Source organism: Oncorhynchus clarkii, chromosome 10 (assembly GCF_045791955.1).
Source record: "Oncorhynchus clarkii lewisi isolate Uvic-CL-2024 chromosome 10, UVic_Ocla_1.0, whole genome shotgun sequence".
Taxonomy (NCBI): domain Eukaryota; kingdom Metazoa; phylum Chordata; class Actinopteri; order Salmoniformes; family Salmonidae; genus Oncorhynchus; species Oncorhynchus clarkii.
The window spans coordinates 43,274,606-43,346,453 of NC_092156.1; the positions used below are offsets into that span (position 1 = coordinate 43,274,606).

The window sequence follows — 71,848 nt, forward strand, 5'->3', positions numbered from 1 at the left end:
CATACCCCCCCTCCATTTTGTGCAATTCAACACATTTTGCCATGGGGTGTAGAGAAAATGTTAAAAAAAGCAAGTCTGCTGCAATTCTACACATTTTGCCAATGGACGGAGAGTAGATTTAGCAATTTATAACTAATTGTATGCGATTCTACACATTTTTCCATAGGGTGGAAAGAAATGTTTACTGGTTTTAATATGATATCTGAGTGAGACTGACAAACAAAATCAATGGGGGCCCCCCAGCCAGTAATTTGACCATGATGATTAAGTTTAGATAGCTGGCTGCAGACTAACTTACCAATCTAAAAATGTTTTGCTGACATGGGTTAATTGAGTGACTATCATTGACTGACATAGCAAGAGAAAAACTGCTGATGCACAACCAAATTTCGAAATTGCACCTTGTATATTCTACTATTCTAACTTAGAACAAACTGTATGTTGAGACCTCAGCTGCATGGTTCTGGTACCAGTTCCAACCGACATTTTCCCTTAAAAATGTATATGTGGACAGCATAGATCGAGATGGCTTGCATTGAGCAATAACCCTGATTCTCACAGACACAGGAGTATGTATCTTCTGTCTGTGTGAAGCAGGATGTGAAATCTGACACCACTTGAAGCTGGGATGTCGGTCCTACCATTTAATTAGCTCTTTCGACTGTCCATCAACGCCTGGCTGAACTCTATGTCACAGTCACTAACAACTCATGTCTAAAATCCTTACATTGTAATGCCACAGGAGAGAGTGGTTTTGTTGCTGTAGCACATTCAGAGCTCATTTATAGCCAGTAATCTAAAATAATGAATAGATTTTAAACAAAAAACACTTTCTGTTTGTCATAGACAGTCAATATTAATATGAGATGAAAAGTCAGCTCCTAACGAGTCCAGGAGGCTAACCCCTGAGCTGACAAGGTACAAATCTCTCGCCTAGTTAAATAAAGGTTAAAAAAAAAAATGTGATCAAGAGACACCTTTAGAAAATATGCACACTAAATATGCAAATATGTATTTTACAGTTATAAGGAAGGTGAGGTCATTTTATCAATTGATTATACTATATTTATAAACAAATAAAAGTCATTTTAAGCCTTATTCCTACAGTTTTGTTGAATAGGAAATACATAATGTAAAATATTTCATATTTTCAACACATTTGTACTGTGTACTTGAGCTTGTGTCCTCAAAAGTGACTACACTTCAGCAATTTATAACTATTTTACCAGAAAGGTGAGATTTGAACCTTTCTTGGAGTGTGCAGCATTGCTAGTTATTGTTTGTGGCCCTGTCATGATAGATTATTACTTTATCACTCAGACCAGATTACGTCGATTACATCTTCGATTAAATTTAGTTACAAATGATCACCCCATACTAATGTGCACAAAGGGTCCAGTAATCTGGTCTGAGTTCATAAACTAATCCCGGATGAGAAACAGCAGCAGTAAGATATACTGTACAATAAAATACTTAAATAAAGCATCCAAGCTCAATAAATGATAAATAGAAAACAAGCACTTAAGGATTTAGGTGGATACCATCAGAAATATTAACTATAGGCAGCCTTGACACTGCTCATTTTCTAAGAAAACAGAAAATATATCCCAAACAGTGTGTGTGTGTGTGTGTGTGTGTGTGTGTGTGTGTGTGTGTGTGTGTGTGTGTGTGTGTGTGTGTGTGTGTGTGTGTGCGTGTGTGTGTGTGTGTGTATTAATCCCTTTGACTACTGGTAATGGTGAGACTTTCAGTGAGCACACAGGCACTCTAATAAAGAATATTTAATTTCTTTCCTATCATTGCATGTTGCCTTGACATGTTGAGTTGTCTCTGGTAGAGACTGTGATCTAAACTTATACCCATGAAGTGCTAGATAAAGTAAAACAGTCCAAACAACGAATAATTCCAGCAAGACTACTACCTCCCTTTCCAGAAATGTTAGCAGGAATGACCCTCCCTTATTATGAATTAATATAAATGCACTTGTAGTGGTTGATATGGACTCAACATACTAAATTACAATCATGGATTTTGATTGGCCCATTTTATAGCATGCTACAGTCAAATCATTTACAGCACAGCTTTGATGTATAAGAGTTTCCCGCCATCTAGTGGCCATAAAACGAAACTACAACTAGATAACTATAGTAAATAAAACACCATATAGTAAATAAAACAACATAGAGGCAAGATAGAGTCTGTATCTCAATGTTTTTTATGGCTTCCTTTCCTCGTTGCCTTCCCGGCCACCTTCTCATCTCAGACGACTTGATACAGTGTTGCAAAGGGAGGTTCTATAACTGGACATTTTCTAGGTTTACCAGTAAATTACCAACATTTTGGTGACTTTACATTTTTTGGGGGGGAATTTTAAAATGTATTTTTTTGGTACTTCAGATTATTACAGGTGTCTGTATCTGGCCATCTGTATGGCCTTATCAAGTGTAAAAATATATAAAATAATCAAATAAGATGATCTTAAAATAGAACTAGAATGACATTATCCTAAATATAAACCATCAACTTAGTGAATGTCATTTGGTGTTTAACATGAGGGTTTCAGCATGAAATATAATTTGTATTTTTTTACACACTTTTATTTAACCATGTCAATATTTGTTGTAAATGTTTTGGTGCCAAACTGGTGGCAGTTTTATTTTTTCTCACCTTTATTTAACCACGTAGGCCAGTTGAGAACACGTTATCATTTACAACTGAGACCTGGCCAAGATAAAGCAAAGCACTGTGACAAAAACAACACAGAGTTACACATAAACAAACGCACAGTCAATAACACAATATAAAAATGTATGTACAGTGTGTGCAAATGTAGGGAGTAGGGAGGTAAAGGCAATAAATAGGCCATAGAGGTGAAAAAATTACAATTTAGCATTAACACTGGAGTGATATATGTGCAGATGATGATGTGCAAGTGCAGATGTGAAAAAAAAAACAATAATTGGAAGAGTTACAGAGTTAATTGAAAATAATGCCATTGCTGATTAGATGCTTCTCTTGAACCATATATCCACTAAAAACTGATATACACAAATTAATACTATAGACGAGTATATTTTTTTTAAAAGTTATTCAAGTACAAATTACACAAGTTACTATAGATTTCCATTGAATACCTGTTTATTACCAAAATGACTGAACGTTCCAGTAACTTCGGTAAATTACCAGTAGTTTTCCAACCTTAACTTGATGAATGCAATCATTGGATTGGAGACATAACCGGTGGTTTTATGTACGGGTGCTTTTGAGGGAAGGGATCTGGGGAACAAAAGCAGACATAGGTTGACGTGATGACCATCATTACAGGTCCATCATCATGGCCAGAATACTGTTCTGCTTCAAACAAATGAAAAATAATTAGGGGTGATATCTCAGATAAATCCACCTTCTCAAATTCAACAGTGAAAATTGCTCTAAATTACCGAAGAAGAACAAATATACAGGCCATTGGGAAATGTGTCTACCTAATGTAAAAGTGTGTTTATTCATCAGCTAATCTAAATCTCCACGACAACACATCTATGATCCACTACGGCAGGGCGAAATGGATAACAAGTCACGAGTCGTTTGGCTTTCCATAGCCCTTTCGCAACAGTGACGTTTTGACAAGATAGTCACTCAGTAAACCCTAGCAGCGTGCCCTTATTGGCTCTTTCTGAATGCCAGTGGCAGTAGATTGGGTAGAGAGGTACTACTACAGTGGCGTACAAGACGACGGAAGACAACAAAAACATTGGGTGCGTCGCCTGTGATAGCATAGACTGTGAAAGTAGGTAATCACGTGAAGACATTTCGATAAGAATTTGAGAAAGTCGTCCAACTGAAATAGAATTTTGCGAAGACAATCGTGAAGAAAATAACATGTCAGGTAGCTAGTTATACAAGTTCATTTTGAACATTTGATCCGGCTCCCGGTGGCACACAAAACAATTCAACGACTAATCAGCTAACGTTAGCTAAAGGTAGCTAGCCCGTTACTATATTTTTGTATTCGGGTGTGCCACATGCAATGCGAGGAAATCATCACCGACCGGTTCGTGGAAAAGACAGAAATATCATATCACCTCCAGTTTAACATTGACAGAAGAAGAGGATAACCAAAATGTAATCAACCCTTTTGCAAGTCATCAGGACTCGAGACAGGTCCTTGGGTAAGTTCTAGCTAGCTAACTGGTTAAGTTACTTGACAAAAATATGTTGCAGATATTTTCTAAAAAGTTCAATTTATATTTGTCAATAAAATACATTTATAGTGATTTTACCAACACCCTGTGGTGATAGTATATCCTTACAGTAGATATACACTGAGTATACCAAACATTAGGAACACCTTCCTAACATTGAGTTGCCCCCCCAGCAGAGTTGCAGTTCTTGACACAAACCGGTGAACCTGGCACCTATAAGGAATCATAGCTTTCACCTGGATTCACCTGGTCAGTCTATGCAATGGAAAGAGCAGCTGTTTTTAATGTTTTGTATACTCAGGAATCGGATACATGGCTATAATCAACACTATCATTCACTGTGGATGTCCATTTTCTCTTCAGATATTTACAATGGACCACACACATGATTGTGTGGATGACAATCCAGAAACCATGAATGAACAAGATGAGTCTGACCACTCAGGAACCACACACTACCCAGAATTTCAGCTCCATAATGTCTCCACTACGACGAGCATCAGACCACGACCAGGTCAGAATCAAACTAGAATTTACCCTCAAACTTATCAAGCCTGGAAATGTAAAAGAATATGAAAATGCATTAATACTCAGTTTGGATACATGTGTGAACCTCTTAAGTTATATTTAAATATATCTAACCATATCTCAATCCCCCCCCATCCCTTTCCACTCACTGACACAGGTGGGCGAGCTCGGCTCTACTCCGAGTCCCAGGTGTGCTCCCAGGTTGGCAGAAGGGATGACACAGAGTTTCAGGATGCAATAACTCCTACTGAGGAGGGCGGGGGCGATGGGGCTCCTTTCCGAAGCCGATCACAGTCTGCTCCTCCTACACTGTGGGCTGCAAAGAAATATGGCCGCCAGCTGAGGAGGATGAGTGATGAATTTGACACCTGGCTCGACAAAGGGGTAAGATATGAGGTCTGACAGAGGAGTGTACAATTGAAAGAGTGGGGACAGAGTTTACTATACAGTAAACGTGTAATCAATTTGACATCATCCTTCGCTACATGAATGGACTCCAAAAGTCTAGGCGTAGTGCATTTATGTACTTTAGGGAGCTAATTTTACCAGAGTATCACTGCTTGACAGTGATTGCAGTAAAGACTGCTTAATATGGACGTAATGATTCACCATCTGTCCCCGATTCAAATGTTTAAAATAGAACTTGATCGTTCCGCAGGCCCCAAAGGATCCAAATGTAGCATGCATCGGTCAGAAAATTGAGTCAAACATTAAGAATTGCCGATTCACCAACATGTTTTGCTCATACTACTTTCTTTCTACCTTTCAAAAATACCTCTATTGTGACAACTGATGCGTCCTCTCCTTCCGTGTTGAACTAAGTATGTAACTGTGTTGACAGTCATTGATCCACAAGTAGTGTTGCATGCCGAACAACCCTAGCAACGTGTGCACATTTGTTCATATCCTTTGCTGGTTAGTGAGTTATAGCTCATTTGTAGTCCGCAATGGGGTAATGGTTGCTTCCAACAAGAGCACAAAACATTTCTAGACATCTTTGAAAAGCGAGTCAGGTAAAGAATCTTGTATTTTGAGACAGGCTTGAATAAGCTACAGTGCCTTGCGAAAGTATTCGGCCCCCTTGAACTTTGCGACCTTTTGCCACATTTCAGGCTTCAAACATAAAGATATAAAACTGTATTTTTTTGTGAAGAATCAACAACAAGTGGGACACAATCATGAAGTGGAACGACATTTATTGGATATTTCAAACTTTTTTAACAAATCAAAAACTGAAAAATTGGGCGTGCAAAATTATTCAGCCCCTTTTACTTTCAGTGCAGCAAACTCTCTCCAGAAGTTCAGTGAGGATCTCTGAATGATCCAATGTTGACCTAAATGAGTAATGATGATAAATACAATCCACCTGTGTGTAATCAAGTCTCCGTATAAATGCACCTGCACTGTGATAGTCTCAGAGGTCCGTTAAAAGCGCAGAGAGCATCATGAAGAACAAGGAACACACCAGGCAGGTCCGAGATACTGTTGTGAAGAAGTTTAAAGCCGGATTTGGATACAAAAAGATTTCCCAAGCTTCAAACATCCCAAGGAGCACTGTGCAAGCGATAATATTGAAATGGAAGGAGTATCAGACCACTGCAAATCTACCAAGACCTGGCCGTCCCTCTAAACTTTCAGCTCATACAAGGAGAAGACTGATCAGAGATTGCAGCCAAGAGGCCCATGATCACTCTGGATGAACTGCAGAGATCTACAGCTGAGGTGGGAGACTCTGTCCATTGGACAACAATCAGTCGTATATTGCACAAATCTGGCCTTTATGGAAGAGTGGCAAGAAGAAAGCCATTTCTTAAAGATATCCATAAAAAGTGTTGTTTAAAGTTTGCCACAAGCCACCTGGGAGACACACCAAACATGTGGAAGAAGGTGCTCTGGTCAGATGAAACCAAAATTGAACTTTTTGGCAACAATGCAAAACGTTATGTTTGGCGTAAAAGCAACACAGCTGAACACACCATCCCCACTGTCAAACATGATGGTGGCAGCATCATGGTTTGGGCCTGCTTTTCTTCAGCAGGGACCGGGAAGATGGTTAAAATTGATGGGAACATGGATGGAGCCAAATACAGGACCATTCTGGAAGAAAACCTGATGGAGTCTGCAAAAGACCTGAGACTAGGATGGAGATTTGTCTTCCAACAAGACTGATCCAAAACATAAAGCAAAATCTACAATGGAATGGTTCAAAAATAAACATATCCAGGTGTTAGAATGGCCAAGTCAAAGTCCAGACCTGAATCCAATCGAGAATCTGTGGAAAGAACTGAAAACTGCTGTTCACAAATGCTCTCCATCCAACCTCACTGAGCTCGAGCTGTTTTGCAAGGAGGAATGGGAAAGAATTTCAGTCTCTCGATATGCAAAACTGATAGAGACATACCCCAAGCGACTTACAGCTGTAATTGCAGCAAAAGGTGGCGCTACCAAGTATTAACTTAAGGGGGCTGAATAATTTTGCACGCCCAATTTTTCAGTTTTTGATTTGTTAAAAAAGTTTGAAATATCCAATAAATGTCGTTCCACTTCATGATTGTGTCCCACTTGTTGTTGATTCTTCACAAAAAATACAGTTTTATATCTTTATGTTTGAAGCCTGAAATGTGGCAAAAGGTCGCAAAGTTCAAGGGGGCCGAATACTTTGGCAAGGCACTGTAAGTAGCCAATAGGCAGAGAGTAGCATTATTTGTTTGATTCTCTGTAATAATGGTATGGTGATGTATTTTATTTTGGAAAGTGGTTTCTTGCATTAAACAACACCATGTTCAGTCACCTCCTTGTCTGAAGGACAAGTGGATAAACAGGTTAATGTCAAGCCCTGCATGTTTTTTCCAAAAGTCTCATGGAATGTAGACCAACACTGAACACCACACATTGGCTGCTACTGTAGGCTGAATGATAGAACAGCTATTTCCATGTTAAAATGTTATGGGATGTATTTTCTCAATTGTTTTTGATGTTAGGCCACTCTGTTAGGCCTACATTATGATCAAATAGCCACAATAGCCCAATTGAACACTGTTAAAACTAATTTAAAGCTGGTAGAGCCTCAGTTCACAGTAAACGTTCAAGTTTGTGCTCAGCAGACCTGAAATTTTCTCAGTTCCGAAAGAAATTAGAGGGAACATTGGTGACAACCTATGTAATTTGCTAGGTTATTGTTATCTATGCACTGTTTAAAATTGTGTTTTTACCGGTAGTAAGCTATCGGAGACCACTGTCATCTGGCTATACCTGCTGAACGGGCCTTACAAGAGATTCACCATTAGCAATGCGTTTGGTAGTTTTGCTTTAAACAATCAGTGTATACTGATAAATATTGATACATTACTAGCTCAAACACTTAATCTGCAAAAATGACAGGGAGCCAGGCCCAGACGATCAGAAATGTCTTTATTACAGACAGAAATGCTCTTCAGTAAACTCCCACAGGTGAAGAAGCCAGACATGGAAGTCCTGGGCTGGCGTGGTTACACAGGTCTGCGGTAGTGAGGCCGGTTGGACGTACTGCCAAATTCTCTAAAATGACGGAGGCGGCTTTAAATTCTCTGGCAACAGCTCTGGTGGACATTCCTGCCATCAGCATGCCAATTACATGCTCCCTCAACTTGAGACATCTGTGGTATTGTGTTGTGTGACAAAACTGTGCATTTTAGAGTGGCCTTTTATTGACCCCAGCACAAGGTGCATCTGTGTAATGATCATGCTGTTTAATCAGCTTCTTGGTATGCCACACCTGTCAGGTGGATGGATTGTCTTAGTAAAGCAGAAATGCTCACAGAGATACAGTGGGGCAAAAAAGTATTTAGTCAGCCACCAATTGTGCAAGTTCTCCCACTTAAAAAGATGAGAGGCCTGTAATTGTCATCATAGGTACACTTAAACTATGACAGACAAAATGAGGAAAAAAATCCAGAAAATCACATCGTAGGATTTTTAATGAATTTATTTGAAAATTATGGTGGAAAATAAGTATTTGGTCACCTACAAACAAGCAAGATTTCTGGCTCTCACAGACCTGTAACTTCTTCTTTAAGAGGCTCCTCTGTCCTCCACTCGTTACCTGTATTAATGGCACCTGTTTGAACTTATTATCAGTAGAAAAGACACCTGTCCACAACCTCAAACAGTCACACTCCAAACTCCACTATGGCCAAGACCAAAGAGCTGTCAAAGGACACCAGAAACAAAATTGTAGACCTGCACCAGGCTGGGAAGACTGAATCTGCAATAGGTAAGCAGCTTGGTTTGAATAAATCAACTGTGGGAGCAATTATTAGGAAATGGAAGACATACAAGACCACTGATAATCTCCCTCGATCTGGGGCTCCACGCAAGATCTCACCCCGTGGGGTCAAAATGATCACAAGAGCGGTGAGCAAAAATCCCAGAACCACACGGGGGGACCTAGTGAATGACCTGCAGAGAGCTGGGACCAAAGTAACAAAGCCTACCATCAGTAACACACTACGCCGCCAGGGACTCAAATCCTGCAGTGCCAGACGTGTCCCCCTGCTTAAGCCAGTACATGTCCAGGCCCGTCTGAAGTTTGCTAGAGAGCATTTTGATGATCCAGAAGAAGATTGGGAGAATGTCATATGGTCAGATGAAACCAAAATATAACTTTTTGGTAAAAACTCATCTTGTCGTGTTTGGAGGACAAAGAATGCTGAGTTGCATCCAAAGAACACCATACCTACTGAAGATGAAAAGTGGCTGGGTCTTTCAGCATGACAATGATCCCAAACACACCGCCCGGGCAACGAAGGAGTGGCTTCGTAAGAAGCATTTCAAGGTCCTGGAGTGGCCTAGCCAGTCTCCATATCTCAACCCCATAGAAAATCTTTGGAGGGAGTTGAAAGTCCGTGTTGCCCAGCAACAGCCCCAAAACATCACTGCTCTAGAGGAGATCTGCATGGAGGAATGGGCCAAAATACCAGCAACAGTGTGTGAAAACCTTGTGAAGACTTACAGAAAACGTTTGACCTCTGTCATTGCCAACAAAGGGTATATAACAAAGTATTGAGATAAGTATTTGGTCAATAACAAAAGTTTATTTTCCACCATAATTTGCAAATAAATTCATATAAAATCCTACAATGTGATTTTCTGGAGAAAAAAAAATCTCATTTTGTCTGTCATAGTTGAAGTGTACCTATGATGAAAATTACAGTCCTCTCTCATATTTTTAAGTAGGAGAACTTGCACAATTGGTGGCTGACTAAATACTTTTTTGCCCCATTGTATAAACAAATTTCTTCATCTTATCGCATCTAATCAAACTGAATCGCACAAATATTTTCAAACTAAATTGTATTGTTCCTGTATTGTATTGGAGCCCATGTATCCAGTAGTGCTGGAGGTCGGTTTGGTTTCGGTTTGATTATTAAAAAAGAATCAAGGTTTTTCGGTTTCGATAAAATAAATGAAACGCGGGTTGAATTCTGTAACACAGAATAAAACAAAAGTCCCATGATGGTAGTGGCTTCCCATTACTGCAATCACTATCATTTATTCACTTTATGAAAATATTTCTGTTGTTTTGTTCATTTGAGTATACAAAACATTATGAACACCTTCATAATATTGAGTTTCCTCCCCCCCTTTTACCCTCCGAACAGCCTTAATTCGTCGGGGCAAGGTGTTGAAAGCATTCCACAGGGATGCTGGCCCATGTTGACTCCATTGCTTCCCACAGTTGTGTCCAATTGGCTGGATGTCCTTTAGTTGGTGGACCATTCTTGATACACACGGGAAACTGTTGATTATGAAAAACCCAGCAGCTTTGACGTTCTTGACACACTCAAACTGCTCCGCCTGTCACCTTTGTGTGCATTGAGCTCATAGAAAAGAATATTATGAAATGGAATTCAAATTATCGATGTTGGTCAATTAGTTGTTTAAAAACGACAAACAAAACATTTTGGTTAATCACTCTCTGATTCAGAGGGGTTGGGTTAAACGCGGAAGACACATTCCCCCTTTCCCAATACCGAATCATTTTGAAGGGAAAGATGCACATCCATACTGCTTTACATAAACATGTATAGAGTTGACCTTTATCCATTTCCCTCCCTAGGAGCCCAAGAGAGGGATTAGCCCAGGAGGGGTCAAGCAGGAGGTCTCCCGAGGATGGTTCTCTTTCCTCTGGAGTCCAAACGAGGCCGAAGGCAGGGAGTGAAAAAGTTCACACCTCTTTCAAAGACCCAGCCAAGGCAAGAAGGAGCTCATACTCATTTCCATAAGGACTGGACCACAGCTGAAATATTCACGTCCCGTGTGCATACTTTTGTGGAAATTACAGTATTTTTATGGAAAATATCACCAGTTCAAATGTGACCTTTTTGTACAATCAAATCAAACATTATGTAAAAATTCACTGCATAATTGAAAATATGTTGCAATAATTAACAATAAGTTATTCAGTGCATAATAGATGCATTTTCTAAGCGACAATCTCTTGTGCTACTGACATATTTTTAACATATGTATAAATACGTATAACAAATATTTCCAGAGAAATTTCATAATTTGTTTTATTGAAAATGTTCTACATTTGTAGGTATGAATTTCAAGACCTAATAATCAATGGTTTGAAGTTCACAAAATGTAAATATACTTTCGAGATTCTTAAAATATGAAACGTGTGAAAGAACTGATCTGTGAGGACAATAATTATTAGACAGATATGTTGTATGTTGAACACAATTTCCTATTATACATATTTTTGTCCCGATTTCAATCGTTAGCTATGCTAGTCTATTGAATGCTTTATTCTGCAAAAACAAATTGACTTCACATAAGCTCTTACAACTCTTAAATTCAGGGTTTTGCCAAAAATGTCATGTTTTGATATTCAACAATTATCCTCATACATACTTTGACTGATACACTCAGTTTATTTTGGTATTTATCTTAAACTTAAGAGACTGTACATTTCATTATGTTCTTTCATTTGCAATCATCTTTAATTTAATCTGTATATTTTTTTCAATTGTATATTATGCATACCGATATTTAAAACAAAAATGAAGACATAATTACAATCCAGGCCATATACACCCTTCTCAACTGCCTTATAAGCAAATATTCTGAATACTGTTAAGTCTTCGGTTGAAGAAATATGAGTGTATATAGATAGGGCAGTCTGGTGTAGAACAACTATGGTCACTGCCTTCAGTTATAACTGATATTCTACTTGAAACTTTGTGTGTCTTAACAGTTTGATATTTCTCCTTTTCATGAATAACTGTTAACTGTTTTTACATCTTTTTAGCAAGTAACAGATGAAATGTTTGAAAATGTCTTATTAAAACTAGTGCTGCACCGATATAACATTTTTGGCTGAAACCAATATCCAATATTTTCCTTGCCAAAAAACCTGATAACATTTTTTAGAGTCCTTAGCATTCTTGTACAGTTAAATAGTTAACACACACAAGGATGCAGAGGTCTAAGGCACTGCATCTCAGTGCAAGAAGTGTCACTACAGTCCCTTGCTGTGCTGTTTTGTTGTCCATTTGTTTAGCCGTTTAATTCTCAACCAGGATTTCTATGGAACGCCTTTTGGGTCTTTGCGTGTCAAAAAAATATACTATTTAACAATATTTGACATGTCACATAATAACAATGCGTTCATAATTTTTTTAACGTAGTTATTACACTGTGATTACACTAATCACTAGTATTTCATGTCACAACGATTCATCGATACGTATGCTATGATGCTGGTGAAGTTGTCTCACGCACCCACAGTGCTGTTCATAAAAAAAGCTAGCTGGCTCACGGATGCAAACAATGTTCTTCCCCAAAAACATAGCAAGACAATGTTTCAGTAGCTATAGTTAGCAAGCTAACTATATAGCTAGGTGTCATCATCTAAAATAACCCTAATTTATAAGATAGTTCTTATTTGATGAATGGTGGTCAGACCCATCTATGTGAAGCTAGCCACAATAAGGATTAGCTACATTAGAGGACTTTGCGGTTAGCCTTCAGAATTGATTTTATTTAACCAGGTAGGCTAGTTGAGAACAAGTTCTCATTTACAACTGCGACCTTGCCAAGATAAAGCATAGCAGTGTGAACAGACATCAACACAGAGTTACACATGGAGTAAACAATTAACAAGTCAATAACACAGTAGAAAAAAAAGAAAGAGTAAAGAAATAAAGGTATGGCATAATTATATTTGTATTAATTTGCCTTACTGTCAATGATTAACTAATTAAAACATAACAATTGTTATTTGCAAATCTTTGTTGAACTCATTCATAATAAACATTTTAACATGTAATAGGATACAACTATGTTAACTAACCTATTGGCCAAACATTTGTTCAAGAATCAATGAACTATGTCCTAAACATAATATGGTAAATTAAACATTTCATTATAGGTTGTTTGTAGTTCAGAATTACACTTAACACATAATGTTCTACGACCGTTCAAATATATTGTTGTGGGGCTCTCGCCTCTAGACCACACTAGTGGGATCTCTATTGCAGAACCTTGTTCCACTGTCCATGTCAGACAGTCTCTCCATCCAGGTCAAAGTCAAACACAATTTTCTCTCACCCTCTCGAGCCGTGAAGACCTGGGTAACATAGCCACACCCTACTGAGTGGCCCACCGCAAGAGCACCTGGGAGGCAGTTCTGCCATGCCCCTCCGCCATAACCACAACTTATGGTTCGGCAACAGGGTACCTTTCCCCAGGGAGGAATACGCCTGGAAGCAGACTCCTGAGTGCCTGTAAATCGTCCTCAGTTTCCTCTGTGCCAGTCTGGGATGGAACTCCACCTGCAGAATGGCAACAAAGAAATAGAAGGCAATCAGAGTTCAAATCCCAGGCCAGTTAAATTAATGCATTAAGAAGGAAAGAAATTCCACAAATAAACTTTTAACAAGGCACACCTGTTAATTGAAATGCATTCCAGGTGACTACCTCATGAAGCTGGTTGAGAGAATGCCAAGTGTGCAAAGCTGTCATCAAGGCAAAGGGTGGCTACTTTGAAGAATCTCAAATATAAAATATATTCTGATTTTTTAACACTCTTTTGGTTACTACATTATTCCATATGTGTTACTGGTACTGTATATATAAATAATGGTGTGTAAAGACAGTATGGACAATATATGAATAGAAGTGACCAGTGTTCAATGACTATGTACATAGGGCAGCAGTCTTTAAGGTGCAGGGCAGAGTAGAGTGTGGTAGCCGGCTAGAACAGTGACTCAGGCTAGTGGTGTTTAAAGCACCATTACTGTCTCCACCTTTTAGATGGTAGTGGGGTGAACAGGCTGTGGCTCGGGTGGCTGAGGTCCTTGATGATCTTCTTGGCCTTCCTGTGACATCGGGTGCTGTAGAGTCCTGGAGGGGAGGCAGTGTGCACCCGGTGATGTGTTGGGGTTACCGCACCACCCTCTGGAGAGTCCTGCAGTTGTATACTGTGCAATTCCTGTACCAAGCATTAATACAGCCCGGCAGGATGCTTTCAATGGTGCATCTGTAGAAGTTTGTGAGGGTCTTGATGGCAAAGCCATTTCTTCAGCATCCTTAGGTTGAAAAGGCGCTGTTGTGCATTCTTCACCACATTGTCAGTGATGGCCTCATTGCGGCCCAGTCGATGTGGATGGGGGCGTGCTCCCTCTGCTGTCTCCTGATGTCCACGATCAGCTCCTGTTATTTGTTGATGTTGAGGGAGAGGTTATTTTCCTGGCACTACTCAGTTAGGGATCTCATCTCCCTGTAGGCTGTCTCATCATTGTTGGTAATCAGGCCTATCACTGTTGTGCCAGCAAACGTGATGATTGAGTTGTAGACGTGCATGGCCGCACAGTCCTGGGTGAACAGGGAGTATAGGATGGGGCTGTGGGGCCCCCGTGTTGAGGATCAGTGTGGCGTAGGTGTTGCTGCCTACCTTCACTTGGAGTCGGCCTGTCAGGAAGTCCAGGACCCAGTTGCACAGGGAGGGGTTCAGACCCAGGGCCCTGAACTTAGTAATGTGCTTGGAGGGCACTATGGTGTTGAAGGCTGAACTTTAGTCAATGAACAGCTGTGACATAACTTAAAAACTGTGCCCTTGTTGTATCCAACAAATCTTGAGGGTATCAATGTACCTGTAGCACAGCAGGGTGCACCCTGCAGGTCTCCAGCAGCTCTGTCAGGTGTCTTGGAGAGTAGTTTGAGACCCCAATTGCTCCGAGCATCTCATTGGCATGGAGCTCCTCCATGACAGTCCAACTGTGGGCTCAATGCTGTTTATTCCTCTCGTCCTCTGATTCCAGACCCTCAGTCTCAGGCCCATGGATCAGATACAGGTCCCCCCTATCCCCAGCTTCTCCAGTCTACAAGCACAGCCCTCTCTGACCATTGGGCCCATGTCCGCTGGGTACAGCTTAATGATGAGGAAGATGTCAGTTTGTGCTACGCCATCAGGTCCAACAAGGCACAGCCCAAGTCTGCTTCATTGCCTTACACTGTAGGAGTTTTAAAGGCACGATTTCCAGCCCCAACAGCAGCTTCAACACTCAGGTGCATTTGCTTACCCTGCAGCTTGTATGTTACTAGGCCCAGGGGGGGCCTGGACGACGCTGGGCCAATTGTGCGCCGCCCTATGGGAGTCCCGATCACGGCCGGTTGTGATATAGTCTGAGTCTGTAGTGACGCCTCTAGCACTGCGATGCAGCGCCTTACACCACTGTGCGACTTTTGGGAGGCCCATGTGGGTTCTTTTTTCAAAGTTTATTTTTTGCAACAAATTATGAAAACTTTGCCTTTCGAATAACTTATGGTTGCCGAACAGACTAATTTTGAAGGTACGCTGGGTGTGATATTATCACGAAGCCTAACTATAAAGTTCCATTCCCAATTTAATTCTAAATGCCTACTGCTTACAAAATCCATGTATTTAACTATAAAAATAATGTTTCTTTCCATGACAAGGATTGTCTTGTCTTTCAAGAATGACTGAATTGCTTTACATTAGACCGTGGCAATAAATACTCACATGAGAATTATTAGAATATGGCAAATGGTATAGAACATTTGTGGTCAGAACTGAAAATGCGTGTGCGAGCAAGGAGGCCTACAAACCTGACTCGGTTACACCAGCTCTGTCAGCAGGAATAGGCCAAAATTCACCCAACTTATTGTGGGAAGCTTGTGGAAGGATACCCGAAACGTTTGACCCAAGTTAAACAATTTAAAAGCAATGCTACCAAATACTAATTGAGTGTATGTACACTTCTGACCAACTGGGAATGTGATGAAAGAAATAAAAGCTGAAATAAACAATTATCTCTACTATTATTCTGACATTTCACATTCTTAAAATAAAGTGGTGATCCTAACAGACTTAAGACAGGGAATTTGTACTAGAATTAAATGTCAGAAATCGTGAAAAACTTAGTTTAAATGTATTTGGCTAAGGTGTATGTAAACTTCAGACTTCAACTGTATATGTTTAACACAGGGTACACAAACATGTTGTAGTATCTGAGCGAGGTTGGCTACATTCCAAAAATATTTCACATTTTCCAGTAATTTTCCATTTGCTTCACGCACTTCATCACATGCACTGGGGACACGCATTTCAATAGTCAACAGTGGCTTCCTTCAACTACTTCTGATCTAAAAATCTAGACTGGTATAAAAATAACAAACACAGGCTAAGATCAAATTAATTCATTAGTTATTTCACTTTACTGCAGATGATCGAGTGGCCATATTTTATGATTAAATTGTCTCCTTTGCTCATCTCCTGGATCTCATCTCTCCTGGCTTTTACTCTTACTACCCAGATCCTTCCATCAGATATCAGAAGTTCAAAACTGTTCATTAAATATTCAGGTAATGCAGCATACTGGTATGCTATTTTACATAACAGAGAATTAGGTGTTCCCTCTTAACACACAGACACACGCGATGAAGAACACAAGTCATGCCCAGCATTGGAAATCAATATAATTTATTGCACAGCAGATAGTAAAATAAGTCTTCAAAATGGCGGCTGTTAAAAAAATTCACTTAATGATAAATGAATGACTAATCGTTATGCTTAAATACTTACAAATCCTTAAATATACCATAAGGAACCGTACACAGTGACGTGCTTTAGACAGAATGGAAGAGGAAAGAGGGTCGAAAGAGGACAGTATCCGATTCTAATCCATGTGCTTGAAAAGGGATCATGGGCCAAATCCTAATGACTTTCCAGAGTTCTTTGTCCTCATTCTCACGTGTCAATCAAGTCCTTCAAGACCAGATCAGCAAGGACAGAGAATTAAGACATTTCAGATTAGATTTTTTGGACATAACTGAAAATGTGCACCATTGTGGGACCATGGATTAGACTGGGGAAGTACACCATGGAGAGGTTGCAATGTTGCACACCATCAAAATAAATAAATACTAAAACATTTATCAGAGACCATGCTGGAGGCCCTGTGCATCCTTACATTCAATTTCAGTACTTTCAGTTTTCCTGTCAAGCTCATGACACAACTTGTCACTTACCTTTTTCAGATGAATGAAAGCTTCCATAGAATAGCTTATGTACTAGATCAATTAAATAGCAGCAGGTAAGGGTTACATTATACCGGTCCTACTCCTCTATTTGGAGAAAGGAAGTGACTAAACAAAAGGGAAAGCCATGTGTAAGGTCTTACACAAAAGTGAGTTTAGTCACAGTTTAGCCCCCTGTGGGGGGTTGTTTGTGGGGGTAGGTTATATGAAAGTTCCTGTATACACCCGACATCTTACCTTCTGCAGATGTTTGACCTCCAAACACCTCAACACCATTGACATTGTTCTAAGCTACTCGATTGACCACCGGTGAGGATGTTTTCCCCCCTTCCAATTCATATCTGGTTGTAAAAGGACAAAAACCATTTCAATTAAACAATTTGTAACTGTCAATCATGTATTTGAGCAAGAATGATTCCACTATCAATTCGTAAAGATATAGTCAACTAAAAAATAAATGAAATGAAAAATCGACGGGATCAGAGGTCGAACATTTATTTAAGCGGCCAAATGACAACAGCGGTTGATCAAGACATTTGTTCATGTATTTCTTCTAATAAAAACAAGTCAGATTTGTCCTTATAGGCGTAGATTTCTCAATTATTTTATCTTGGATTACATCCATTTTATACAAAAACAAAAAGGACTTGTTACTCTACGGACAGCGAGTGATTCATATGCATAATGTCAAATAGATATACAGGCTGTGACTCCGGAGGTGCAACAATTTTTCGGTGGTTATCTTTTTATTTAGTCGTCAAGTCGATGAATCGGTCGAATCGGGTTTCGTTTCGGAGACAATGCTTTATCCTACGATGCTGCACCGAATGTGGCAAGGCCTTCAGATGAGATGAGCTTGGTCAGCTGATGCAGTGTGCTTGGTTAGTCAGTCAGCTAGTTTGCACAAAACAATGACAAAAACCTGAGTGAGAGGGATTTTAGGGGACTAAAATCCTCAGGAAGAAAATAAAAATGTATTTGAGAAAAGTGTATCAGGACTTGACAACAAAATAAATGTGATAGACAAGTATGATATAAATAACTTACCACTGATAATTACATATCAATTTCCCTTCAAACTGTCTCCAAAAAAGCAGAAATAGTTTTAGTCAATGCCATCCACTCAATGTAGGGCGGGATTCCCCAATAGGTGGCCCGTAATGATTTTATTTGCCGATTTAGGAAATAAGTTCACAAGTATTACTACGCATAAAGAGGTATATGTGATCATATTCCTATGTAATTAAGGTTTGAAATGATTCTGTTTTTGTCAAATATGATCTGTTTTGGATACTTGAGGTCAATTTTCAGTGTACAAATTATTTATAACTATGTTCCGGCATTCCAACCCTCCGCTGAAAGAAAAATCTGTCCACGGCTTAATGTAATTGGGGACCCCTGATGTAGGGCCGACTACACAAAACATAATTCCTATACTACATTTAAACAAATCCTAAACTCCTTCAAAAATTCAAAATATGACATTTAATATCAACAAACATTCAAAGACACAAGCTTACCACCTCAAGTCTAAAAATCTGGCAACAATGAAAAACTAATATAAAACGCATTCAAAGACTGCTGATATGGCTGGTGATTATTCATGATCAACAAAAACTGGTCAAAATCAATTAAGTGTGCTGCTTGACTTGACAAGTAAGCTTTATGAATGAACGGTATTGTTCCTATTACCCGTTTTTCTAAAAAACTGCGCACTCATTGCCAACATACTCATACACAACATCTTCCACCGAATGTTTTTTCCAAAAAGTGCCCTTAGTAGCCCCTACCAAAACCATTGGAGTACTTCTCCTCAAAGTAATCATCCTTATCAAAGCCTGAGCCCAGAGCATAGCACATAGAGGAAGGAGGGGGCACAGAGCTGCCACCAACAAAATCTCGCCCGGCACCCCTTCGGGCATAGCTGGCAGAGGAAGGTGGGGGTGGAGACCAGCTAGCCAGTGGGCTGCGCTCCCGGTAATAACAGGAAGTAAGGGGGGGAGAAAGTGGCCGCTGAGGGAGTGGGGGAAGCCGTCGCTCATAAGGATCCTGCTCATAGTAACGTGAGGAGGAAGAGTATGGGTCATGGAGGACACGCCTCTCATAGAGGTCACACTCGTAGTAGGCCCTAGGAGGGGGTGGGGGAAGGGGAGGAGGAGGGGGATAGCGACCACGAGGTGGGTAGTAGTCACCGTGTAGAGCTCGAGGGGGGAGGTAGTGAGGAGCGTCGTGTGGGTGAGGTGGATAGTGGTGAGGGTAGTCATCCCCTCTGCCATTTCTGGCTTGATTGTTGCGGGAGATGGATACAAAGATCTTTTGGCCCTCCATTTTAGAGTGGTTTAACTTGGAAATGGCCTCATAGGCCTCATTTTCTCTCTGCATGTGCACAAAGGCAAAGTTCTTCACAATGTCACACTCTACCACCTTACCAAACGGTTGGAAGAGCTCTCTTATCTTAGCAGCTGTGGTCCCCTCAGGGACATTCCCAACGTAGATCTTGGTGGCATTGCGGACCTTCGTAGTGGCAAACTCCACAGTGATGGGTGCCCCATTCAGCTCATGCTTATGGAGTTCTGCCACTGCCTTCTGGGCTTCCTCCTCCTCATTCATGTGCACGAAGCCATAGTTTTTCAGAATGTCACAGTCTGACACCTGACCATATTTCTCAAAAAGAGTACGCAGTTCTGGTTCTGTGGTTGAGGAATTCACGTTTCCAACAAATATCTTCACCATTTTAGTATGGTAGCGAACAAGACACAGTCTTAACTTAGCTGTTTCAGAGAAAGGTGTGTATCAAGTGTAAATGAGGATTCCTGGAGGACTCTTCTTCAGCACTCACACGGTGACAGAGCAGCTTCTTCAGTCTCTAAAACCAAAATTAAGAGGAGTTAGATAGCGATTAAGATCTCATTAGAAACGTTATAGTAAATTGGAGTCCTGGGGGTTCTCTCTGGCACACTCTTGGCTCTTGGGGGCTAACATTAGCTAGCTTGTTGCAGCCAGGCTAGGGTCGGAGCTGACTAGTATATTTGCTAGTACATTAGCTAGCTGACTGATAGCGAGTTACAAAAGGACTTACCAATTACCTTAGTAGATGTAGACTACTGTAGCTAGAAAAATAGTTTTGCTAGTGTATGTAAGGTTAGCGAGCGAGCTAACTAGCCAACTGAAAAGCTGCCAGCAGTAGGCTAGCTAGCAAGCTAACAACGTTATAGTAATGTTAGATATGTTTAACCGTTAGTAACTAACTACATCAAGCTAAAGTTATCTAGCTACCTTTTGAGGTTGTACGAACCAAGTCACTTTTGTTTAGTCTATTTCTGTACAAATTAACTTTAATCTCACCTTGCCAGTTAGGTTACGTAGCTAGCTATGTAACGTTACCTTCCTTGTACTTTGATGGCTTCTCACCAGCCCCACATCGGTTTCCACTAGATAACGCAGCCACAAAGTCCCAATTGTCTATATCGAAAACGTTTTTGAAACTACAAACATGATTTTGTGAATTTAATTTAAGGTTATGCATAAGGTTAACAGTGGGGTAAGGGTTAGGTTACCAATAAGATTTTAATAAAATCAATTGTAGAAATAGGCGGGGTTTATGTCTTTGTGGCTGTGGTAACTAGTGACTACACCTTCTCACTGACAGCAAATGGCGTGAGCCAGGCAGCAAGCCAGCTGGCTAACTGAAGAAGGAAGAGGACTTTGTCGTGCAGCTGCGTACCAACACCAAGTACACTGCTAAAAAAAAAAAAAAAAAAAAGGAACACTTTAATAACACAATGTAACTCCAAGTCAATCACACTTCTGTGAAATCCAACTGTCCACTTAGGAAGTAACACTGATTGACAAACAATTTCACATGCTGTTGTGCAAATGGAATAGACAGCAGGTGGAAATTATAGGCAATTAGCAAGACACCCCCAATAAAGGAGTGGTTCTGCAGGTGGTGACCACAGACCACTTTTCAGTTCCTATGCTTCCTGGCTGATGTTTTGGTCACTTTTGAATGCTGGCGGTGCTTCGACTCTAGTGGTAGCATGATACGGAGTCTACAACCCACACAAGTGGCTCAGGTAGTGCAGCTCATCCAGGATGGAACATCAATGCGAGCTGTGGCAAGAAGGTTTGCTGTGTCTGTCAGCGTAGTGTCCAGAGCATGGAGGCGCTACCAGGTAGGAGGGCAACAACCCAGCAGCAGGACCGCTACCTCCGCCTTTGTGCAAGGAGGAGCAGGAGGAGCACTGCCAGAGCCCTGCAAAATGACCTCCAGCAGGCCACAAATGTGTATGTGTCTGCTCAAACGGTCTGAAACAGACTCCATGAGGGTGGTATGAGGGCCCGACGTCCACAGGTGGGGGTTGTGCTTTACAGCCCAACACCGTGCAGGACGTTTGGCATTTGCCAGAGAACACCAAGATTGGCAAATACGCCACTGGCGCCCTGTGCTCTTCACAGATGAAAGCAGGTTCACACTGAGCACATGTGACAGACGTGACAGAGTCTGGGGACGCCGTGGAGAACGTTCTGCTGCCTGCAACATCCTCCAGCATGACCAGTTTGGCGGTGGGTCAGTCATGGTGTGAGGTGGCATTTCTTTGGGGGGGCCGCACAGCCCTCCATGTGCTCGCCAGAGGTAGCCTGACTGCCATTAGGTACCGAGATGAGATCCTCAGACCCCTTGTGAGACCATATGCTGGTGCAGTTGGCCCTGGGTTCCTCCTAATGCAAGACAATGCTAGACCTCATGTGGCTGGAGTGTGTCAGCAGTTCCTGCAAGAGGAAGGCATTGACGCTATGGACTGGCCCGCCCGTTCCCCAGACCTGAATCCAATTGAGCACATCTGGAACATCATGTCTCGCTCCATCCACCAACGCCATGTTGCACCACAGACTGTCCAGGAGTTGGCGGATGCTTTAGTCCAGGTCTGGGAGGAGATCCCTCAGGAGACCATCCGCCACCTCATCAGGAGCATGCCCAGGCATTGTAGGGAGGTCATACAGGCACGTGGAGGCCACACACACTACTGAGCCTCATTTTGACTTGTTTTAAGGACATTACATCAAAGTTGGGTCAGCCTGTAGTGTGGTTTTCCACTTTAATTTTGAGTGTGACTCCAAATCCAGACCTCCATGGGTTGATAAATTTGATTTCCATTGATAATTTTTGTGATTTTGTTGTCAGCACATTCAACTATGTAAAGAAAAAAGTATTTACTAAGAATATTTCATTCGTTCAGATCTAGGATGTGTTATTTTAGTGTTCCCTTTATTTTTTTGAGCAGAGTATATTCTAATATAATCTGTGTCAATACAGTCTATAGTGGCTTCCTTCCCATAGGAGATTCTCCTCGTCTTTCTTCTTTGGTGGGGTTTATCGGCGGTTGGCATCCAACGTTATGGTGCCTTACCGCTAGCTACTGCACTGGAGTGTGGGCCATAGACATGGAGAACGTAAATCCTACCTGCCAGCCCTGTTGCTCTTTAAAAAGGTAAAATATTTGAGACTATATCTACTATTTCCTGTATCCCTTCTCCCTCATACTACATCTCATCCTTTCTCTTTCCCCAGGTTACTGCCCACACTGTAGCAATAATGCTTTCCTATCACATTTATTCAACTGGCTGTGTCCCACCCTTAATCTTGTAAAAATAGCCTCCCCTCTTCTGTCCCTTCCAGGCTGTATCACAACCGGCCGTGATTGGGAGTCCCATAGGGAGGCGCAGTTGGCCCAGCGTCATCCGGGTTTGGCCGGTGTAGGCATTCATTGTAAATAAGAATTTGTTCTTTAACTGACTTGCCTAGTTAAATAAAGGTTAAATAAAACATATTTTGCCATCCTCACCGACTTTCCTCTGTACTTGAAATAAATGCCTGCCCTTAGTATCTCTATTCCACTGCTCCTGCCATCTCTGCACCACTGTTCATATCAGGCCCTTTGCCTTTTCCTTGCTCATTGAAACTACAACATCAACACCCCCACTACTAAGTGCTTGTTTAGCCAGTACATCAACTGCCTCATTCCCCTCCACCCTCACATGGGCGGGGACCAAAATAAATCCTTTCTGTATACACATTTGTCTAATCCTGCCATGGGTTTGTAGCACCTCATAAAGCAGGTCTTGTCTGCTATGTGAGCTTAAGGACTGGAGACTCATAAACACTGCACATGAATTAGAGCAAATATCTACTCTGTTTGGCTTCCTACACCCACTGCAAGGCCAACACTATCTCCTCTGTCCTCCTTGACACAGAAACCTATGAGTGGTATTCTTCTTTGGTATCATGGCATTTGCACATTTTGTTTGTGCATGCCGCCACCTACTGTAATGGGAGTGTGTGGTCAATCAAGTTACATTTTGTGATGCCCCAAAAAATAATTTCACCACCAACTAACCCTATACTTATATATCACTATTTAATCTTTTTACACCACATTCCACTACTTTGAGCCAAACTAATCCTACACCAGGCTAACGGCCTGGGAGGAGGGGACTCTTTTGTTAAACACACCTTGTAAGTCTTTTGCAGTAAAACCTTATACCAACAAGTACTTCTCTGCAGCTGCCACCACAACATCTACTGTGCCATACTGAAAGTATTCAGACCCCTAGACTTTTTCCACATTTTGTTACGTTACAGCCTTATTCTAAAATAGATGAAATACATTTTCCCTCAATCTACACACAACACCCCATAATGACATAGCAAAAACAGGTTTTTAGAATTTTTTTCAAATGTATAAAAAATAAATACAATTATTTAGATAAGTATTCAGACCCTTTGCTATGAGACTCAAAATTGAGCTCAGGTGCCTCTTGTTTCCGTCGATCATCCTTGAGATGTTTCTACAACTTGGAGTCCACCTGTGGAAAAATTATATTGATTGGACATGATTTCGAAAGGCACACATCTGTCCTTATAAGGTCCGGATCAAAGGAAAGATGAACGGAGCAAAGTACAGAGATGAAAACCTGCTCCAGAGCGATCAGGACCTCAGTCTAGGGTGAAGGTTCCCCTTCCAACAGGACGACCCTAAGCACACACACAGTCAAGACAACGCAGGAGTGGCTTCGGGACAAGTCTCTGAATGTCCTTGAGGGCCCAGCATGTGCCCGGACTTGAACCCGATCAAACATCTCTGGAGAGACTTGAAAATAGCTGTGCAGCGATACTCCCCATCCAACCTGACAGAGCTTGAGAGGATCTGCAGAGAATGGGAGAAACTTCCCAAATACAGGTGGTCCAAACTGTTATCTTCATACCTAAGAAGACACTAGGCTGTCGTCGCTGCCAAAGGTGCTTTAACAAAGTACTGACTAAAGGGTTTGCTAAAATTTCTAAAAGCCTGTTTTTGCTTTGTCATTATGGGGTATTGTGTGTAGATTGATGTGGGGAAAAAACGATTTAATCAATTTTAGAATAAGGCTGTAACATAACAAAATGTGGAAAAAGTCAAAGGATCTGAATATTTTCCGAATGCATTTGTATGTTTTTCTATGAATTACATTCAATTTCTGCGGTGCAGTTTCCATTTTTTTTTTAACCTTCATTTAACTAGGCAAGTCAGTTAAGAACAAATTATTATTTTCAATGACGGCCTAGGAACAGTGGGTTAACTGCCTTGTTCAGGGGTAGGGGATTTGATCTAGCAACCTTTTGGTTACTGGCCCAATGCCCAACGTTCGGCACAAAAGTGCTCACGGGATAACTGACATACACTAACATAACTTTGTCAGGTGAAGACTGCTTCAAAACTAAAACGGAAACAGGAGATGATGCAGCTGTTGAGAACCAAGGGATAACTATTCTAAGGACAAGCGCATATCTGTCTTCAATTACTATACTGCAGAGCTGTTGCGGAAAATAAAATATTAAGACGGGATCAAGAGAGAATTGGCAGCCAAAAACATCACATATTCTCTGATGTTCCCTGCAAAGCTACACATCACCCATGAGAGCGAGACCCACATCTTTGATTCAGTGCCTAATGCCAAGTCATTCCTGCGCTCCATTCAGATTACACCACCTTCCAGACCTGAGGACAGGGTCTGAAAAAAATATGCCAACTATGTGGCAAACTGTTGGGTCCAGAAGAAGTGAGAGACAAATGGACTCAAGGCCCAAGAAGTAGCCTAAATCTACCACAGAACATTTTACAGTCCACATTGAGTGCATGGAATATTTCATCCATGCTGGTCTGTTTACAGGCTCATCCCTTTTTTTTGCATCCAGGCTACCCCTATTAAACAAAGTGAAATTGTGTAGTGATAAATATTCGGTCAGATATACTATAATATAGGCCAGAATATGTTTTGCCCCCACTACTGGGTCTTGTGAGGATCCCCTGGTTTAAAGAACACAACACCAAGATCTGCAGTCCAGGAATGTCACGTGGCCGTGGCTTGCTGTATAAAGGAGGCAGACAGATATTCAGTTACTGTTCGATTGAGCATTAAAAAGGTCAAAATGGGTGACCTAAGCAACTTTGAGCGTGGTATGATTGATCGTTGGTGCCAGGTGCCAGCTTAGGTATCTCAGAAAGGGCCTGGCCTCCTGAGCTTTTCACGCACAACAGTGTCTAGGGTTTACCAACAATGGTTTATTAATTTTTTTTATTTTTAAACATCCAGTCAATGGCAGTTCTGTGGGCAAAAACAGCTTGTTGATGAGAGGTTGAAGGAGAATGATAAGAATTGTGCAAGCTTACAGGCAGGTCACTAACAGGCAATAAACAGGCAAAGAACTGCACAGTACAACGAGTTGTGTGTTTTGGCAATCTCGGAACGCACAACACGTCAGTCCTTGTCACGGATGGGCAATTGCAGCAGACGGCCACACCGGGTTCCACTCCTATCAGCTAAAAACCAGAAGCAGCAGCTCCAGTTGGCACGCGATCACCAACACTGGACAATTGATGAGTAGAAAAACATTGCCTCATCTGACTAATACTGGTTCCTGTTGCGTTATGCTGATAAAATCTAAAAATGAAATATCACATTTACATAAGTATTCAGACCCTTTACTCAGTACTTTGTTGAAGAACCTTTGGCAGCGATTACATCCTCGAGTCTTCTTGGGTATGACACTACAAGCTTGGCACACCTGTATTTGGGAATTTCTCCTATTCTTCCCTGCAAATCTTCTCAAGCTCTCTCAGGTTGGATGGGGAGCGTCACCGCACAGCTCTTTTCAGGTCTCTCCAGAGATGTTCAATCAGCTTCAAGTCGGGGCTCTGGCTGGGCCACTCAAGGACATTGAGACTTGTCCCGAAGCCATTCCTGCATTGTCCTGTTAGAAGGCGAACTGTCACCACAGTCTGAGGTCCTTAGCGCTCTGGAGCAGGTTTTCATCAAGGATCCCTCTGTACTTTGAGCCGTTCATATTTCCCTTGATCCTGACTAGTTTCCCAGTGCCTGCGGCTGCAAAACATCCACACAACATGATGCCACCACCATGCTTCATCGTAGGGATGGTGCCAGGTTTCCTCCAGACGTTACACTTGGCATTCAGGTTGAAGAGTTGAATCTTGGGAATCTTGTTTCATCAGATAATCTTGTTTCTCATGGTCTGAGTCCTTTAGTTACCTTTTGGCAAACTCCAAGCAGACTGTCATGTGCCTTTTACAGAGGAATGGCTTCTGTCTGGCAACTCTAACAAAGGCCTGATTGGTGGAGAGATCCTTGTCCTTCTGGAAGGATCTCCACAGAGGAACTCTGGAGCTCAGTCAGAGTGACCATCAGGTTTTTAGTCACCTCCCGGCCCAAGGCCGTTCTCCCGATTGCACAGTTTGGCTGGGCAGCCAGCTCTAGGAAGAGTCTTGGTGGTTCCAAACATCTTCCATTTATGAATGATGGAGGCCACTGTGTTTTTGGGGACCTTCAATGTGGCAGACATTTTTTGGTACCCTTCCCCAGACCTGTGCCTTGACACAATCCTGTCTCGGAGCGCTAGACAATTCCTTCAACCTCATGGCTTGGTTTTTGCTCTGACATGCACTGTCAAACTGTGGGACCTTATATAGACAGGTGTGTGCCTTTCCAAATCATGTCCAATCCAATGAATTTACCACAGGTGGACTCCAATGAAGTTATATAAACATCAAGGATGATCAATGGAAACAGGATGCATCTGAGCTCCATCTTGAGTCTCATAGCAAAGGGAATACTTAGGTAAATAAGGTATGTTTTTCATTTTTTTATTATATAAATCTGCAAACATTTAAGACCAGTTTTTGCTTTGTCATTATGGGTTAGTGTGTGGAGATTGATGAGGGAAAAACATTTAATACATTTTAGAATAAGGCTGTAATGTAACAAAATGTGTAAAAAGTCAAGGGGTCTGAATACTTTCTGAATGACTATATACATTAGTAGCATATCTAATGTTTATGGTGAAATAACGAGTCTCTTAAGCTTGTACAATTGTTCTGCATTTTCTTCATTCATCAGCAAAATGTGGGCATATTAAAGTGGGCTTCTATAACAGATAACAAAACTGAAAAGCAAAGATATCATCCAACTTTGTTTATTCTTATAATAACAATATTAATAATTATTTTCTCCAGAGAAAGGCAAAGGAACGCTGACTCAAGACATTCCAGTGCAGCACATTGAAACCAACCAGCAACTCTTAATTACATTACAATCCACCAATAATTATCAATTGGCCCTTAATTATTTAATCAGATAAATTACCCCTGCTGTATTAAAAAAAAAAAAAAAAAAAAAAAAAAGATTTGAGGGGGCTTGAGGAGCAGGCAGGTGAAGGTTCGCAATCAGAGTGCAAAGAGTTCAAGTCCATGGTAGCCTCAAGTAAGACACTGTACAATGATGTAAAAAATGGCAGAAGCTTTCTGGACCACACGGAAACACCTTGTGCAACTGTCATTAGCTGATTCAAATTAGAACATGATGTGAAAACCAATTTACAGCTGTAGTGAATATGCGTTGTACCTCAGATACATTAGTCTAATCATGTTGTACATTCAGTGTCAAACTGCAGCTCTCTTCATCTGTTCAAAACAGACAGCTGAAAATGGGGGCAAGATACTCAAGTACAGTAACATGGTGCTTCGACCATAGATTGGGCTTGGTGCAGGATAAGCAACGGAGAAAGGCCTGAGGGTTACAGCTGGCTGAGTCCAGGGCCATTTTGGGCTCAAAATAAAAATAAGAAAACCTACAAATCAGTTCATACATTTAACTCATTTCCTTTCATATTTTCCACCAATAAATGTATTTTGGAAAAAGATGATTGTGAGGTTTAAGAGAAACAAAACGGTCTCAGAAGACAACAGAAAAGTCAGAGGGGCGAGAGGGGCCAGAAACCCCAAACTGAAAAAAACATCCCCTCCCAAGAAAATTAACAATCCCCTCAAAACGGTCTATACACACAACCTCCCCCTAGCCACTTTGCTCCCCCCCCACCCACCCAAAAAGTCTCTCCATCCTCCTTTGCCTTCATCTCAAAAGCTCTCAGTTCAGTCTCAAAGTTCAGCCTCTTTGCCTTTGTGCTCCAGTCTGTCTCCATCCACCGTCCAACTCATTGTTATCATCAGTACCCCTCTTCCACAAGCTCACAGTTTGAGCTCATTGGCAACCTTGGAGGCGATGTTCTTGAAGGCGATGGATGTGCCAGAAATGCGTTTAAAGCGAACCCCGTTAAGGGAGAGGCGGGGCAGCTTGCACACCTCCATCTCCCACTCGACAAAGTCGTCACGGGCGGGATTCCCAGACACACACAGCAGCATGTAGCGCTCTCGCAGCTCATACTCGCAGCTGTTGGAGTCCAGAACCTTCCGGATCTCCTTCATCATCTCGTTGGGCTCCATGGAGGAGGTGGTTTTCATGCTCCAGGTGAAGCGCAGCGAGCGGGGCTTGTTGTCCTTGGAGGTCAGGCCCGGGGTCGTGGTGCTGGGCACCGTAGAGGTGGAGGACAGGGAGTCCTTGTTCTCGTCTCCTGCAGAGCCCAGGGTGCCCTTCTCCAGCTTCTCAGCAGTGGTCAACATGGGTCTGAGTTGGGAAAGAAAGTAGGAAAGGAGAATAAATATAAGGCAAGGACAGAATTAATGAAAAACAGACAAAACAGCAAGGTTACGGGCTGGTTAACAATGCATTCAATCACAGGGGGAACCAATGACAGCATGAGCATGAAACATTTAAGTTGTGCATTTACATGGACTCTTCAATGAGCAACAGAATACATGCGTCTCTTTCTGTTATTAAAAGATCAATGCTTACATTGTCAAAACCGAAGGAGCGCTACTGATCATATAATCAGCATGCTATTCTTTACACCACCTAAATCAATTAATCTAATCATTATTTGATTGACATTTTTTTCACTGAATCAACAGATTGATCAAATTGTCACTATCGTAATCCTCACCTGTTGGCCTCATCTCGACCCTCTCCCTCATACGGGCTCCTCAAAGAAAATCGGCAAAAGTTTAGTCTCCCCAAATTCCAATTAGACTTTATTACCAGGTTAGCACAAACACCATCAACTCCCATTGCAACCCCTGCACCTTCAAATTCCAGATTCTATAGTATTTTTCTTAGATATTATACTGTATGTATCCATAGATTTCATTCATGTGAGCTCCACTACATTTTAGAGGGCTATGAGGAAATAACTAGGTATCTCTACTAATTCTATTTCAAATCCCCAAAAATGGATTTACACCCCCACCCCCCGAAGTGGAATCACACAATCCATGGATACTTCTGTATTTTTGTTTAGCATACAACTGGAATGAACAGTCAGAGATCACATCTTTGTCTGTTATGTTAATAAGGCCCATCACCACCATCCAATAACCCCTCTCCTCAAACTCCCACAGCAAGGCATCCAAAAGAATAAAATAAACAGCATCGGTCAGATGCATATGCAGGCATTCTGCGGACCTATTCTCAGTTTCCCAAGGTGCCCAAAACCTTAAGTCTGTGCCCACCACAATTATATGACGTCAAACACATGCACTCCTTGACGTAAGTTTTAGTAAACATTGAATTTTTTTTTATCACTTTGTTGCTGAGAATATTATATTAGTGCCAAGAAACAGACGGCTCAAATGACACTTCAGGGAACTCATTCGAAATAGAAACAAAAATAATCCAAGTTAAGAAAAAGAAAACAGCAGGACGTTGCTGAAATATGAGGTTGTTTAGTGCAAACTGCAAGCCAGGACCAGTGGCCTGGTATCAGACAAAAGAAATGCAGGAGATATCCCTCCCAAAATAACAGTGATGTGACTTTTTCAAAATCAACAGCAATAATCCCTACTCCTGTCTGAGCATGTAATGTTGAAAGCCTTCCCACAATACAGGCAGCTGACAACAGCATTAGAGTTCAGAAGAATGCGTGTTCTTCTCAACAATCACCATCTCTCTGTATTCTAAGCTTCTTAGCTTTATGCACACTGGGTAGCATGGCATGATCAGACTGGGCTGCACGGAGGATTTTCTATTCAATTGGCCAAGGACCCATAGGGCAACACTCAACACTAACCGAGACAAAAAGGAAACGGGAATGAGAGAAAGCAGAAAGGGAGGAGTATCATTCACTGAGGGATGACGAGAGCAGCAGATGACGGTGAACCAGGCGATGGAGAGCAGGGTGAGTTAGTATAAAAAGGCAAATCCTTACAAAAAAAATTAAAAAAGGGTCATGACACATAAAATAGCCTCACAGTGGAGAGATACGACAAGGTAATAGTTGAGGAAAAACTGGGTGTGGTTATTTTTGCCTACCTTCTGGGGAATCTGAATGAGAGATTTCTACAAAAAAGGGGAGGGGGGGAAGAAAAAGAAAACTGTATGTACACAAACGTGCGCATAAACAAACCACAGCAAATCTGTTATACATGTCAGTCAACTGAAAGAGATGAATACTCCCCCCGGTGTCCCTCAGGAGGTGAGCTGCTTAAGCCAAACAGTTTGTCACTAAATAGCTGTTAATGTAGCTTGACATTACCATAGTCTTCAGGATGTTAAAGGCAGAGCAGTTACATGAACGGACTCGGATTAGGACTAACGTTAGCACTGGTTGGGAGACATGCATGCCAATTATGATATATTTACACAGTTTACAAAACTTTAAGAACACCTGCTCTTTCCATGACAGACTGACCAGGTGAAAGCTATGATCCCTTATTGATGTCGCTTGTTAAATCCACTACAAATCAGTGTAGATGAAGGGGAGGAGACAGGTTAAAGAAAGATTTTTAAGCCTTAAGACAGTTGAGACATGGATTGTGTATGTGTGCTATGCAGAGGGTGAACAGGCAAGACAAAATATTTAAGCGCCGTTGAACGGGGTATGGTAGTAGGTGCCAAGCTTCACTGTTTTTTTGTCAAGAACTGCAACGCTGCTAGGTTTTTCATAAAATCAACAGTTTCAGGTGTATCAAGAATGGGCCACCAACCAAAGGACTTTCAGCCAACTTGACACAAAAGCATTGGAGTCAACATGGGCCAGCATCCCTGTGGAATGCTTTCGATACCTTGTAGAGTCCATGCCCTGACGAATTGAAGCTGTTCTGAGGGCAAAATTGGGGGGGTGCAACTCAATATTAGCAAGGTGTTCTTAATGTTTTGTACACTGTGTATAACACCTTACATTCTGAGTGTTGTACAATTTATCAATAAAACAATTAAACTATAGCAAGATACTCAGATTTGTATTTGAAGGTATTTCTACACAGAGTAACTTCCCTAGCTGCTCCAATTACATGTGTGGCAACTGACCATAGCAACAAAAACATGCACAGCTCCAAACCAACTCAAACTAAAAAATAAAAATAAGAGGGGAGTACTTGTAGTCAAGCACATTGTGAGCACAAGAACATTATGTCCAGACAAAAAAAATAATCACAGGGACACAGTGAAGAGAAGAACGAACAGTCCAAAAATCACAATGCACAAACATGAATACCTCACTGTAATTCTCAAACTCTCATTCACTTAAGGCAAGATGTTCAACACCAGGATGTGATCAGCAAAACAGAAAATCACATCACAGGTCCCCGTTCCCCCATTCTCTCACCTGCGCACAAATTTAGAGGTGAACTTGCTGAAGATACCAGTGCCCCCAGCTCTTCGGGCCTGGCTGTTGCCATAGGAGAGGGAGGGGGATGCTGGGGGACCATTGTAGGTGGAGGCATGCTGGTCCCGCGTCGCCCTCTGCTGCCCAGCACTGAAAGTGCTTCTGGTGGCCACATTTCTGGGGAAGTTGGATCGCTCAGTCGCCGTGGAACTGCTGACGTTGTGGGCAGAGGGAGACGCCACTGGTACTCTCAGAGGGGCAGTGCTGTTTTTATAGTTTTGGGAGTAGAATGAGTAGGCAGAGGAGACATTTATAGATTTAATTATCACCATGCACATCAACATTTTCCCCATTGCTGAAGCTATTTCCCACAAAGAATGTATGATAAAAACATAACTGAGCTTGAGATGGTGAAACAAAAGTTCAGTAAAATCATATAATTTCTATACAAAGGCCTTTGGCTAAAGGAATGTGTGCAACAATGTAGCTGCTTCTATTAGGCTACAACATGCCATCCACACCGCAAAATCTCCCATGATTGACTTTAATCTTGAAAGATGAAGCCTAGTAAAATGACATATTGCCCAGAAAACGATTACAGCCTCGTGACCCGCCATGGGCAGCAGGTATAAACTACAGACTTGAAATATGAGGCCAGTGAAGCTTTGTTGAGTGTTAAAATCAGAGGCACTCTGCATTATCACAAAATCAGCGTGACACAGTAGGATCAGCTAACAGGGTAACAACAAATGCAGCATCACTACAAAGAAGGAAAGGTTGGGGAAGGGGCATGGAGCTGTAATACTATTGATTATGTTGTGGACCACTCACTCATTGTCATTGAGATTATAGCGAAACCACGTAGTGATAAAGTGGATTACGGGTTAACCAATTGATAAGTGAACGACACCCTACCTACCATTATAGCTCATTCACTAGGATTGTTTTTGTTGATTATTATTTTTTTTTTACAATGTGCATGGCCCATGAGATGTCAGATTTTGTATGGACAGGGAGTTACAGGGGGTATTAAAAAGAGATTACATGACATGCACACCAGCCAGGAGCTGAGAGAGTTCCGGCTCAGGCAAAAACATGGCACCGGCCGGGCCACGTTCAAAGTGTGATGATGTTTGATGTGTAACTGAGGGTTTGCAGGTACACATGAACCACGGGTTGGGAAGGTTCTGGATTTTATGTGCAATATTTGTGGTAGGACTGGTCGGATAAGGACAGAAGTGTTGGGGAGAAAGGTATTTCCCCAAAGAGGTGGGGTGCTTGTAGGGCGAGTTTCAGGGGGTGGGGAAAGTGGCAGACAGAAAAAAGTAGGGTGCTTTCAATGTTGCCCTTCCAGCAATATTGCTACCCTTTTAACCCCTACATCTGTGATCCATCTCTACCCATTTTGAATACTCAATGCTGAGAACTGCCACCAGGGACCATCTAACCCAAACCCTTTCATATCCCCTCTATTCTCCCTTCTGACGAGTGACTGTCCTATGTTCCCCGCTCTGGTGACACTTGCCTGGGCCGGTGTGCGTGGATGTCTGAGGGGGTGGGATGGGCAGAGGTGGACAGGGACTTGTGGTGTCGGGGGCGGGAGGAGGAAGAGAGAACTGCGGCTGCCGAGGCTGTGGAGGCGCGGGACCCTGGGGTGGTTAAGCTGGGGGAGAGAAATTAATAAACCCAGTGCCGACCGCCCCCCCGTGAGGGGTGGAAGAGGGCCATGGGGTAATCAAGGTTAGAAGTGGGGAGGAAGCGGAGGGGGACACGGAGGGAGGAAAACAACACAGACAACACAGGATCTCAGATAAGGCAGATTTGTATTGGATGACTATACAGAACAGCTTCCATTAAGCTCCCTTAATGGAAGACTGCATTACTTCTGGGAAGCATTGCACCCCAAAGAAGAGATGAGAGAGAGAAACTGTCAGAACAGAACACAAGTTTGAGGAAAGAAAAAGTGGCTTTAAAATAATGCATAAAGGAATAAAAATGCATTTAAAAAAAAATGGGGATAATGTGAATGTTACAAAACCCTATTAAATTAAAAAGGCATATTTGACATAACATTGTGTGAAAGGGCCATTCTGTCAGTGAGGAGAATGTGTGCTAGTGTTCAACCAATACAGTTTAGTAGCGATGGTACTGACCACACCGTGTCAGTTTGCCCTCTCATCATCTCTTTCAAGCAAACATGTTTTAGTCACATGCTGTTGGCAACGCTGCTCCCCTTCTCCCACACAGAACATGTTCTTAAACACGTTCCCTCTGCATTCTTCCCTTTTTGGAAGTAGCCTGCATATAAAAGCAGCCAGCATCATAAATCCCAGATGAAAGAGAGATCTGACTATCAGGGTCAAGAAATGATTATGGTTTCAGTTGATTGCAGATGCAGTGTTTCACTTTGTGAGTAAGCTGGCCTTGAGTATATTTTGATTCTTTCATACTTGCTAAAATGTGTCACTAATCCATTATAAAAGATTTCAAAACTGCTCCTGTGTGACTGTATGTGAGAATGTGTATGTACTAGAGGTCGACCGATCATGATTTTTCAACACTGATACCGATTATTGGAGGACCAAAAAAAGCCGATACCCATTAATCGGCCTATTTAAAAAAATATATTTGTAATAATGGCAATTACAACAATACTGAATGAACACTTATTTTAACTTAATATAATACATCAATAAAATACATTTAGCCTCAAATAATGAAACATGTTAAATTTGGTTTAAATAATGCAAAAACAAAGTGTTGGAGAAGAAAGTAAAATTGCAATATGTGCCATGTAAGAAAGCTAAGTTCCTTGCTCAGAACATGAGAACATATGAAAGCTGGTGGTTCCTTTTAACATGAGTCTTCAATATTCCCAGGTAAGAAGTTTTAGGTTGTAGTTATTATAGGAATTATAGGACTATTTCTCTCTATACCATTTGTATTTCATATACCTTTGACTATTGGATGTTCTTATAGGCACTTTAGTATTGCCAGTGAAACAGTATAGATTCCATCCCTCTCCTCGCCGCTACCTGGGCTCGAACCAGGAACACATCGACAACAGCCACCCTCGAAGCATCGTTACCCATGCAGAGCAAGGGGAACAACTACTCCAAGTCTCAGAGCGAGTGACTATTGAAATGCTATTAGCACGCATCCCGCTAACTAGCTAGCCATTTCACATCGGTTACACCAGCCTAATCTCGGGAGTTGATAGGCTTGAAGTCATAAACAGCGCAATGCTTGAAGCATTGTGAAGAGCTGCTGGCAAAACGCACGAAAGTGCTGTTTGAATGAATGCTTACGAGCCTGCTGGTGCCTACCATCGCTCAGTCAGACTGCTCTATCAAATCATAACATAATAACACACAGAAATACGAGCCTCAGGTCAGTAATATGGTCGAATCCGGAAACTATCATTTCGAAAACAAAACGTTTATTCTTTCAGTGAAATACGAAACTCCGTATTTTATCTAACGGGTGGCATCCATCAGTCTAAATATTGCTGTTACATTGCACAACCTTCAATGTTATGTCATAATTACGTAAAATTCTGGCAAATTAGTTCGCAATGAGCCGGCGGCCCAAACTGTTGCATACATCCTGACTCCGCGTGCAATTAACGCAAGAGAAGTGACAATTTCACCTGGTTAATATTGCCTGCTAACCTGGATTTCTTTTAGCTAAATATGCAGCTTTAAAAATATATACCTGTGTATTGATTTTAAGAAAGGCATTGATTTTTATGGTTAGGTACACGTTGGAGCAACGACAGTCCTTTTTCGCGAATGCGCACCGCATCGATTATATGCAACGCAGGACACGCTAGATAAACTGGTAATATCATGCACCATTGTGTAGTTAGTTATAACTAGTGATTATGATTGATTGATTGTTTTTTTATAAGATAAGTTTAATGCTAGCTAGCAACTTATCTTGGCTTCTTACTGCATTTGCGTAACAGGCAGGCTCCTCGTGAGGCAGGTGGTTAGAGCGTTGGACTAGTAACCGTAAGGTTAAAAGATTGAATCCCTGAGCTGACAGGGTAAAAATCTGTCGTTCTGCCCCTGAACAAGGCAGTTAACCCACCGTTCCTAGGCTGTCAATGAAAATAAGAATGTGTTCTTAACGGACTTGCCTCGTTAAATAAAGTTGTAAAAATAAATATATATATATATATATATATGGCAAAATCGGCGTCCAAAAATACAGATTTCCAATTGTTATGAAAACTTGAAATCCGCCCTAATTAATCGGCCATTCCAATTAATCGGTCGACCTCTAGTATGTACACTGGGAATCCACCTGCCAACTGCTCTGTGTTAAATCCACTGGCGGCTGGCCACTGCTTGTAAACACTGCCACCTAGACATGTGACTAGCCCCAAAAACAGATCTCCGCTGCCATGTCAGAGAGTGTGTGATTGCGAGTATGTAAGAGTGCGCGCGCGGGTGCTTGTGTCTACCTGTCCATTCCGTTCTGGACCCCAAGTGTGGCTCTCTCAGGGACTGGCGAGTTTCGACTGCGACTCGTACCAGTGGACAGGATGCTGTTCTGTAGGGCCGATAGAGGATATGATGTAGAGTACAGTAGTGTACATGCCATCAACCCTGGAGTGGCAGGCATGCAGAACAATAAATCCACTCACGGTGGAGGGGGTTGGGGTGCTCCTCTTACGATCTGCTGCAGCTAAGGGACTGGGAGGGACTTTAGTGGAGCTGCCAGTGCCAGAACCTTTCCTCCCATAATCCTCTGCTGTGTGCTTGTTGTCGCCCTGGGAACGCTTAGAAGCTGAAGAACCTGGGAAAAAGAACAAGAGACAACAGAAGAATGGAAAGAGTGGGACAGAGACGCAAAGACGGAGATCAATATAAAAAGATAGTTGAAACCAAAATAAGAGCATTTGTCCAAAATAGCAGTACATTTACAGTATCCTCATCAATCCAAACAGCTTCCTACCTGCATCTGTTGCTCTCCGGGGCTTCTGATTGGATGAGGTACTGCGCTGTACCTTGTGAGAAGGGGATTGGGCATTGCTGTTTGTGAGGTCACTTCCTGGGCGGGGTTTCATTGATAGGCTGATGCATTCGTCCATCTGCGGGAGAAGAGGGATGGTCATACATATTACCATGGCAGGAGTAGGACACACTTTGCTCCTACATATAGAGTGTATTCACTTCGTACCTCAGAGTTCCTGTAATCCAGTAATAGATATGTGGCCATGACGTCATTGTATTTTTGGTTGACGAGCGAGTCCTGGATCTCCTCCGCAGAGTAGCCCATCTGCAACATGATATCTGGACAGAATGGCAAGAAAAGGTCAACCGTACTACCACATCAAAGACAGAAGTACTACGCACACATGCAGCATACTGCAGAGACAAACCGATCACAAACACATGATTCTACAGACAAAATAGTTAAGACCATAAAGGCATATCATTAGAGTCTAACAAAAAAGTATAGTATTTAGTTTTACTAAACATGAAGGCACATGTTGACACAGCAAAGGGCATGTTACGCAACACAGAGGTAGGCAGACTAACAGGGCACGTAAAATAAGACTACCTTCAGATAGAGGGGCCCTCCCCCAATTAATGTGACCTCTAACCCCTTCCCCAGTAACCCCTCTACTGCCACCAGCTCATCCACCAGACGCCTGCCCCACCTCTCTTCCACCCCCCCGCTCGGTCGGGGTGCTGACCTGTCCTCTTGGGGTCCTTGTAGTCTGGCTGGGGCTCGATGAAGGGCTTCAGCTCCTCCTCCTCATGGCCTACGTTCATCCAGCGGTCCTTCATGATCTGCTGCTGGACACAAGCAGAGAGAGAGAGGACGGAGTCTTGGCGTTAATGGGGAAAGGGAGGTGGATAGAAAAACACAGTACTAACAGTTGTCTCTACACAATTCTGGTTTGTATCCAGCGGAGGCAGTGGCTAGGTGAGGTACTATTAACCTCCAGGCTGCCCCTCTTGGTTGGGTTGAGAATGAGGAACTTCTTGAGCAGGTTCTCGCAGTCTGTGGACATGTAGAAGGGAATCCTATACTTCCCCCGCAGAACCCGTTCGCGCAGCTCCTAAAGGGAAGACGAGCGCAACAGACAAGGATTAAAGTGAGGTGTGGGTAGGTATTCAACAACATCACGTGTTTACCATGCCTCCCTTCCACCTTCACTGTTCCCTGCCCACCTTTAGGTTCTGTCCGTCGAAAGGCAGAGATCCGCTGACCAGTGTGTAGAGGATGACCCCCAGGCTCCAGACGTCCACCTCGGGGCCGTCATATTTCTTCCCCTGGAACAGCTCCGGGGCGGCGTAGGGAGGAGAGCCACAGAACGTGTCCAGCTTGTTCCCCATGGTGAACTCATTGCTGAAACCAAAGTCTGCGATCTTGATGTTCATGTCAGCATCTAGGAGTAGATTCTCTGCCTGGAGAGAAATCATTTTCTATTGATACCAGTTCTTTCAACAAAAATATTTAAAGAACACCAACATGAACATGGAAAAAAGGTGTACTCAAAAGGCACTTCAGCCCAGCTTAAATGAAAAAAAGGGTGGATCCCAAAAACATTCCTTACCCCAGGATACTTCTACTGGTGACTATCCGGGAGAATAAAGAGAAAAAAAGGAGCACTGTTGCTGGGTAAATCTGATGGATTTATTGACGGGAAAAACAATAGGCTTACGTACAAATCAGATATACGCAGCAACTGAGCGCTCCTTCTTGTTTATTCTCTGGGGTAGTCACCAGTTGAAGTATCCTGAGGTAAGGAATGTTTTTATGCATTTCATAATTTAATAATCTTGATTTTGTCACAAATGGAGCCATCCCTTTCTCTACATTACACATCAAAACACTTCCCCATTTCTTGTCCATCCTCACCTTCAGGTCTCTGTGTACGATGCACTTCTGGTGGCAGTACTGTACCGCTGACACGATCTGTAGCAAGACAAGGAGCAACAGCTAGGATGACCATTCCCTTTTAAACAGTATTGGCAATAACAGGAAATTAAACCAGCAGACAAACAGTGTCTCACCTGTCTAAATTTGGCTCTGGCCTCTTTCTCTTTCATTCTCCCGTGAGCAACAAGGTAATCAAACACCTCACCTGAGGAGAGGGGTTGAGGGGGAGACAGAATGTAGGGGAGTGTTGAAGAAAGCAGTGGAAACAAAGGAGGATAAAAGGTTGAGTGAGTAAAAAGAGTATGTGAATGAAGCGAGACAGAACTGATGTTATTAAATGCTGAAAACAGAGAACATCAGGTTGAACTGAGTAGGTCTTTACTCACCTCCACTGGCATACTCCATGATCAAGTACAGCGTCTTCTCTGTCTCAATAACTTCAAATAACTTAACTACAGAGAAAAGATACATTTTGTTCAATTCAATCAAGACAACACCTTCAATCACAACTTAGCGATCAATTTTCAAAATGTGAACTATGACCTCTACATCGGAAGCCTCCACCAATAAGCAGGCAAGCAAAACATGTTTCTGTTATTTGGTTGGGGATTGATAATCTGAAAAGGAAAGCAGCACAAAGCTCACCGATATTTGGGTGATTGAGCAGCTTCATGATCCTCACTTCACGAAACAGCTATGGGCAGGAGAACAGAGACATTAACAGAAGATCAATCAGTTTATATGCGACAAAGTCAGAGTTTATCCAATATAATTTTAACTCTACACTCCAAGACTGTATGTTAAAATCACTGTGTGCACGTCTCCATGCATACATTTCTGAATAGAGTACTGGCACCCCACCCAAACCATCACGACAGGAAGTACTTGGGTCTAATTTCCTGTAATTACCCCCATATCCTGCCCTAAGCCCTACAGAGGGAACTACCCTCTTCAGGAGAAGATTGGGGTTAGGGACTGGAAGATGCTTCAAGAGGATGGATGTGAATAAGCAATGCTCTGTCACAATCTCTTCTTGATTTGAGCTGTATTCTTTCTATTTCAGAAATAAAACGCCCCTATCCGAACACACAAATCAAAACAACAACCGTATGGCATTAACCCAGCATCTCATTGTCCTCACCTTTTGGAGACTGGAAGAGTTGAGCTGCGTTTTGTCTATGATTTTCACAGCCACCTTTTATAGGAGGGGAGGGGGGAAAGTTAGACATGAGTAGCTCGACTTGAACTATACCACCCACCAGTGGAAAGAACTGGATGAGGACTCTTTCCCCCCAAACAACTCTATTACTCTCGGTATTGTTTCTCCATGTGATGCCCCACTCCAAGCACTCATGGCACATCAACAGGGATGTAAACATTTCTGGCATCTTTTATTTCAGCTTATGAAACATGGGATCAACACTTTACATGTTGCGTTTATATTTTTGTTCAGTGTAGTTGGGTGACAACCAATGTAATTTGCTGGGTCATTGCTACCAAATGTGCTGTAGAAAATGGTGTTTTACCGGCATAGTTGTGTCGGCTAGTGGAGTGGACAACTCGCATTTTTGCCGATTGCACATCTACCTGCTGATTGGGGCTTTGAGATTGCCCGTTTCACAATAATAGTTTTCCTAGTTTTGCTTTAAACAGTCAGTGCATCTGGTCATTTTTACATGAACATGGTAAAGTTGTAATTTCATTACAAAGAGTGAAATCATTTGTGCGAGCACCAGCCCATGATTTGATCTCATATACAAAAATGTGGGGTCACACAACAGAACAAAATGAGTAATCATTTTAAAGTCATTCACAGTGCTTTATTAAGAAGTGTAATAGACTACTGAGATGGTATTCAAGAAATAAGTTGTTTCATCTCACGGGTTGTGACTTTAAATCATTTGATGTGCAACCTAATCCATTTTGAATTTTGGGTTGACTACAAGGCAATTGTTATATTGTGCTGTTGAAAATAGGGCTCCAGAATTCTTGCTCAAAATAGATGAATTTGCCTACGTCTTTATGTGCACTAATATCATAGGCCAATTTATTTGGGGCTAATTTACACCTGAGTAAATGGAAACTCAAAATATTAGCTAGATCGTCAACTCTAAATCTAATACCCACTGCTAGTAGCCATGTATTAATCTAACAGTAAATGTAATGTCCCAAAACTTTGCAGTTGTAGCCTACTATCCAATGACGCCTATGCAATCACAATCGCCGATGCACAGTTCGTGCACTCCGTATCTCAAAGCTATATCAAACATCCTGCTGAATATTAATTTGAGAAATAAAAAAAATCCTACCTACAGAAAGCAGAGAACCTCCTCTCTTCAATGGCAACAACAGTACTACACAGGATTGCTGTGTTTTCCCCGTGGTTGGATTTTGAAATGTTATAATCAGAACACTTGTCTGATGCAACCAATTAAAAATGTAACTCGCGCACAGCCAAGTCAAAGGGTTGCAAAATGCGATTAAACGGTCGCAGTCTGGAGCCCTGTAAAATGACAAGTTAATTAGTGGGTGACGGGGATATCAGAATAAAGTAGGGGGACATAAAACAAATTCCCCCCTCCCCCCAATTGGATAGTGTTTAGATGCTCAGTCTGCCCTATGGCTCAGCTCAGGAGTCTACACACCCACCAGGGGTCGCATTAACAGAGTTCTGCATTTTTCACAAGAGAAAAAGATTAAACTCATAAGAAATATCTTTGTGTTTTGTAAATGCAGATATAAAATGCTTCTTATTGTAATTTCTGTTCAACATCAGACTAATTTTGTGCTTCAGTTGCACTTCTCCACTCAGATCACTCTTCATATTTTCAAGCATGGTGGTGGCTGCATCATGTTTTGGGTATGCTTGTCATCGGCAAAGACAAGGGAGATTTGTAGGATAAAAAGAATAGCGCTAAGCACAGTCAAAATCCTAGAGGAAAACCTGGTTCAGTCTGCTTTCCAATAAACACTGGGAGACAAATTCACCTTTCAGCAGGACAACAACCTAAAACACAAGGCCAAATAGACAATACACTGGAGTTGCTTATCAAGACGACATTGAATGTTCCTGAGTGGCCTAGTTACAGTTGACTTAAATTGGCTTAAAAATCTATGGCAAGACTTGAAAATGGCCGTCTAGCATCGATCAACAATGGTGTACATTCCAGGTGTGCAAAGCTCTTAGCGGTGAGTCTTTCTGGGTAAGTCTCTGTAAATCACTGCCGACGGTGATTCTAACATGTTTTGACTCAGAGGGTTGAATACTTAACTAATCAAGATATATTCATGTTTTCTAGTTATTTTTATAACTTAATTTTTTTTGTGTAGACTGGATTTAATTGTAATTTTGTCAACATTTTAATCCCACCTTGTAACAACAAAATGTGGAAAAAGTAAAGGAGTGTGAATAGTTTGATGGCACTGTAGTGTTGCACTTCTGTTGTCATTTGATGGAAAGTAAGCTTTCTTTCTGCCAAATGTGTTGCACTAATGTTGCACTAAGGAAAACTATAGTTGCACACTCCTGATCACTCTATTGATGCAACAAAAAAAAACGACTTTCAATATAAAACTTAAGTGAAATGGTATAAAACGCAGTCTGAAATTTTGAAAACTAACACAACCCCTGAGACACATACACGAGGGCCACTCAGCTCAGACAGATCCAGTTCACAGGCCCAGCTCCTGAGCTCCATCATTTTTAATTTAGACTGGAAAATTAGTGTTCAGACAACAAAATGTTAGTGCATCAAATCACATCGATTCCTTCCACTAATCAAACTGAATCGCACCAAATCGTTTCAAACTAAAAGTATCATATCAGAGCCCATGTATCTAGATGCGTATCAAACCGTGTTTGAAAGGAAAGAGTCACATCCCTAAACACATCTAACAAAAAAGCAGTAACATCAGCGCCACTAAATCCAATGTTTGGACTTGGTTTGATCTCAGTTTATCCTCACCTCTTTCCCTGTGAGGACATGACGAGCCAGTTTGACCTTGGCAAAGTTGCCCTTGCCGATGGTTTTCAGCAGCCGGTAGTTGCCAATGTGTGGCTGCTCGTCTGGCGTCGTGGCGACAGAATTCCGGCACCGCGGCATATTAGGACGCCCGCCTGCCTTGGACTCTGAGTGAGACTGAAAGAGGAGAACAAAATTCTGTTAGGAATGGTGATTTCCTAACACTAGCCTACACAACACCTCCGACACAAATCGAGACAATGCATTTTAGACTCCCATCAAAGGAGAAAGAGCCTTGGATCCAAGGAGACCTCATAGAAAAACGCAACTGTGAGCATAACTTGATACTGTCCAATAATGTTGATCTCTCAATCTACATAGTCACTATATAAAAATAGTGAAATAAAGTCGCACACTATGCATGCCCCAAACTATTTAATGGGTCAACCTAAGCATTAGGTTCACCCATTAAAATTGTTGGGAGCATATACTCCCCTCTTTATTTGGACAGTGAAGCTGAAATGTGTAAATGTGGCTCTATACGCCAGCATTTTGAATTGGAGATCAAATTTTTCATGAGGCGATAGTTCAGAATGTCACCTTTTAAGGGGGTTTTCATACATCTGTTTTACCGTTTAGAAATTAAAGCACTTTGTGCATCTAGTCCCCCCATTTGACCTTTTTTCATAAGTATTTGGGGTCATTCTATGTCATTTCAGCAAGCCACGATACCCACCATCTCAGACTGTTCTGGAATTGTTTCTGTAGTTAGAAACATAAGATTGCTTTCCTGAAATATTTTGTTTAAAATTTCACCCAAATTGGCTTTTTAAATTTATAGAATTCACATAATATTCAACAGTTATAGCACCAAAACATCCCATTTGGACCAAACTTCTTCCTAACAGTGAGTAAGACATGAGCAATCCAATAAAAGGGTCAAAAGCCACCCAAGGAGCCCCCCCACAGCAATCCCACCCCAACAACCAGCATCAGTTATCTATGTCTGATAGGTAGTATGGAGATGCTGTATTGCTTCTTGATCCTTTGTTATGTATTCCCTGTGAATCTGGTGATGTTGTTTTCCTCCCCTGTTCAGAGAAATTAACCATTGAAGTTGCTTGCATTATTTACCATAAATTAGTGTGAAAGTACAAGGTTTGCACACTGGATGCTGCTGTTCTTGCTACTTCCGCAACACCCTTTTATCAAATTTGACTAGTCTCTTGTGTTTATTAAACGGATCACAACATTTTCTTTGCAACTTTGGGCAGAAAACCAATAGCTTGTGACTCCAATGGCTAATTTCGCTGAACAAAAAAAAATTAAGATTCACAGGGAATACAGCAGGCAGAGAACTGATACTGTACTGGTTGTTGGGGGTGGGGTTGTGGGTGGCTTTAGATCCTTTTATTGGATAGCTCATCTTACTTGTTGTTAGGAAGAATGGTCCAAATCGGATGTTAGGTACCATAGTTATTGAAGATATGAATCCTATAAAAAAATAAAAAAATTGCCAATTTGGGTGCAATTCATTTGTTTAATCCAATTATATTTCATGAATGATCATCTTATTTGCTTTAAACTAAATTAATGTTAGAACAAATCGGAGATAGTGGGTGTCGAAATTCTCGTGCTTTTTGAGGTGGAATGACTAAACAAATTCACAATGATTCAATTATGCTTTATGGTTAACGAGATGTGGTGTGGTCACAACAACATACGGGAACTCAAGTCCTTCTGTTCACCTGATTTAGAATTCCTCACAATCAAATGTCGACCGCATTATCTACCAAGGGAATTCTCTTCGATTATTATTATTATAATCACAGCCGTATATATTCCCCCCCAAGCAGACACATCGATGGCTCTGAACAAACTTTATTCGACTCTTTGCAAACTGGAATCCACACATCCTGAGGCTGCATTCATTGTAGCTGGGGATTTTAACAAGGCTAATCTGAAAACAAGACTCCCTAAATTGTATCAGCATATTGATTGCGCAACCAGGGCTGGTAAAACCTTGGATCATTGCTATTCTAACTTCCGCGATGCATATAAGGCCCTCCCCCGCCCTCCTTTCGGAAAAGCTGACCACGACTCCATTTTGTTGCTCCCTGCCTACAGACAGAAGCTAAAACAAGAAGCTCCCACGCTGAGGTCTGTTCAACGCTGGTCCGACCAATCTGATTCCACGCTCCAAGACTGCTTCCATCACGTGGACTGGGATATGTTTTGTATTGCGTCAAACAACATTGACGAATACGCTGATTCGGTGAGCGAGTTCATTAGAACGTGCGTTGAAGATGTCGTTCCCATAGCAACGATTAAAACATTCCCAAACCAGAAACCGTGGATTGATGGCAGCATTCGCGTGAAACTGAAAGCGCGAACCACTGCTTTTAAATCAGGACAAGGTGACGGAAACATGACCGAATACAAACAGTGTAGCTATTCCCTCCGCAAGGCAATCAAACAAGCTAAGCGTCAGTATAGAGACAAAGTAGAATCGCAATTCAACGGCTTAGACACAAGAGGTACGTGGCAAGGTCTACAGTCAATCACGGATTACAAAAAGAAAACCAGCCCAGTCACAGATCAGGATGCCTTGCTCCCAGGCAGACTAGATAACTTTTTTGCCCGCTTTGAGGACAATACAGTGCCACGGACACGGCCCGCAACCAAAACATGCGGACTCTCCTTCACTGCAGCCGAGGTGAGTAAAACATTTAAACGTGTTAACCCTCGCAGGGCTGAAGGCCCAGACGGCATCCCCAGCCGCGCCCTCAGAGCATGGGCAGACCAGCTGGCCGGTGTGTTTACGGACATATTCAATCAATCCCTATCCCAGTCTGTTGTTCCCACATGCTTCAAGAGGGCCACCATTGTTCCTGTTCCAAAGAAAGCTAAGGTAACTGAGCTAAACGACTACCGCCCCGTAGCACTCACTTCCGTCATCATGAAGTGCTTTGAGAGACTAGTCAAGGACCATATCACCTCCACCCTACCTGACACCCTAGACCCACTCCAATTTGCTTACCGCCCAAATAGGTCCACAGACGATGCAATCTCAACCACACTGCACACTGCCCTAACCCATCTGGACAAGAGGAATACCTATGTGAGAATGCTGTTCATCGACTACAGCTCAGCATTTAATGCCATAGTACCCTCCAAACTCGTCATCAAGCTCGAGACCCTGGGTCTCGACCCCGCCCTGTGCAACTAGGTACTGGACTTCCTGACGGGCCGCCCCCAGGTGGTGAGGGTAGGTAACAACATCTCCACCCCGCTGATCCTCAACACTGGGGCCCCACAAGGGTGCGTTCTGAGCCCTCTCCTGTACTCCCTGTTCACCCACGACTGCGTGGCCACGCACGCCTCCAACTCAATCATCAAGTTTGCGGACGACACAACAGTGGTAGGCTTGATTACCAACAACTACGAGACGGCCTACAGGGAGGTGGTGAGGGCCCTCGGAGTGTGGTGTCAGGAAAATAACCTCACACTCAACGTCAACAAAACTAAGGAGATGATTGATTGTGGACTTCAGGAAACAGCAGAGGGAACACCCCCCTATCCACATCGATGGGACAGTAGTGGAGAGGGTAGTAAGTTTTAAGTTCCTCGGCGTACACATCACAGACAAACTGAATTGGTCCACCCACACAGACAGCATCGTGAAGAAGGCGCAGCAGCGCCTCTTCAACCTCAGGAGGCTGAAGAAATTCGGCTTGTCACCAAAAGCACTCAAACTTCTACAGATGCACAATCGAGAGCATCCTGTCGGGCTGTATCACCACCTGGTACGGCAACTGCTCCGCCCACAACCGCAAGGCTCTCCAGAGGGTAGTGAGGTCTGCACAATGCATCACCGGGGGCAAACTACCTGCCCTCCAGAACACCTACGCCACCCGATGTCACAGGAAGGCCATAAAGATCATCAAGGACAACAACCACCCGAGCCACTGCCTGTTCACCCCACTATCATCCAGAATGCGAGGTCAGTACAGGTGCATCAAAGCTGGGACCGAGAGACTGAAAAACAGCTTCTATCTCAAGGCCATCAGACTGTTAAACAGCCACCACTAACATTGAGTGGCTGCTGCCAACACACTGACTCAACTCCAGCCACTTTAATAACGGGAATTGATGGTAGTTGATGTAAAATATATCACTAGCCACTTTAAACAATGCTACTTAATATAATGTTTACATACCCTACATTATTTCTCATATATATATATATATATATATATATATACACACACGTATATACTGTACTCGATACCATCTACTGCATCTTGCCTATGCCGCTCTGTACCATCACTCATTCATATATCTTTATGTACATATTCTTTATCCCTTTACACTTGTGTGTATAAGGTAGTTTGGAATTGTTAGCTAGATTACTCGTTGGTTATTACTGCATTGTCGGAATTAGAAGCACAAGCATTTCGCTACACTCGCATTAACATCTGCTAACCATGTGTATGTGACAAATCAAATTTGATTTGAATTAGTCAAAAGTTCAGTATTTGGTCCCATATTCCTAGCACAATGACTACATCAATCGTGTGACTACAAACTTGTTGAATGCATTTTCAGTTTATTTTGGTTGTGTTTCGGATTATGTTTTGCCCAATGGGAACTGAATGGTGAATAATGTAGCGTATCATTTTGGGTGTTAGCGTTTTTTTGGGTGGTTATGACCTTTGTTCCTCAAACTTTCTCACTTATCCTTTTTTCACATTTCATGATTATCTGTAATCATGGTAGCATCCTCATGAATGTAGCAGTGTTCAGAAATGAAGGGTGTAATCATGGTAGCATCCTCATGAATGTAGCAGTGTTCAGAAATGAAGGGTGTAATCATGGTAGCATCCTCATGAATGTAGCAGTGTTCAGAAATGAAGGGTGTACGTTTCACAGTTATGGGGTCACGGTTCGGTAATATTACAGCAGGAAAATTAAAAGCCAACAGTTACTGTAGTTAATTTGCTAATTTGGCAAGAGACAACTAAAAAGCACCCTATTTGTGGTCCAAGACCAGTTTCTATGACCGCATTCACAATGTTCCTGGCATTGTCTGTTGTGACAGGGATGTTGGACCTCAAGTAGAAGTCTTCAAATGTATGCATAAATAAATATTGACACCCGTTCTGAACGGACCCGAGGACAACTACACCAGTTCCTTATAGACCTGGTTGGATCCAGACCCGGTCCAATCAACATGTGAAATAAGTCAAGGGGTATGAATACTTTCTGAAGGTACTGTAGAGTGTGCAACTTTCTTTTTATACGGTTCACTCTTTGTTAGTAAAAAAAAAAAAAAAAAAAAAAGATGTACTGGTCGTGTAAACATATGAGATGTTATCGCTGTAGCAGTGAAATGCTTATGTTTCTAGCTCCAACAGTGCAGTAATACCTAACACACACACACACACACACACACACATCCAAAACATATAAAGAAAGAAATATCCGAACAAGCCATGTCAGAGTCCAGAATATAAATACACTGCTCAAAACAATAAAGGGACCACTAAAATAACACATCCTAGATCTGAATGAATGAAATATTTGTATTAAATACTTTTTTCTTTACATAGTTGAATGTGCTGACAACAAAATCACACAAAAATGATCAATGGAAATCAAATTTATCGACACATGGAGGTCTGGATTTGGAATAACACTCTAAGTGGAAAACCACACTACAGGCTGACCCAACTTTGATGTAATGTCCTTAAAACAAGTCAAAATGAGGCTCAGTAGTGTGTGTGGCCTCCACGTGCCTGTATGACCTCCCTACAATGCTTGGGCATGCGCCTGATGAGGTGGCGGATGGTATCCTGAGGGATCTCCTCCCAGACCTGGACTAAAGCATCCGCCAACTCCTGGACAGTCTGTTGGTGGATGGAGCGAGACATGATGTGCCAGATGTGCTCAATTGGATTCAGGTCTGGGGAACGGGCGGGCCAGTCCATAGCATCAATGCCTTCCTCTTGCAGGAACTGCTGACACACTCCAGCCACATGAGGTCTAGCATTGTCTTGCATTAGGAGGAACCCAGGGCCAACAGCACCAGCATTGGGTCTCACAAGGGGTCTAAGGATCTCATCTCGGTACCTAATGGCAGTCAGGCTACCTCTGGCGAGCACATGGAGGGCTGTGCGGCCCCCCAAAGAAATGCCACCCAACACCATGACTGACCCACCGCCAAACCGGTCATACTGGAGGATGTTGCAGGCAGCAGAACGTTCTCCACGGCGTCTCCAGACTGTCACGTCTGTCACGTGCTCAGTGTGAACCTGCTTTCATCTGTGAAGAGCACAGGGCGCCAGTGGAGAATTTGCCAATCTTGGTGTTCTCTGGCAAATGCCAAACGTCCTGCACGGTGTTGGGCTGTAAGCACAACCCCCACCTGTGGACGTCGGGCCCTCATACCACCCTCATGGAGTCTGTTTCTGACCGTTTGAGCAGACACATGCACATTTGTGGCCTGCTGGAGGTCATTTTGCAGGGCTCTGGCAGTGCTCCTCCTGCTCCTCCTTGCACAAAGGCGGAGGTAGCAGTCCTGCTGCTGGGTTGTTGCCCTCCTACGGCCTCCTCCACGTCTCCTGATGTACTGGCCTGTCTCCTGGTAGCGCCTCCATGCTCTGGACACTACGCTGACAGACACAGCAAACCTTCTTGCCACAGCTCGCATTGATGTGCCATCCTGGATGAGCTGCACTACCTGAGCCACTTGTGTGGGTTGTAGACTCCGTCTCATGCTACCACTAGAGTGAAAGCACCGCCAGCATTCAAAAGTGACCAAAACATCAGCCAGGAAGCATAGGAACTGAGAAGTGGTCTGTAGTCACCACCTGCAGAACCACTCCTTTATTGGGGGTGTCTTGCTAATTGCCTATAATTTCCACCTGTTGTCTATTTCATTTGCACAACAGCATGTGAAATTTATTGTCAATCAGTGTTGCTTCCTAAGTGGACAGTTTTATTTCACAGAAGTGTGATTGACTTGGAGTTACATTGTGTTAAGTGTTCCCTTTATTTTTTTGAGCAGTGTATATATGTATATAATGGGTGTGAAATATACCGTATGAACAGTAGTCTATATGAATAGAAAAGCTGTGTACAGTAGTAGTTATATAGGATGATCCTTGACTAGAATACAGCATACACATATGAAATGGATAAAACAATATGTAAACATTAAAGTGACCAGTGTTCAATGACTCTGTACATAGGGCAACAGCAAGGATGAGAAGGTGACTGAAGGGGGGGGGGGGGGGGGGGGGGGGGATCTGTTTACATGTCCCTGCTCTCTCTGTATTCACAAACTCTGCAATGTATCCTTCTGCGCTCACTCTATCCAGGAGATTGTTACCTTGTGAGCATACGTAAGTGGACAGAAAAGCTATTGACACGGGCACCGTTTTGTTCCGCATGGACCTTAGTTTCCGTGTTCCAAGTCTGGGCCCAAGCGGAACTACTTCTCTGCATTCTGAACTGGAATATTCAACGGATTCTTATCAAGAGCAATGTTAATGTCATTTACAATGAATTGGACATAAATGTTAAGGCTATTTGGCATAGGGTGAATAATTGACAGTTGACACAAACAACGTTGTGTAATATAAGTCAAGTTCTGCTCTTCTACTTAATCCAAGAAGAAACAAAAAGCACGGGCTATGAGACAAAGACAGTACGTCACATTTCCCAACAAGCCACTTCCCTTTCAGAAACAAAACAGCATTCCACGTAAGACTCTTTTTTTTTTTTACGCACCAATATCTGCATTTCAAAAGGTGTGCCTGCTTTGTGTTCAATTACGTAACACCTGTGTAGTGTCTGTGTTGAGTCCCGCCCCAGAGTTTTCATAGAGCGATAAATCAGAAGCTTGTTGCAAGTCTGCCTGTAGAACCAGCAGGAGCCAATGAGCCAGAAGGCAGCTGTCATCTAAACGCTCCCTCCCTCCCTCCCACACACATACAACAAAAAACACACTCTGGCATAAATGCATGGAGGAAGTGCCTCATCACAGAGAGCTCCACACAGAGCAGAACAGGGTAAGCCAGACTACCACACTTTCAGTGTGCGGACCTCGTTTTTGTTTTCCTTTTCATTTCTGTGCTGGCAGACATGGTTTAGCCATCACTCTACAGTGGGTTTGTTGTTTGTCGGGAGTGTGAGGGAAAGTGTCCACTGCATGTCAAAGAGGTGTCTTGCACCCAGCTCATCTGCAGAGGATGCTCTGCAGTAACAGAGCGTCAGCAACGCAGTCGCAGTCCTCACAAACACAGCTTTGACCTTCAGTACAGCAGCCGGCACTTCTATCCCTACCAGATACGCACATTAGTCTACCACACAAACTAAAACGCACTCGCAGAGGCTGGCACACAGACAGCAGCACATTCAAAGATGCATAAATAAAACATGTTCACAAATACACATAATATCAGACAAAACCGAGAGCAATGCAGACATACCGTCAAAGTCATGGAAGCTCAGCTCCAGGGCTGACTGACTGACAGCGAAAGACAGAGAAAGGCTGAGGAGAGTGCAACCAGGAAAAGCCTGGTGTACATATACAGCCCCACATCTCTTTGTTCAGCCTCAGGTGGAGAGAGGCAAGAACCACACTCAAACACTTGAAGATGACAGATTTGAAATTCAAAATAATCATTTTCTATATATTAGCCGGTAGTATTAGGGAAAAAAAACTCACTTATCAGCCGGCTATCATTCTGTCAAAAAAACTCCTACATGAATCATTCAGCGATACGCACAAAACAACTACACATGCAAATGTACTTGACCTGTTATTTTGATGCTTGAAGTGGGACTTGTGGACTCCATCCATTGCTAACAGTAGCATGAGAACTGACCATCCAGATACCATTCAGGCTATAGGAACCTTGTCACTTCCTCTATGAAGAGACAGACTTCAGCTATGCTCTAAGAAAAAGGTGTGGACAGAGTTGAGATTGTAAATGTCCCCCTCAACACAGATTTCAAAGCATAAAAGGGGGTGTTGATGGCTTGGATGGATGACCAAGAAGTGGGACACAGGGGGCCATGAGGTCTCAGGCTAAAATAGGACACACAGCACGCACAGCCAGGCACTCCAGAGGGCCAGACACAACCTCGCCGGTCCCAACGGTCAACAGGAAGTTTGTTTGGGTAATTTGAGGAAGTATTGCGATTTACCCCCCACACAAAAAAGAAAAAAGTTAACAAAATGGCTGACACAATGACAGGGTCAGGTTCCTAGTGCCAGTGAGACGTGCCTAGGTTTGTCTGGCTAAGGGAGCAGCAGCACTGGTGAGACATGACCAGGGAGGGAGGCAGCCCGATGGACAAGAGCTGACATGCTCAGACAGCTGTGCCACAGATACAATCAGGAGAAAGAAGGGCGGATATGAGAGGGAGAGAAAAAAAAATAGAAGGGGGAAGGTCAAGGATTCCCCAATACTAAAGAGAATACAACAGGAAGCACAACTTTGATCTCCTTAAAACTCATCACCAATTGGTTTTAACAGATGAGCAAATCCGTGTATTTGTACCACACCCCTTTTAAAAACACTGCCCAATTACCTTTTCAAACATTTACCAGGTGTCAAATCGGGTTACTCACATACAAACACATGATGAATGTGCTCAGTAACTAGTTCTCTAGTAACTCTTCAAGAAATTAACCTGAAAACTTTTTCCATGCTCTGGTCCATATATAACATCATAGGCTGATGAACTAGCTTTACCCATCTACCTTAGCAACCATTCTCCCTCTTATCCCCATCCCCCTAGTCCAGCTTAAACCATCAATACACATTTCTTGAAATGTATTGCATTCACAACTGTACTAGAGGTCGACCGATTAATCGGAATGGCCGATTAATTAGGCCCGATTTCAAGTTTTCATAACAATCGGAAATCGGTATTTTTGGGCGCCGATTTTCCGATTTATTTTATTTTTAATACCTTTATTTAACTAGGCAAGTCAGTTAAGAACATATTCTTATTTTCAATGACGTCCTAGGAACGGTGGGTTAACTGCCTAGTTCAGCGGCAGAACGACAGATTTTCACCTTGTCAGCTCGGGAGATCCAATCGTGCAACCTTACAGTTAACTAGTCCAACGCAATAAAGACCTGCCTCTCTCTCGTTGCACTCCACAAGGAGACTGCCTGTTACGCGAATGCAGTAAGCCAAAGTAAGTTGCTAGCTTGCATTAAACTTCTTATAAAAAAAACAATCAATCATAATCACTAGTTAACTACACATGGTTGATATTACTAGATATTATCTAGCGTGTCCTGCGTTGCACATAATCTGACTGAGCATACAAGCATCTAAGTATCTGACTGAGCGGTGGTAGGCAGAAGCAGGCGCGTAAACATTCATTCAAACAGCACTTTCGTGTGTTTTGCCAGCAGCTCTACGTTGTGTGTCAAGCATTGCGCTGTTTATGACTTCAAGCCTATCAACTCCCGAGATGAGGCTGGTGTAACCGAAGTGAAATGGCTAGCTAGTTAGCGCTCGCTAATAGGGACAGAAGCTATACTGTTATACTTGCAATACTAAAGTGCCTATAAGAACATCCAATAGTCAAAGGGAAATAGTCCTATAATAACTACAACCTAAAACTTCTTACCTGGGAATATTGAAGACTCATGTTAAAAGGAACCACCAGCTTTCATATGTTCTCATGTTCTGAGCAAGGAACTGAAACGTTAGCACATTGCACTTTTACTTTCTTCTCCAACACTTTGTTTTTGCATTATTTAAACCAAATTGAACATGTTTCATTATTTACTTGAGGCTAAATTGATTTTATTGATGTATTATATTAAGTTAAAATAAGTGTTCATTCAGTATTGTTGTAATTGTCATTATTACAAATAAATAAATAAAAATCGTCCGATTAATAGGTATCGGCTTTTTTGGTCCTCCAATAATCGGTATCGGTGTTGAAAAATCATAATCGGTCGACCTCTAATCTGTACCCTCTAAAAGTATCTGTTGACTTACACTTGTGCCTGTTGTCACAATTGCACTAACGTTATTTTATACTTGATAACTTTAAACAATCGAGAACATAAGATTTGTTGGAGTAATGTGCAATACTGCTATGAGAGGTTGGGGAAATGCTTTAGCGTTGCTAAGATCAGAAGGAATGGTCCCTCTCTGAAAAAGTAGTCTTGCTGTGGGAGTGTTGCCATGGGGACCTGCTGCTTAAACCTGTCCTCTACTCTGCCCTCCTCCCTCCCCAACCTTCTCATACACACACAGAAACAAAACACTCACTCACTCCAGCCTAGCTGTCGCCTCACATCTCGCTCTCCTTAACATACTCAGAGAAAAGCTTTCAATTCAGACTGAGCAAAAACACAGTAGTCAAACAAGGACACAAGCACATTTTTTCCAACAAAAAAAATAGCCTGGGCCTAAAGACGTGAACATATTTAATAAAAAATAAAAAAAATAGGCCTATTAGTAATTGTTAGGCTACCTGTCAGAGGAAAAGTGTTTCTTGCCTGCTCAATTTATTGAAACTTAAGAGGGAAAGAAGAAAAGCGAGTAAACAAAGTAACAGACTGGTGGGGAGAGAGAGACAAACTGGTAAATAAAGGAGGCGAGTGAGCCAGCTTGTCATTTATCTGGGTATTAATATCACACACGGCTATTTCCAGTCATGGTAGCGGCAGCAAGAACCACAAATAGACACTAACTGAGCTCTCCCTCCAGTCCCCTCTCCATACACTTCTGACAGTACTTTACCTCAATAACATGAGTAGAACATCCTGAAATCAAAACACATGGCATAGTGGAACTATGGGGGAGAGAAAAGTCAATTGCAACCCAGTTTTGTTTAGTCTTTAATTATAATTGAGCACAACTCAAGCTGCTAAAATGAAAAGGACCACAACCATAGGCTTGCACAATCACATAGACCTGCACTGCACTGGAGGAACACACACCACTGGGGCTCTGGTTTTATATATTCTATACTGAACAAAAATATAAACATGTCAAGTGTTGGTCCCATGTTTCATGAGGTGAAATAAAAGATCACAGAAATGTTTCATACGCAAAACAAGCTAATTTCTCTCAACTTTTGTGCACAAACTTTTTTACATCCTTGTTACTGAGCATTTCTCCTTTGCCAAGATAATCCATCCACCTGACAGGTGTGGCATATCAAGAAGCTGATTAAACAGCATGATCTTTATACAGATGCACCTTGTGCTGGGGACAATAAAAGACCACTAAAATGTGCAGTTTCGTCACACAACACAATGCCACAGATGTCTCAAGTTGACGGAGTGTGCAATTGGCATGTTGGCTGCAGGAATGTCCACAAAAGCTGTTCGCAGAGAATTTACTGTTCATTTCTCTACCATAAGCCGCCTCCGTCATTTTAGAGAATTTGGTAGTACATCCAACCAGCCTCACAATCGCACATGTAACCACGCCAGCCCAGGATGTCCACATCTGGGTTCTTCACCTGTGGGGATCATCTGGGGTGGTGGACGGACTCAGTCTGATTGGCTGGGCCTGGCTCCCCAGTGGTTGGGCCCATGTGAAATCCATAGATTAGGGCCTAATGAATTTATTTCAATTTACCGATTTCCTTATATATACACACACTTTAACTCTAAAATGGTTGCATTTACATTTTTGTTCAGTATAGATAAAGACAGGTAGCCTATGTTGTAAGAGAATACATGAATTAGTAAGCCTAAATGTAAAAATACGTAGCAGAACTAAAAATCTGTCAACTTTTTCCTCAGAGAAGACAGCACAAGCTACAAAGCTGAGAAATAAAAGGAATACTCGATAGTGATGAATCCTTTCAGACAAGAAACCTAATGATAATTTTAAACAAAGGTGGAACAAAAAGAGTGTTGACACAAGCTTTTAAAATCATCCCACCCCTGCCTATGTGAGCTATTAATACCCACAAGTATATGATTGGGGTTAGGTCATGACAGAAAGACCACAGGGAGAAACCAAGATCACTAAGGGCTGGTAAAAACAAAGACACTGTCACTGAAACCAGATAGGTTTTTACTAATTGTTTTCAATAGGCCTACAACCAGATGGATAAATATTCTCTTCATCTTTCATTGACCAATCATAAATATGATGCCATATCCAGAACCATAATTACTAACAGATGCAGGAGAAAGTGGGAGGCAGGTAGCCTAGCGGTCAAGAGTATTGGGCCAGTAACCAAAAGGTTGCTGGTTAGAATCCCTGAGTTGACTAGGTGAAAAATCTTCCAATGTCCCCTTGAGCAAGGCACTTAACCCGAATTGCACCTGTATGTCGCTCTGGATATTAGCCTCTGCTAAAATGTATAAGTACACACAAAGGGAAACTGACAGATGTGCGTGCATACAAATAATGCTAATCTGTCCAAAGTGGAGAAAAGAAGCACTCCCCTTGGCCTTCACACATATCCTACGCCCAGCTCAACTGGAAATGCTGGTTTTAACGAACAGAGAAACTGGGGTAAGAAGAACATCGAGTCCCTGGTCAACAGCAGTCTGTAATCAAACAAGCTGGGCAGGGTACCACTCCTTGCTTTAGCCAAATTCAGTGGCAAACAAAACCTTGGAATTAGTAGTATGTGCAAGTTAGGCTATTTTCACCACAATGGAATGCGTCAACATCTCTGCTACCCATGTATAAAGATCAGCAATTTGTGATTTGAATAGACAATTGTTTCATAATGTCATTATTGACTAAAACATTCATGTCAGTAATGAGAGCCAGCCTTCACTGCAAGCAGATGTGTGTTCATGACTGAGTTGCTCAAATGCACAAATGTAAATTATGCTGTCCTCTACTTACACCTGATTTGAGCTATTCCTACTAAAGTATATTTAGGACACTCTCAGGCAATTTGTATGATGGAATCCCCCATTCTAGTTCAGACACGAGCTACTGGCTAACACAAACAAGATGGCAGAGGATGCAGCTCACTCTAAACAGTTGTAGAAGTGGCAATATCTAGTTGGGCCTACAACTTGACTTACTGGCAGTGAATGATCTGTTGACGAGTTAGACAAAGTCACTCAAACAATGTGGGGGCATACAGGAAAAGGGGAAGACCTATAAAGTTGTCAAAAAATATAAAAGTAAACATGATTGATATATTCTGTGTAGACATTAATGTTAGAGATTACATCTGCTCCTGTTGACACGACTTGAAGAAGACATGGAAAAGTGGGTTTTAAAAAGTATTGGCATTTCATACTGAAATGCTTCATTAAGTGTCTAAACCTGGTTACAATAACGTTTCCTAACTAGTTAGGCTATTAGCCCTCTAACGTTATTTAATCATAGTTCGCTAGCTAAATATCTATAAAAAAAAAATCTATTCTACACCATGCAATACCTCCTAGCCACAAACAATGTGATTGGTAAGGTAGCCAAGTTAGGAAGATAGCAAGCCTGAGGGCTAGGAAAATAAAGAGAGTTTATGTGGTTTAGGTTAACTAGCTCAGGCTAGCTAAATTAGCTACCTAAAAATTGTCTGATATACCGCAACTGCAGTTGGCTTACCTGGTTTGACGAATGTTCAATTGTTAATAATGGCGTCCGGGTTGACATCTTAACAGATTTTCGGGGGGTAACTTCTTAACAGAATCTCAAAACTCACTGTACATCTGTCCTCTGTGTTTGTTATTGCTGAACTGGGGACTATATTGTTTGTGTAGCTAATTTAGTTAGCTAGCCAACTTATCAAAAAGTTACTCATACGTAGCCTTAGCTCGGGGCTAACGTTAGCTAGCTAGGAGTAATTAAACTAGCTAGTTAGCTAGCGAGCTAAAGTTCTAGCTAGCTAACTAGCTAGCTATCCAGCTAGCTGAAGTTACTCAATCGTCAATGAAATACCATACCTAGTCCAGGTAGTAGGAATATAACGTTAGTAGTTAGCTACCTATCAATAGAATATAAGTAATGTTCAAAGTTCTGGATTCACAAGTATCTGAAATTACAGCTATTCACGTGAAAAGGTAACCCTGCATTCACAAGCTATCTTACATTGGTACGCCTATTCCACTCAATGGAGAAAAGTGATCTGCCAGTTACACACGGAGCTGTGCAGTGGAAGGATGAGCTGTCAAGTTAGAGGGCTATACGAGCCAAAGCTCCACCCAAAGCGAGGTTTGTTCCCACAAGTAGACGGTCAAATCTAGTCCGGGGATTCTACCAAACTTTGGCCACGCCGATAGCAGCAGTCCAAACGTCCTATTTAGAGGGATAAAAAAAACGCTCGCTAGTTAAATATCATTAACTATAATACACTATCGACCCTCCGTTGTAATGATGAAAACGTTATCAGCGAGCTTGCTTTGCCAACTCTAGATTGCTAGATAGCGTAGGCCAGTTTCCCTCCACGGCAGAGGTACGAATCCGCGAGTTAAACTGAAAATGAACTGCCGGTTAGCTAAAATGGTACACGAGCAAAACAACCGCAACGTCCTGTATTCTTCCTGACCAGCTACGTACGTTAGTTAGCTTGCTATGTTACTTGGCCAGTAAGTTAGCTCGCTCGGTGCGTCTTTGGTCTTGCTTTTATAAATGTGGTATATAAGTTGTAGCTCGCTGTCTACACTAGCAGGTTTGAATATCAGAATAACTAGCTAAAGCGACATATGTAATCAAGTTTAATTCCGAGTTTGTCCCTCCGCGCTATGCTCAATTTGCTGGGTCGCTGAATCTCGGGTGGGCTATAGACTAACTAGAGTTGAAGCGCCCCCCAGGTTTCGACTGCGTCTACGCTGATTATTTTCCAGCTGGCCAAACAACCCAGTGTGAAATCAAACACTAACCATAGCTAGCTACACATTTACCGCAATATCTGATGGGTGTAAGCAATATGGTGGAACCTACCAGGTGTCTAGTTTTTTTTTTTTTTTACTCATCCGATTATTTCAGATCTAAGAAGGTCTGACTTGATTTCAGACTAGCCATTCAAGTTTTAATTATGTTCATCTGTCACCTCCACGAATTGTACTAAACAGACAGTGGCGTACCGATTTTTCAGTGTGGTTGAAGGAAATAAGAAGCCACTAATAGAAAACATTAGCCTGGGTACCAATCTGTTTATGCTGACGTTACACCGTGTCATATGGCAAATTAGCCCAAGATGTGCTAAAGGCTAGTCTACTCTTTTAACGTCCAAGGCCCTTATGTTAAGAGGTGCTCTGACAGGCAAATGCTCCATCTGAATCGACACTCAACTGCAATACAGTTTTATAAACGTAAGGCCCTCTACTTTCATATCACATCAAAATAATTGTGCAAAATATGCACGTACTGTTTTAACACAGTTCCAGCCAGTGCTTTTATGTTACAACACCATTCAGTCTTCCGTTACACACAGGTGTTCTGAGACGCTAAATAGCTAATTAGAACAGGTGGGCACCTCTCTTCTGTAAACGAGCCATATCATGTGGGACCCGTGTAAAACAAATAGAAAAAAAGTATATTTGACTTTTTGCCCCCTCAATGACAAGGTTACCGAAACAGTACCGCAAGCAATGATTATTTAAAAAGAGCGTAGGTACTGTTGTACACATTGGCCAAGCCATTGTCCATGTTTCAATTGAGAACCCAAGAGGCCCCCCTCTTGTGTAAACGAGAGCTAATGCTAAACATGTTTTGCATGACCAGGAGTGGAAATATAGCACAAACAGACCAGGCTAAGGAAACAAGGTTCTATTGCAAATGACAGTTCATTTTCTATCTGCAATACCTTAAATCTTCTGTCCCATTAAAGCCTCAGGCCCTCAAGAAACAGCCCCGAACCCACTTATGTTAAATGTTCATCCAAGCTCATCATTCAAATAACAGGGGAGCCATAGGAGACGTGGGCATCACCCTATCAAATCAGGGCTCCTCCTCAATGTGAGCTCCCACCGAAAAAGTAAAACATTTCTACACCGAGCACCCTCCATTGTGTACCTCAGGAATCAATTTGTAAATTGAACAAATCACATTCTGAAACTACACAAGGGTAGGGCCCAATGATGTACATGTACAGTGCCTTTAGAAAGGACTTATTCTAAAATTGATTGAATAAAAAAATATCCTCAGCAATCTACACACAATACCCCATGATGACAAAGTAAACCAGATTTTTAGAAAATTTAAAACATTTAAAAAAAGATACCTTTACATAATTTCTCAGACTCTTTGCTATGAAACTAAACATTTTGCTCAGGTGCATCCTGTTTCCATTGATCATCCTTGAGATGTTTCTACAACTTGATTGGATTCCACCTGTGGTAAATTCAATTGATTGGACATGATTTGGAAAGGCACATACCTGTCTATATAAGGTCCCACAGTTGACAGTGCACATCAGAGCAAAAAAACAATCCAAGAGGTCAAAGGAATTGTCCGTAGAGCTCCGAAACAGGATTGTGGCGAGGCACAGATAAGGGGAAGGGTACCAGAACATTTGGTCAGCATTGAAGGTCCTCAAGAACACAGTGGCCTCTATCATTCTTAAGTGGAAGAAGTTTGGAACCACAGAGACTCTTCCTAGAGCTGGCCGTCCGGCCAAACCGAGCAATCGGGGGAGAAGGGCCTTGGTTACGAAGGTGACCGATACCCGATGGTTACTCTGACATAGCTCTGAAGTTCCTCTGTGGAGATGGAAGAACCTTCCAGAAGAACAACCATCTCTGCAGTACTCCACCAATCAGGCCTTTATGGTAGAGTGGCCAGAGGGAAGCCACTCCTCAGTAAAAGGTACGTGACAGCCCAATTGGAGTTTGCCAAAAGGCACCTAAAGGACTGTCAGACCATGAGAAACAAGATTTTCTGATCTGATGAAACCAAGATTGAATGTGTTGGCCTGAATGCCAAGTGTTACATCTGGAGGAAATCTGGCACCATCCCTAAGGTGAAGCATGGTGGTGGCAGCATCATAGTGTGGGGACCTTTTTCAGCGGCAGGGACTGGGATACTAGTCAGGATTGAGGGAAAGATGAACGGAGCAAAGTACAAAGTGATCCTTGATGAAAACCTACTCAGGACCTCAGACTGGGTCAAAGATTCACTTTCCAACAGGACAACGACCCTAAGCACACAATCAAGACAATGAAGTGTCTTCAGGACAAGTCTCTGAATGTACTTGAGGGCCTAGCCAGAGCCCGGACTTGAACCCGATCGAAAATCTCTGAAGAGACCTGAAAATAGCTGTGCAGCAACGCTCCCCATCCAACCTGACAGAGCTTGAGAGGGAAGAATGGGAGAAACTCCCCAAATACAGGTGTGTCAAGCTTGTAGTGTCATACCCAAGAAGACTTGATTCTGTAATCACTGCCAAAGTTGCTTCAACAAAGTACTGAGCACAGGGTCTGAATACTTATGTAAATATGATATTTCAGTTTTTGGGTATTTGGGTATATTTTGTGTAGATGAGGGGGGGAATGACTTAATGAATTTTAGAATAAGGCTGTAACCTAACGAAGTGGAAAAAGTCAAAGGGTCTGAATACTTTCCGAAGGCACTGTATTCACAAACCATTACTTCTGCACTGAATTTAAATTTGATTAAATTGTGTTTTTTTTGTCACTGATCTAGACACTACCCCATAATGTAAGTGGAATTTTGTTTGTAGAAAATGTTAGAAAAAATATGAAAAAGCTGAAATGGCTTGAGGCAAGTATTCAACTACTTTAGGCCAAGCCTAAATTAGTTCAGGAGTAAAAATGTGCTTAACATATCGCTTAAGTTGAATGGAATCATTACATGTTTGAATGACTACCCCATCTCTGTACCCGACACATTCGATTATCTGTAAGGTCCCTCGATCAAGTAGTGAATTTCAACAACCGATTCCACCACAAAGACCAGGGAGGTTTTTCCAAAGTCCTGCAAAGAAGTACACGATTGGTAGATGTGTAAATAAAGTACAAGTAGATGCTGAATATTCCTTTGAGCATGGTGTAGTAACTAATTAGGCTTTGGATGATGTATCAATACACTCAGTCACTACAAAGATACAGGTGTCCTTCCTAACTCAGTTGCTGGAGAGGAAGGTAACTGCTCAGGGATTTCATCAATAGGCCAATGGGGATTTTAAAATGGTTGGAGTTTAATGGTTGTGATGTGAGAACTGAGGATGGATCTACAAAATTGTAGTTACTTCACAATACTAACTAACGTAATTGACAGAGTGAAAAGAAGGAACAGAATAAAAATATGCATCCTGTTTGCAACAAGGCACTAAAGTAATACGGCAAAAAATGTGGCAAAGAAATTAGCTTTTTGTCCTGAATACAAAGCATTAGGTTTGGGGCAAGTCCAACACATCACTGCGTACCACTATATTTTCAAGTGTGGTGGTGGCTGGATCATGTTATGGGTATGCTTATCATCGGTAAGGACTAGGGAGTTAAAAAAATAAATAAAATAAACGGAATATGCACAGGCGATATCCTAGAGGAAAACCTGGTTCAGTTTGCTTTCCAGACATGGGGAGACTAACTTTTCAGCAGGACAATAACCTAAAACAGAAGGCCAAATCTACATCGGAGTTGCTTACCAAGACAACATTGAATGTTTCTGAGTGGCCTAGTTACAGTTTGGACTTAAATCGGGTTGAAAATCTATGGAAAGACTTGAAAATGGCTGTTGAGCAATGTTCACCAATCAACTTGACAGAGCTTGAAGAATTTGTTGAAGAATAATGGGCAAATATTGTACAATCCAGGAGTGCAATGTTCTAAGAGACTTACCCCAAAAGACTCACAGCTGTAATCACTGCCAAAGGTCCTTCTACAAAGTATTGACTCATGTTACTTAAGTAAGTTAATATTCCTGTATTTCATTTTCAATACATTTGCAAAAATGTGTTTTCACTTTGTCATTTTAGAGTATTGTGTGTAGAAGGGTGAGAAGAAGAAAAAAAATGTTAATCCATTTTGAATTCTGGCTGTAATACAACAAAATGTGCAGTAAGTCAAGGGGTATGAATACTTTCTGAAGGCACTGTAAACACATCATTGCAGGGCCCCAATTCATCTTGAAACCCCAACACAGATATTTACTCGTTTTTGCTGCCCTCTGTTGGTTATTGCTTAAAATAACAGCATTTCATGCTTTTACTAGCCTACAAGTTGACCTACAGTGCCTCCTGAAACACTTTTTTCACATTTTGTTACGTTACAGTCTTCTAAAATGGATTACAAAAAAAAAAAGATCAGCAATCTACACACAATACCCCATAATGACAAAGCCAAAACAGTTTTTTTTAAACATTTTTGAAAATGTATTTTTTTTAAATTAAAATAATACATATTCAAACCCTTTGCTATGAGACTCGAAATTCAGCTCAGGTGTATCCGGTTTCCGTAGATCATCCTTGAAATGTTTCTACAACTTGATTGGAGTCCACCTGTGGTAAATACAATTGATTGGACAAGATTTGGAAAGGCACACACCTGTCTTTATAAGGTTCCACAGTTGACAATGCATGTCAGAGCAAAAACCAAGCCATGAGGTCAAAGGAATTGTCCGTAGAGCTCTGAGACAGGATTGTGTCAAGGCACAGATCTAGGGGAAGGGTACCACCCGGCCAAACTGATCAATTGGGGGAGAAAGGCCTTTGTCAGGGAGGTGACCAAGAACCCGATGGTCGGTCTGACAGAGCTCTAGAGTTCCTCTGTGGAGATGGGAGAACCTTCCAGAAGGACAAACATCTCTGCAGCACTCCACCAATCATGTCTGTATGGTAGAATGGCCAGGCGGAAGTCACTCCTCAGTAAAAGGCACATGACAGCCCGCTTGGAGTTTGCCAAAAGGCACCTAAAGACTCTCGAACCATGAGAAACAAGATTATCTGGTCTGATGAAACCAAGATTAAACTCTTTGGCCTGATTGCCAAGCGTCACGTCTGGAGGAAAGCTGGCACCATCCCTAAGGTAAAGCATGGTGGTGGCAACCATCATGCTGTGGGGATGTTTTTCAGTGGGAGGCACTGGGAGACTAGTCAGGATCGAGGGAAAGATGAATGGAGCCAAGTACAGAGGGATCCTTGATGAAAACCTGCTCCAGAGCTCTCAGGACCTCAGACTGGGACGAAGGTTCACCTTCCAATGGGACAACACAGGAGTGGCTTCGGGACAAGTGTCTGAATGTCCTTGAGTGGCCCAGCCAGAGCTCTACTTGAACCCGATCGAACATCTCTGCAGAGACCTAAAAAACGCTTTGCAGCAACGCTCCCCATCCAACCTGACAGAGCTTGAGATGATCCGCAGGGAAGAATGGGATAAACTCCCCAAATACAGGTGTGCCAAGCTTGTAGTGTCATACCCAAGAAGACTCGAGGATGTAATCGCTGCCAAAGGTGCTTCAACAAAGTACTGAGTAAAGGGTCTGAATACTTATGTAAATGTGATATTTTTTATAAGTTAGCAAACATTCTATAAACCAGTTTTGGCTTTGTTGTTATGAGGTATTGTATGTAGATTGATGCATGAAATAAAACGATTTAATCCATTTTAGAATAAGGCTGTAAGTTACATTTTTTGGGGAAAAGTCTAAATACTTTCCGAATGCATTATTTCTGAAGCTCGGGGCTAGGAAAATTAATTACATAATTTTTCAGGTGTGAGTTATTGTTGTAACACAATGTTCAACAACTCATAGAATCACGTAGGCTATGCCTGTGTAGTCAAGATCATGACATCATTGTGCTGACTAAAGTTGTCAGACTTCATTATAAATGACTCACATGTCCCCACCCCCTCACTCTCTCTCTCTCGTTCTCTCTCTGTCTCTCTCTCTTACACACACACACACACAGAGAGAGAGAGGCATGAACAGTGTTCTTCATAATGAGGGATGACATCAATATTTTGTCTGAATGGGGTTATTTTCTGCTTATGTGTCCTTATTTTGACGCCAAACCCACCACTGGTGTGCATGGCCAAAGAGCTCTTTTTTTATGTCATCCAACAAGTGTAAACACCTGGAGTTTGCTAAATGGCACTGGTACTTGAATTGGACCGGTGCTATGGTCAGATGACATGAAAATTGAGCTCTTTAGCCACGCACTCCAGTGGTGGGTTTGGCATTGAAAAAAGGATGCATAAGCAGAAAAGAACCCCATACCTACTGTAAAATATGGTGGTGGATCAAATCAAATCAAAGTTTATTTGTCACATGCGTCGAATACAGCAGGTATTCAGGCAACCTTCTTTGATGTTATGGGGCTATTTCATTTCCACTGGTCCTGGGGCCTTTTGTTGAGGTCAAAGGCATCATGAACTTTACCCAGTACCAGGACATTTTAGCCAAAAACATGGTTGCCTCTGTTAGTGGATCTACCAGCAAGACAATAACCCAAAGCACACACAACAATTCATAAAGAAATAGTTAATTGACCACAAAATCATCATCTTGCAATCTTGGCCATCTCAGTCTCCGGACTTGAACCCCATTGGAAAAACAGGTTTGAACTGAAGAGGGCAGTCCATAAGTACAGACGAAGGAGATCAAGGATCTGGACAGATTGTGTATGGAGGAATGGTTTAAGATCCCTCCCAATGTGTTCTCCAATATCATAAAGAAATTGTTAAAGGCTCAGTACCGTTATCCTCGCAAGCTGATGTATTGAAACATGGGTGCCAATCATTTTGACCCATATCAAAACAAAATCTCTTTCTCTGAGTAATTGTATTAGTATAAAATAATATTATTGTGCTTTTTTGTGCTAAAAATATAGCTCCATATTTGTAATATTTATTTTATACAGTCTTTTTTGCTAATCTTTTTCAAGGGTGCCAAAAATGTGGGACCTGACTGTATATCGTTAAAAAATAAAAACACCATGTTGAATGTGTGTGTGTATTTGTGTCTGATAGACACAGACCTTATGTGTAGGTTATGTAGGCTAGGTCAAGAAGAGGTTGAACAATGGCTGAAACTAAATGTTCTAGTTCTATAACTACAATGACACAATCGATTTTATTCAAGCTTTCACTGTTACATCATTTCAGCACAACACTGGCTTGTAATAGGCCTGCCTCCCACCCCGTCGAATGGCATTGGAGAATACCACTTTATACTGCACACGTGCTTAAAACGAAGCTTAATTTGCTGGCTGCCTTATAACATTTTTCTTGCCATTGGTCTGGAATGATGTCATCCACTGCACAGACCACAGACCCCACCTCCATACAGAACCGCCTGTCTTAGTGTCTTCCTCGCTCTCATTCACATATACAGCCGAGAGCACATTGACACATGCCCAAGCACTGACACTTTTTATAGTGGTGATATTTTTATATTTTTGTTATCAATAATAGATGCTTAGTGTCGTAGGTCCTCTATTTTTATATGCAAGCTTATTCTTGCACGGAAAACGGATCCGCAAAATGTGATAGGTCCTCCAGTGTAGAAGAGGATACCGTTAACCAAAGAAATGTCTGGACAACATCAATGAAAATGTAAATAATTATATTACACGGAGAGCATGAAGATACAACGGAATTGTCAATCCTAACGTAAGTGAGTTTATTTTAAACCTTTAACCAGGCGTAAAGTATCCTGACGAACAAGACTCATGTCTGATATACAATTACTCTGATTATTATAGACTATTGTTGACACATGAGGATCCAGCACTATGGCTACGTGTTACACACTTATGCATATAAGAAACACGCCAATGCGTTAGGATGCAGCCTGGTCTCACAGACTAGACTCCTAAGAACAGTGATGTCCTCAAACTAGTTTTCCTTTTACTGAGACACCGGACGCTATGTATCCATTTGACGCGACACTACGAATCAATTTGATTAAATTCACCTTCATTACTTATGAACTGCCCAACAGAGGATAATACCACCAACCCTCAATCTCTGCAGTTTTTGCCAAAATAAGTCATATTATTTATCAGGACTGTAGAGAGTGAAAGTGATAATGGATGATGATGATTCATTTTCCATGGCCTAATGCTGGAGTTGTGGGACATACATGCTACAAGGCCATAACCATTATTTCTTATATATCTTTTTTGCATGGTTTTCTTATTAATTATTTACATGATGTGCGTTTTTGCAAGTCACTATTCAATACTAGTATGTATTCTAATTTTGGCTATTTTTATATAGCCTAGGTCTAATCATTTCAGCATATCTATATCCTATATGCGAACAAAGGGCAAACGCCGCTCATGGAGATGAGAGGAGACTGCTTCTTCTTGCCTGCCATTCACAGAGAGACGGGACCCTAAGCATAATGATCTGCGACAATGCGCAAAATAATTTCACTCTCTTATGATTTCACCTTATTTAAGTTATTGTCTTCCTCTGTTATTAGCAGTCAATTTATTATGTTTTTTTCACCAATGCCCGTTGTTATTATTCTCCTTACCTTGCAGGCGCAGCATGCCGTTATTTGTCCACAGCAAACCGGGATAAATAGTGTTGCAGGTAGGTCTTTGTGTGAACGTGTAGATAGGTGACCAGAGGTCACGGAAGGCTTCAAATAGGCCTCACAATTTGATATAATTTCAGCAGTAGACTGATGTGCCATAACAGATGATACAGTGCATTCTGAAAGTATTCAGACCCCTTCCCTTTTCCACATTTTGTTACGTTACAGCCTTATTCTAAAATGGATTAAATTGTTTTTTCCACCTCATCAATCTACACACCATAATAACAAAGCAAAAGCAAGTTTTTAGATTATTTAGCTAATTTATTACAAAAAACTCCCAAAAATATCACATTTACATAAATATTCAGACCCTTTACTCAGTACTTTGTTGATTACAGCCCTTGATGCACAGATAGTTTCAGGTCTCTCCAGGGATGTTAGAAATGGTTTGAGTCCGGGCTCTGCCTGGCCACTCAAGGACATTCAGACACTTCTCCCGAAACCATTCCTGTGTTGTCTTGGCTGTGTGCTTAGAGTCGTTGTCCTATTGGAAGGTGAACCTTCGCCCCAGTCTAAGGTCCTGAGCGCTCTGGAGCAGGTTTTCATCAAGGATCTCTCTGTACTTTGCTCCGTTCATCTTTCCCTCAATCCTGACTAGTCTTCCGGTCCCTGCCACTGAAAAACATCCCCACAGCATGATGCTGCCACCACCATGCTTCACCGTAGAGATGGTGCCAGTTTTCCTCCAGGCGTGATGATTGGCATTCAGGCCAAAGAGTTAAATCTTGGTTTCATCAGACAGGCCTGATTGGTGGAGTGCTGCAGAGATGGTTGTTCTTCTGGAAGTTTCCCCCATCTCCACAGAGGAACTCTGGAGCTCTGTCAGAGTATCCATCTGGTTCTTGGTCAACTCTCTGACCAAAGCCCCTATCCCCTAATTGCGCAGTTTGGATGGGTGGTTCCAAACTTCTTCCATTTAAGGAATGATGGAGGTCACTGTGTTCATAGGGACCTTCAATGAAGCAGAAATGTTTTAGTACCCTTCCCCAGATCTGTGCTTCTACACAATCCTTTCTCTGAGCTTTACGGACAACTGTCAACTGTGGGACCCTATATATGACAGGTGTGTGCCTTTCCAAATCATATCCAATCAATTTAATTTACCACAGGTGGCCTCCAATTAAGTTGTAGAAACATCTCAAGGATGACCAATGGTCTGGCCACTCTACCATAAAGTCCTGATTGGTGGACTGCTGCAGAGATGGTTATCCTTCTGGAACTCTGTCATAGTGACCATCGAGTTCTTGGTCACTTCCCTGACCAAGGCCCTTCTCCCACGATTGCTCTGTTTGACCGGGCGGCCAGCTCTAGGAAGAGTTGTGTTGGTTCCAAACTTCTTCCATTTAAGAATGATGGCGACCACTGTGTTCTTGGGGACCTTCAATGCTGCAGAAATGTTTTGGTACCCTTCTCCAGGTCAGTGCCTTGACACTATCCTGTCTCGGAGCTCTACGGACAATTCCTTCGACCTCATGGCTTGGTTTTTGCTCTGACATGCACTGTCAACTGTGGGACCTTATAAGGACAGGTGTGTGCCTTTCCAAATCATGTCCAGTCAATATAATTTTTCCACAGGTGGACTCCAATGAAGTTATATAAACATCAAGAATGATCAACGGAAACAGGATGCACCTGAGCTCAATTTTGAGTCTCATACCAAAGGTTCGGAATACTAATGTAAATAAGGTATTTCTGGTTTAGATTTTTTTTTTTGATTTGCAAAAAAATCAAAAAATCTGTTTTCGCTTTGTCATCATGGGATATTGTGTGTAGATGGATAAGGAAAACATTTATTTAATACATTTTAGAATAAGGCTGTAACGTAACAAAATGTGGAAAAAGGGAAGGGATCTGAATACTTTCCGAATGCACTGTATGTGGTGAAAGATCCTAAAGAGACAGACAGTGCCTTGTGAGTCCAACATGGTCCTCTACTTCAGACTGAGACTAATCATCAGGTCACCTATCTACATTCACCTTTGTGACATTCAGGGACAGAATTTCAAAAATGTTCTAGCCATTCTATCGCCGTGACAATGATCACATAATGGTATAGCGGGTGGAAGTCTGTCTTCTGCACATCCGAAGCGTTGTATCTATTAGAGGTAAGCCTATGTTCTTATTCTGTAGCAAAAACATTACTTTTACACCCTTTATCAAGCCTCCACTTTCAGAACATCCTTTCACACAATATATGTAGAACTACTGGCTGCAATTGTAGATATGGTGACAGTAATGGTCAGAATGGCACGAATGAACAATGATGATGATGACAATGATCTCTAGAGGCAAGCATTTGCTTAAGTATGTTTTTGTGATTTGCACTGTGTTTTTGGTCTGACTGATCTTTTGACAGTATGATTCAAAAGGACCAACACACCGCTACACTGTGTTCATTTATGTGCTGATGAGGTGTTTACAATGTGTGAGTGAAAAGTGATCAGAGTGATGTTGACTTCCACCATGACAAAACTGGGTCAATGTAACCCCGCCCCCCCCCTCCACCACAGGCTACGAAGGCAAGGCTGAAAAAGGGAAAAAGATGAGGATGCCATCACCAAGCTCTGTGCGTGGACGTATGCATGTGGAAAACGCAAGCATGGTGTGCTTTGTCTATGGGTCACTATGTGTGTTGCTTGGGAGTGAATAATCATTAGTGCCTTTTGCCATGTATCTTCCTCCTGTCTAGTCTGTGGTCTACCCTGTCACGTCATATTCTGTCTTTATCTCGCTGTCCTCCCGTCTCTCTATTTCTCTCCCAACCTTTCTCTCGCTCGTTATCTCTCTGTACTGCCCTGTCCCAGAGAATATTCTTTAATGCAAAAAAAAAAAGCTCATTAATGGGTTTTGTCATCGTAAGTAGCGCTTAGTAGATGACAAAAGTTTTTAGTACCAATGAGAATTAGGCATCAATTTTACTGTCTTTATTTAAAGGGTAGAATCACATGATAATAATAATACAATATCTAAAGCTTTGCCCAAAATGTCATCTCTTCTCCAGTCTTTATTCAAGTATTTCATGACGAAGTGCTTATTTATAGGTTACGACACGTACATCGATGGTCATTCAGTGCCTGTGGCAGTAACAGCCAGCTCTCTAGTCTGTTTTGCTATGGTAAAGGGCCTTCTCTAACAGAGAGATATATTTGTCTGTTTATTTGGTTCTACCTCATTTCTTCAACCATTCGATTGAGCTAACTTCAATTTCAACAAAATGTTCTTAAAACAGTGGTCTCTGCCCTGTTTTGGCAAAACCATAAAGGCTGTATTTTGGTCTTTTGGTTTTGATTTCATTACTGTGTGTTTTTGCTGTATTTCTTTCCAAATCCAATGGATTATATATGTATATTAAATATGCTTCACATATTCTTCTAATCGTTCACTACGGTGGTTGGCAGCAGTAGTCAAGTAATAGTCACGGGGATGTGTTCTTCTTGAATTCGAACTCTGCAACAATTTACATTAAATGGCTTTATTATGTGTTATCTATAAGGGAATAACACATGTAAATACCTTGTTTACTAGGTATGTATAGAGACTGTTTCATAGTATTGGCCAAAGAGCGTTTTGTTCAAGATTAAACCAAAAGCAAGAGCAAATGTGGGAATTGTCCATAACACCATACTCCATACCTAGTCTGTTGCAAGGTAGTTACATAGCTTGGTTGTTCCACTGGTCATTACTCTGGCGTAGGACAGATGTGATGTAAATGTGGCTTCAAATTCAAAAAATGTAATGATGTTGATGCCAACAGTCATTTAAAAATGTTATCTGAATACAATCTTGACATTGTTTCTCTGTTTCTTTCTCCCCTATCTCTTACACACACACACAGCTTTGCGTAAACCCAGATGCCTCCACTCCCTCTTGACGAGCGCATAGTGGTTATTCAGCGCCCTAAAAACTTGGCCCTACCTGGGTCCTCCCCACAGCCCCACTCCCATATAACAGCCCATAGCAACAAACTTCTCTCCCGCCCTTCTCATCCCCACCCTCCTCAGTCCTACCCCAATCCTCCCTCCTCGAACTCACTGTCTTTGGAATGCAAGCGCAGATCATCAGCCCATCTGCAGAAAGCCAAGGTCGACAAGGCCATTGTCTCAGAGGGTACCAGACACACCCCTAGCCACTGTCACAGCAACGGGACAGTGACTCTTGGCCCTAGTCCACACCAACAC

At 41.9% G+C, this 71,848-nt stretch overlaps 4 protein-coding genes and 1 pseudogene across 22 annotated transcripts in view; 2 read left to right on the forward strand and 3 right to left on the reverse strand.

The window, feature by feature from the left end:
* The first annotated feature begins 3,656 nt into the window (after positions 1-3,656).
* LOC139418514 (bcl2-associated agonist of cell death-like) lies at positions 3,657-12,085 on the forward strand. Of its 3 annotated transcripts, none has more exons than XM_071168040.1 (5): positions 3,666-4,169; positions 4,379-4,451; positions 4,566-4,716; positions 4,888-5,114; positions 10,828-12,085. In XM_071168040.1, exons 3-5 carry the CDS (start codon positions 4,575-4,577, stop codon positions 10,927-10,929), a joined length of 471 nt encoding a protein of 156 aa, XP_071024141.1. In that variant the 5' UTR covers positions 3,666-4,169; positions 4,379-4,451; positions 4,566-4,574; the 3' UTR covers positions 10,930-12,085. The 3 variants fall into 3 exon arrangements, with proteins under 3 accessions (XP_071024140.1, XP_071024141.1, XP_071024139.1); XM_071168038.1 differs by having other exon boundaries at positions 3,680-4,169; positions 4,376-4,451; XM_071168039.1 differs by lacking the exon at positions 4,379-4,451 and having other exon boundaries at positions 3,657-4,169.
* Positions 12,086-13,134: 1,049 nt separating this feature from the next.
* On the reverse strand, positions 13,135-17,558 carry LOC139419236 (aldo-keto reductase MSMEG_2408/MSMEI_2347-like; annotated as a pseudogene).
* Positions 16,626-20,920, reverse strand: LOC139418515 (RNA-binding protein lark-like). 4 transcript variants are annotated; one of them, XM_071168041.1, is made up of 2 exons: positions 20,622-20,920; positions 16,626-20,142 (listed from the first exon to the last, which is right to left on the reverse strand). In XM_071168041.1, the coding sequence occupies exon 2, from the start codon at positions 20,007-20,009 to the stop codon at positions 19,053-19,055; it is 957 nt and encodes a 318-aa protein (XP_071024142.1). In that variant the 5' UTR covers positions 20,010-20,142; positions 20,622-20,920; the 3' UTR covers positions 16,626-19,052. The 4 variants fall into 4 exon arrangements, with proteins under 4 accessions (XP_071024142.1, XP_071024143.1, XP_071024144.1 ...); XM_071168042.1 differs by having other exon boundaries at positions 20,661-20,860; XM_071168043.1 differs by having other exon boundaries at positions 20,356-20,672.
* Positions 20,921-27,788: 6,868 nt separating this feature from the next.
* Positions 27,789-59,020, reverse strand: LOC139418517 (serine/threonine-protein kinase MARK2-like). 14 transcript variants are annotated; one of them, XM_071168049.1, is made up of 19 exons: positions 57,768-58,987; positions 43,191-43,364; positions 40,367-40,420; positions 39,871-39,919; positions 39,612-39,677; positions 39,360-39,430; positions 39,205-39,261; positions 38,514-38,750; positions 38,282-38,401; positions 38,033-38,132; positions 37,513-37,625; positions 37,288-37,423; positions 36,977-37,128; positions 36,794-36,882; positions 33,851-33,988; positions 32,326-32,589; positions 31,032-31,058; positions 29,668-29,703; positions 27,790-29,291 (listed from the first exon to the last, which is right to left on the reverse strand). In XM_071168049.1, exons 1-19 carry the CDS (start codon positions 57,813-57,815, stop codon positions 28,856-28,858), a joined length of 2,367 nt encoding a protein of 788 aa, XP_071024150.1. In that variant the 5' UTR covers positions 57,816-58,987; the 3' UTR covers positions 27,790-28,855. The 14 variants fall into 14 exon arrangements, with proteins under 14 accessions (XP_071024148.1, XP_071024154.1, XP_071024158.1 ...); XM_071168046.1 differs by having other exon boundaries at positions 37,997-38,132; XM_071168048.1 differs by having other exon boundaries at positions 28,726-29,291; positions 29,668-29,706.
* A 12,499-nt stretch (positions 59,021-71,519) lies between these two features.
* The window catches only part of LOC139419572 (uncharacterized), a 7,488-nt gene continuing 7,159 nt past the window's right edge, over positions 71,520-71,848 (forward strand). Inside the window, exon 1 of the mRNA XM_071169544.1 lies at positions 71,520-71,848. This exon is cut by the window's right edge and continues 1,831 nt beyond it. Within this exon, the coding sequence (XP_071025645.1) occupies positions 71,522-71,848 (327 nt within the window). The 5' untranslated portion in view covers positions 71,520-71,521.

Excerpts from the sequence above, each read along its gene's own strand:
- LOC139418515 (XM_071168041.1), bottom strand. The coding sequence starts at position 20,009 with ATGGTGAAGATATTTGTTGGAAACGTGAATTCCTCAACCACAGAACCA.
- LOC139418514 (XM_071168039.1), top strand. The coding sequence starts at position 4,575 with ATGGACCACACACATGATTGTGTGGATGACAATCCAGAAACCATGAAT. Across the intron at positions 4,717-4,887 it reads GAGCATCAGACCACGACCAG|GTGGGCGAGCTCGGCTCTAC; the intron begins GTCAGAATCAAA and ends TCACTGACACAG. Across the intron at positions 5,115-10,827 it reads ACACCTGGCTCGACAAAGGG|GAGCCCAAGAGAGGGATTAG; the intron begins GTAAGATATGAG and ends TTCCCTCCCTAG.
- LOC139418517 (XM_071168045.1), bottom strand. The coding sequence starts at position 57,815 with ATGTCAACCCGGACGCCATTATTAACAATTGAACATTCGTCAAACCAG. Across the intron at positions 38,133-38,281 it reads CCAAGAGGGGCAGCCTGGAG|CAGATCATGAAGGACCGCTG; the intron begins GTTAATAGTACC and ends TGTGTCCAGCAG. Across the intron at positions 31,059-32,325 it reads ACCTCTAAATTTGTGCGCAG|AAATCTCTCATTCAGATTCC; the intron begins GTGAGAGAATGG and ends CCTTTTTTGTAG.